The 72089-nt window shown below is 40.9% G+C and overlaps 1 protein-coding gene across 4 annotated transcripts; it reads right to left on the bottom strand.

Annotated features, from left to right (window-relative positions):
- Nucleotides 1-24120: 24120 nt before the first annotated feature.
- On the bottom strand, nt 24121-38380 carry LOC140706075 (integrase/recombinase xerD homolog). Of its 4 annotated transcripts, XM_078386282.1 has the most exons (3): nt 35991-38365; nt 33399-33500; nt 30715-32490 (listed from the first exon to the last, which is right to left on the bottom strand). In XM_078386282.1, exons 1-3 carry the CDS (start codon nt 36487-36489, stop codon nt 31889-31891), a joined length of 1203 nt encoding a protein of 400 aa, XP_078242408.1. In that variant the 5' UTR covers nt 36490-38365; the 3' UTR covers nt 30715-31888. The 4 variants fall into 4 exon arrangements, 3 of the variants coding, with proteins under 3 accessions (XP_078242408.1, XP_078242409.1, XP_078242407.1); XR_013542169.1 differs by lacking the exons at nt 30715-32490; nt 33399-33500 and adding an exon at nt 24121-26131 and having other exon boundaries at nt 35991-38380; XM_078386283.1 differs by lacking the exon at nt 33399-33500.
- Between the last annotated feature and the right edge of the window lie 33709 nt (nt 38381-72089).

The raw sequence follows: 72089 nt of genomic DNA, 5'->3' as shown, positions 1-72089 counted from the left end.
GTTTCTTTTTTTCTTTTTTTTCCACTTTAAGTCCTTTCCGTTTTTGCTTTTATTCTTGCTTTTTTTCTGGAGCAGGATTTTTCTTCCCCTCTGTTTCTTTGGATTATTTTTTGCAATTGCTGCCAGGAAGCCTGCACCAGTTTACCTCCTTGAGATTATTTTTGAGTTTCCTCAGATTTCCTTGGGAATTTCCCCGCTTCTTGGTCCTTTCCTTTCTTTGATTATTTTTCTTGTCTTCCTACTTGACCTGCCTGCTGCCACTTACTAGACTCAAAGAAGAGAAGGAATCAAGTGGTGGTTGTAGTGGTGGAGAAATTACCCCATGTTCTAGTAGTTGGGGAAGGTCTGATAAAAAATATTTTGCATCTACCTGCTTGCTTGCTCTTCTTGTGTTTGGGAAGAGGGGTGTGTGGATTTTTAATTTTTTTTAATTTGCCGTTTTTCTCTGTGTGGGGTATGGTGCTTTCCATTTATTTATTTATTTATTTATTTATTTATTTATTTATTTATTTATTTATTTATTTATTTATTTATTTATTTATTTGATTTTTATCCCACCTATCTGGGCCAACGGTCCACTCTAGGCGACTAGAGTGATTTGTTTTAAATTGTTGTTTGGTTAATTTAATGTGTATTTATTCTGTTAAAGGTGTATATTTTGGTGAGACTTTGTGGGGGAGAACTCTTTTCTTTGCTGTTCTGGTGGTGCATGGTTGATGAGTGGACTTTGTGGCTCTGCCGATTTGCCACTAGGCTGTGGGGGAGTCTGCACAGGTCTGATGATTATTTTTCCTTCTCACCCACTGTTTTCTGCTTTCAAAGTTGATTGATTCTTTGTTGCCCTATCTCAGCTTTTTTGGATTAAGGCTTTTTTAAAGAGCAGTGCTTAAAAACACAAATGGGAAACATGAAATGAAATCTGAACAGCCAGTTCCTTTTGTGTCAAACAAAAGGACTTGTGCACAAACAAACAAACAAACAAACAGGCACCCTCTACACATAAACAAACAAACAAACAAAAACAAAATAAATACTAATATTCTGGACACGAACATATGACTCCTGATTATACCAATCACATTCCACACAGGGAAATCTAAACTATGTTAAAGGTAACATGTTTCTTAGACAGGATAACCTGCAGCTTCCTGCAATACCTTTGAAAACAAATGCAACAGCGTGGTTTCTAAAAAGAACAAAGCAGCAGGGTGGAGTCTGGAATGCATTTAAGAGGGTATGTCTCATTATATCACCGTGTCTCGCTACAGCGCAGATTCCACAGCTCTGCACTAGTACGATGAGTGCCTGGGAATTTTGGAAACCTACCTGATACCAGTCCTCCTAGTATTTGAAGATTTTTTTATTTTTTCTGGTAGCCTACTCTCCCTATGTGTCACCAGTACCTCAAAAATTGCTTCTAGGACACAAAGCTGCCCTTTCTCCCAAGGTACACTTTATTACTGTGCATGAAGGCTGTTTTCTACATCTATTTCCTTTGCCTTTGACCTCCAGAGGGAAAGGGGCTAATATTTCCAGATCATAGTATAACATCTACAGAGCGTGTTCTTCTATTCTTATGACATCTTATGCAATAATATGCTTTTAATATAAAAACTGACCTGATATTCTCCATGTGAGCGTTGTGGGTTTAACTTTTAGAGCCGTTCTGCTTCTCAACCTCAAATCAGTTTCTCGATGCCTAATTTTTTTCCTTTGGCTAGCTTTATGTTTTTTCTTTCTTTCTGGTTTTGAGAACACCAGCTTTTTAGTGGTTCAACAGTGGGATCTTACACTGGTGGAAAAGGGTTTCATATCTTCTGAAGGAAGGACTTTATTCTCTTCAAGTGGAGCCTTTCCAGCTTCCAGACAAAATCAACTGATATGGCTTGCAATGAATTTTACCTAGCACACAAGTTAAAATTACCTCCTGTTTTGTTAAAATAAAAATTACCTGATTCCTCTCTACTTCTGTTTTCCATCTGTCAAAATTATTTCTCTGTTTGCCAGAGGACTGAGATATTTCTGAGTAAAACTGGTGGATTTTATATTTTAAGAAATTGGAAGGTGGGGTTAGAAATCATCTGTTGTTTGTTGCTTTAGATGAAGCCTTTCAGCAATTTATAGGTTAAACTGGAACTCATTTCAGAGCCTGAGAGAGTCTAACTTGAGTATTTCCAGGACAGTCTCTTACAATAGCTTCACAAGAGTGCAGCTATGTTGTTGTGCAGCAGAGCAAATCATATTGTACAAGGCAATGCAAAAAATGAGGCAACCCAAACAAAAAGAAAAATTGAAACAAGATGTGAGATCAGCCCCAAATTTAGAACAGGCATAGCAGACAGTCTGTTCTTGTGCTGTGCTAAAGTTTGGGAAGATTGGAGAATGGACTTTAAAGTTATGATTTTTTTAAAAAAAATGTTTTACCCTATTTGACCCTGACCACCTCAATTCAGAAACAGGCGATCCTAAATGTCCCTAGATTTAAAATGGCTCATATAAATTGAAAAGACCCGTCTTCCTTATAATGAAAGAGCATGGTTGGACCCACCTCTTTTTATTTGGGGGGAAAAAAAATACAGGCTGCAGGGGCTAAAGTTTGATCTTGAAAAGAGGCCTTTCAAATGGGAAAACAGTGCCTTTGTGTGATACAGACTTACCAGGCACATGGTACACTGTATTGTGTGGGTGAGGGAGAATTACAGATCAGCAAAAGTTCCCAGCTATTATGGAAGGAATCAAGAAAATGGGTTTGCTTTAGATAAAGTAATGGAGTGATAGACCTCCAGGAAGGGGGATATTTAAGCATGTATCACCAGTGAATTAGCATACAATTTTGTAAGGCATATTCAGAGTATTTCTACATTGCAAAAGTACAGAGAAACTGTGTTTATTCCAGCCCTGAGTGCTTTCAATAAAGAAGCTCTCAGGATTTCTGAGACCAGGCTTCTGATACAAGCCTTAAAAGGAGAAAACAGTTCCAGGTCTGAGGCAAAGTGAACTTTTGACCCTCTCAGGAGCCAATTAGCTGACTTTCAGGAGGATAACTTTTTAAACTCCTTCCTGGCCAACAGGAATTACAAAGGGATTCTGTGTCTGGCTGTAAAAATATTTTTTAAGCATCTCAATTTTTAAGCTGTAAAATCACTGTTGTTTTTCTTTCTGGCTGCAGATGGTCTTTCTTGATGTTAGCAGGGCTTTGGTGCTTATGTCTTGTCATAGACTTCATTCCGCCCATCTTGTCACTATACGATTACTTGATAATAATAATAAAAAAAACAAATAAAGATGTTATGTGCCATCAAGTCTCTTCTGATGTGTAGTAACACTATGAGTTAATGACCTCCAAATGTCCTGTCATTAACAGCTCTGCTCAGATGTTTCAAACCACCAGCATCTCATGTTAGGTTGTTCTTCCTACTGCATTTGCTCCTCCAGCAATATTGTTTTTTTCCAGTACATTTACAACTCTGGATTTCTTTGTTAAGTCAACCCATCTCATGCTGACTCTTCTTATTTTCGTACTGCTCACTATCCACCCTCCAATTTTAGCCATACTATGTGAAAGAAAGTCAGTGAAGAAAGACAGGGGGGGGGGGAAGATCAACTCAACTGACCAGAACTGGTCAGTTTTGTATTCCATATATTGGGGAAGAATTTAATATCTGGTTGTTTGCTTGAAAGCCTAACAATGTGACCCTGTTCAGTTGCATTAAACAGCACTTTCTCGAGGTATGTGAGGTAGGTTTGCTGTCTCTATTTTTAATGCATGTAGCAATGAATGCCTTTATAGCTGCACAGAAATGCCACAACAAGAGAACAGATAATTATCATAGCTTTCTCAACTTCCACCAGTCGATCATTTAAAAACCAGTACAATAAAGCTGCCTTTTATGAGGCTTAGATGTTATGCTCATTGGGAAATAATCTCCTGGTGATGCTGAAGATAATTTGAATTCTGGTCTGTGACCATTCAGAGCATGACCTTTAGTGTAGTGTCAATGTGCCCATTCTTGAGAATTCATTCCCAGTAAAAAAATAATTAGATGTCAAGTCTTGGGGTTTTCGGTACCTACTGAAAACTTGCATCTTTGAAGACTCCTTCTGAGAAAGGTGAATTTATTTTTTATCCTATATCATATCTTACTGCCATTATAAATTAGTTGTACTATATTATATTGTGATTTCATTACACATTGTCTATTGCAATTTAAGTGGTTCATAAATACTGGTAGATAAAAAGGATCAATATGCTTCGGTTTTAAATAACCTGCTCTGTAAGTCTAAAACATTTCATTATTCAATATAATGTTTGATGTAACTATTTGCAGTATTTTTCAATACATGTTTTGATCAAGAAGGTTAAGAATCAGCCTCTGGCATGCTACCTTGCCTAAATATGATTTATCAGTTCATTGTCCAAATTCTGCTTCAGAGTCTCTTTGGCTCTGACATCAAGCCATGGTGAACAGAGAGAGGGCCATCCTATATTAAGGTATAAGAAATTATTTTGCCCATTATGGATATGAGCCCTGAACGCATTAAGACACCCCACTGAAAAACTGTCAGCTTCTGGGATATTTTTCATTCCTCCATGAAAGGAAGGACACCAACAGTTTTGTTGCAAGCAGTGATGCCCAAGTGGGGGAGGGGGAGTCGAAGTCCAAAAAGTACAAATGGCACTTCCCTAGTTTTTCCCCCACATCTGAAAGCTTGTACTTTGCATAAAAATTGTTCCTTTGAATATATATATATATATATATATATATATATATTATATATGTGTGTGTGTGTGTGTATGTATGTGTGTATACACACACACACACACATATATGTTTGTTCAAAATACATTTCTGCACAAAAACCACATTTAGGAAACCAAATCCCAAATGCGAAAAATCCCAAAAACTCTTGCAATTTTTGTCCAGTGCAGAGAAAAATCATTGACATTTGCTTTTAATTCCTATCTGCCAGGATGAAAAAAAGGGAAAATTTAAATCCCTACATACAGTGTCTACGAAATAGTTTTCCCAGAAAGACTCACTTGGTAGCAATTTTGATGTCCTTTCAGACATCTTTCAGGGTTAGGGGAAAAAAATCCTTTACCCCCAATATTGCAGCAAGTTCAAAATATGACCCTACAGCATGGTGTCATTGGTGCTTTTTTTGTTGTTCACTTTTTGGACGGCAACCGCTAGATTGCTCCAGCCATCATGATAGTTGGCAGGGAGAAACTGGGGGCTGTTGCCTCCCCCTCTGGAAAAAAAATAACTTTTCCATTTTTTAAAATGTTTCTTGATGCTTAGCTATATGTTATATGCTGTCAAATCAAAACTGAATAGCAACCCAGACAGGACTTTCATGGTAAGATAGATATGGAAAGTGGTTTTACCACTTACACACACACATACATACATACACAGGCACACTGTGAGTTTCCATGGCCACGCAAGGATTCAAACTCAGGTCTCCTGAGTCCTAATCTGGCGCTGTATCTACTATGCTACACTTTTAGACACGGAGGCTAGAAACAGATGTTAGAGATCACTGACAATGCAAAGGCAGACGTTGGTAATTAATGTGAGCCTGTTTAGTAGAACAGCAGGAGCTTCTCTCACCTCTGAGATTATGCAGATTTGCTTGCTTTGTAGTGTAACTGATCTTCAGATCTTAAGCCTGGAATTTCTTTGAAACCTGATTTCAGAAACATAGAAAGATCACCTTAGTCAATGTTCTGCAACATTAAGGTACTTTAAACTCTAACTATGGACTACCTCTAATATCTGTTTCTGACCTAAGGTCATTTAAAATTCTCCTTTCACTGAGGACAAGTGAAGGAAATGAAGATGCCGTTGCAGTCAAACAGTCTGATCACGGGTGTTAATAAAAGGTCTTAAGATCAGTACCATTTTGGTCATCCACTATAAATGTAAAAGTGGAAAGCACAGTGAGATTTGAAAGTAACATATCTGTGAGAGAAAAAATAATAGGTTAGTGATGATGAAATATCTCCTGTAACTCAAAGAAGATTAGAGAAAGGTCACATGCTCCCATATTTACATGTGCACATAAATAAAATGTGCTAAGCTGGTCCCTGGAGAGAGCCTGAGGTTTGTCAATGAATCTGGACCGCTCCTCCACCCCACCCCACCAAACTCTTCAGCAGAAATAGACTACCACTGTTGCCCAGGTCATTTCAAAATGAGACTCTTGAAAGCTTTCCAACAGAACTGAACAGCAGAAGACCTTGGATGATTTAGCCATCCTCCTGTGCACACCACTGACTTCAGGCTGAGTTTTTCAGCAAGATCTAAACTAGCCTTTGACTTTTATCCCTCAACTAGCATGCATAGACATATTTATGACATTTGATAAGACAAGCCACTGTGGGTTGATTTAGAGGAGGCAGTGAGCTCAGTCCAGAGATCCTATGCAGATGTGCAGCCACTTAATGAAACTGTGCCCCATGAAGATAACTTTGATGGTGTTGACCAATGATCCCCAGCCTTGGGTAACCCAGGTGTTCTTGGACTGCAACTGCCAGAAGCTTTCACTACTAGCTGTGCTGGCTGTGGAGAAGGAAGCAGCTTTATAAGCTGACATATTGAATTTGGCTGACTAACGCTCTAAATCTAAAGCTACATAATCCCCAACTGCCTGGCCTAAGGAAATGATGACCTTCTAGGTAATTGCCCCCACCGTTGAACTGCAATAGTGTTTAACTGAAATGTTCTCTCCTGGAACTGAATATTGTTGAATTGTCCAGAAATCTAGAATACAAAAAGTGGCATAATATAGATACAGTGGTGCCCCGCTGGACGATTACCCCGCTTGACGACAAATCCACTGAACGTTGACATTTTTGCGATCGCTTTTGCATTCGCAAAATGATGTTCAGATGGGGGAATTTCTCTTAATGTTGATCGGTTCCCTGTTTCGGGAACTGATTTTTTGCTTTACGATTATCAGCAAACAGCTGATTGTTGGGTTCCAAAATGGCCACCGGCTGTAGAAAATGGCTCCCCGTTGTGTTAGGGATGGATTCCTTGCATTACAGGCACCAGAAAATGGCCGCCATATGGAGGATCTTCACTGGACGAGCAGGTATTTCACCCATTGGAACACACTGAACGGTTTTCAATGCGTTTCAATGGGTTTTTTAATTTCGCTTGACGACGATTTTGCTCTACAGAGATTTCGCTGGAACGAATTAATGTCGTCAAGTGAGGCACCACTGTAAAGACAGAAAATCTCCACAGATAATTTCACTGTATTTCCTTGGGATGTGTTACTTCCTAGCTTGACATTATTTAAAAAAAAAAAATTTAAATTTTATTTTATACAAAAAGATACACAAAAACACATACATAACAACAAAAATACAAAAAATACAAGTAATAGTGCTTATAATAAATTAAATTCACCTCTAGAGGTGTAGCAATTATAATTTTCAAAAACTGTGAATTTAAAGTAGAAAAGGTAGTAAAAGATTCTAATGGTAGATATATAATAATGCAAGGTAAAATGGGGTTGGAAGAATATACTTTGGTAAATGTGTACACACCTAATAATAAGCAAAGAGAATTTTATGATTTGGTTTTTAAAGAAATGGAAAAAGGTAAAGAAAGTTTATGTTATTATGGCAGGAGACTTCAATATGGTTATGGATAAGATAAAAGATAAAACTGCATATGGTCGGAATGATATTTATCATAGAATCACAATATTAAGTAAAAAGATAAAAAATAACCATTTGAAGGATATTTGGAGAGAAATGAAAGGTGATGAGAAAAGATATACTTATTTTTCAGTAGTACACAATACTTACTCTAGAATAGATCATATATTTATATCTCAAGATTTAATTTCTAAGATTGTCGATACTGAAATAAACCCTATTAAAATAACAGATCATGCAGTGATGTTAATAGAGATTGAATTTAAAAAAGATTATAAAGACTCCAAAAGATGGAGAATCGATAATAATATTCTGCAGTTGACATTAAATATACATTATATCTTTTCTCACTGCGGTTAGCACCCCTTGACCCACTCCTACCCAAGTAAAGGGAGTACATATCAGAACTAAGCCATCCTATGTCCTTTAGGACAGTGGTCCTCAGCCTTGTTCTTGGACTTCAACTCTCAGAAACGCTGGCCAGCAGAGGTGGTGAAGGCTTCTGTGAGTTGTCCAAGAACATCTGGAGGCCCAAGGTGGGGACCACTGCTTTAGGAGACTTTTCTGGGTTGATGTCGTTTCTGGATCTTGAGTCTGAGAAGGGGAAAGGATCCTATGGATAGAAAGGGGATGCATATGCTCCTACCTTGAGAGAGTTTCATGGTGCCCTAATTGAGTGACGGCCCACTTAAAGCCCATATATTAATCATCCTTCCCCAGTCACATACACCCAGTCTTAATCAGGAGATAATACTGCATAAAGGTTAGCAAACTGAGTGAGGAAACAAAGGAAACAAAAGAACATTCCATAATGGGGGAGGCTATCAAAATGTGAGATAGGTCCTTCTCTTCACCCTACTGCTCTGTGAAATGGTTGACAGATTGGCTGCCAGGAAATACATAATACCACACAGTGATTGGGCTTCAGAAATGAGAATGTCCAGGTGATATTTTGGGCTTCATTGGTGGGCTGAGCTTCTCCTTTGGTGCCAGCAGCAGAGTCTCCAGTCTTATTTTCCGTTTCTGCTCTTCTGAATTCAAATAGTTGACCATTTTATTAACCCTACATATTCCAAATGGGTCGTGAACAGCAGCTCTTTGTTCTGCACCCTAGTCACTCCAGAATCACACAAATATCTTTGATTCAGTCTGTTTCTCCACATTCTCCAATAATGGCATGCATGCTTAATTAAAACACACTCTTATTGATACTCAGGTAAAGTTTGCTTAATTTGCCACATCTAATTGGTGCTAACTGACGAGGTACTGATTGGGCTGCTGGGTGCATGACCAGGCATGCAAATGAGATGTGGCCCAGCACCTTGTCAATTAGCTGCAATATGTTATGGCAAATTACACAAAGCTTAGACAAACACCAATAGGATTCTGGCCATAAACTCCATCTAGAAAAATGCTCATATCACCCTTCTAGAAAAAGAGTGGGTACACATGAAGCACCTCCGGGTGTGATCGCATGTGGAAAGAGATCAACATCCAACTGCTTGTGGAGTGGTGTGGTGTGATCTGCTTCCTGGCAATCACACAATATGTGGGGAGTTGTGTTCTAGCCCGACCCCAAGCTCGTATTCCCAAGTTGGATCTTTTTGGCTACTACTATTTGGGGCTGGGATGGTGTGAAACCCCTACAGAGAAATCTCCCCTTTCTAGTGCAGTTAAACACATGGCTTTCCTTCTACCTGGTTTCACCCTCACATCATCTCTGGCAAGCCTAATTTTTGTTACCTAGCCTGAGTGTAATTAAAGGTTGTTTGTCGTCAAGTCAATTCTGACTTCGTGTTAGCCTTTCCAGGGTTTTCCAGCTATAAAGTACTCAGAAATATTTGCCCTTCCCTTCTACTGGGGGTGCTCCGAAACCCCAGAGCTTGCCTAAGATGGCACAGGCTAGCAAGCTATAATTAAACTCTGTATCCCTGCCTGTGGGTCCATCTCACTGAACTATCCAGCCAGCTGTATATATAATGCCCTGTATATAATGTAGAATTATGTGCGGTCCCATTCCTGCCTGTCCCTTGGTTGTTTCACCAAGCAAAGGAAACAAGCTACATGTTGTGTCGCTGCCACCAGTTGATTACATCAATATTATGTATTATTAATAATAGAGGTCCAGACAATGTGTCATTTTAAAAAAGAACCACATAGAAGTTGTTTATTATTACAGGTGATAACAATCAATGGCTTTAACTCTTAACCAAACATCCCACTTCATTTACCCTCAACTGCCAACATTCTATCCACCCCAAACTTCCAAAACTCCAATCTTCCCCAACTCTCAGACCCTTAAGGCTTCAATCTCTCAGTCCTTCAATACTCCCATCTAAACTCCTCCTCCTCCTGCAGAGACTCTTATATCCCATGACTCCGCCTCTCCAGTGCTCTCATTGGTCCATGCAGATAGCATATGAATGTTCATGACATGGGCGGACGCCACAAGTGCATACGGAGCTGGGATATTGCAGGAGCTTTTTACAGTAGACAATTTATGTATGCTTTTCTTAACACATACTTAAAACTACATGGTGGTGGTTGTTTTTCCTGAAAGCAATGTAGCTATGCACGGTTTCATTCTGTCACTACACTCTTGAATCGTATTGCAGTATATCTTCTTAAAAATTAGCTCCATTTTTAAAAACCTATTTACTATTTTCTCATATAGACTTTACTTTCTTGTTTACCTTTCCAAATCTGAAACTTTCTAAAAGGCTCATTAAAGAAAAAAAATTACACTTTTCATTTTTACTTTCTCCTGTGGCACAATGTCCTCTTTTTTAAAAGCCATGTGGTGAGATGTTGTGTAACAGTATTTATTTGGGACATTGTGAGTTTAATATAAACAGCTTTGCCACTGTCCTACTTAGAATATCAATATTCTTCAGTTCTATGACACTGTTACTATTTATATAATGCATTTATTAGGCATGCCAGGAACATTCCTTTACTTACACAGATCTACTATAGTCTTAGGTGGAGCAGCCAACTTTTTAAAAATGACACATTCCAGTCATGGAATGTGATGTGCAGAATAGCATTTTTGTCATCAGTTTTGGGCCAAAAACAAAAGGCAGTACATACTCATAGACACTGGGTACAATCAGACATTACAGTAAGCCATTTAAAAAAATAATACTGATGTTGGCTTCTTTGAAATAAGGAGAGGCCATTTTGGTGTTTCCCAAGAAATTTGGGGCAATTATTTTTTTTAAAAAAAGCAGAATTTTGTGAATTTTTTATCAAAAAAGATACAAAACAAAATTCTCCCTTATTCTTACGTGCAAGTTTGGGACACGGACGGACGTTGAGGCTGGAGCAACTGCTGGGTCCTGCTGGCAGCTGCAGGAAAAAAGATGGTCACCACCACATGGCAAGCAGCAAAGGACCCTGGGATGGCCCACGCTGGCCTGATGACGCCACCCCCTATGGGGATTGGGCTAGCGCAGGGCAAAGGACCTGGGCTGCTTGCCAGCGGACCTGAGGAACAGGGTTTCCAGTCTGGTCTGCTGGCACAGTTAAAAAGAAAGACAAGCCAAGGCTTGGAGCCTCGGCTCACCAGATCATAAGTCCCTCTGCCTGCCCACCCTAGTTGGTTGCATTACTTTTCTATACTCACAGGTTGATATGGTTATTACTTCGTTGGGTTGCTAGTTTTATATGTTCAATCATCACAATTTGGAAGGCATTTTCATGTATTGGGAAGGATCCAACCGGTTGTTGGACAGCAGGCGGCAACCTGTATGTCTGTGTGGGTGAGAAATCCCCACGTGGGAACCTGGGTGGTGAGATTTGCCCCCACCCTAGGAGGGAGGGGAGACATGGAGTGGCTTACATCCGCATGGCCTCCCAAGGGAATGGCCACCACAGAGATCTCTCAAGGAGACAGCAGATGGCATTGGGGGGCATTCGGGTCCCCTGATGAGGTGGATCCAACCCAATGCTTAGTCAGAACAACTGCTGCTGTGATCAATAAAGTTGTGGCCTCTTTTTCTCCAATTATGTTTTGTGTGTGTCAGTTAATTCAGGACCAGCCGGCATACATGTTGGCCATCAACATAGAGGTCAAACAGCTTAAAGGCTGCTTTCAGAGCTGCATAAGAAGGATGAGTCTGTTGGAGCGGTCCAGATTTGTAGAAGTCGGCTGGAGTCCAGGGAAAGAAGCCAAATTACACTGAGCTCCAAGAGCAGAAGTTGCCTTAACAATGTGCTAACAAGTCCTGATTTTTGTCTTCTTAATGTTCAGGTGCTTTGCCATTTACTTCTTTAACTTTCACTGAAAATCATTTCAAGTTGTTGCTGCTGTCAAAATAGTTAAAGATTGTGTATACTTTGGTTCAGTCATCAATCCAAAGGGAGACCACAGTCAAGAAATTAGAAGAAGACATGGACTCAGAAGGGCAGGAATGAAGGAAATAAAAAAGGTCATCAGTTGTAAGGATCTGAGGCTATCGTACTTTGGGAAGTAATGGCTCTCTGGAAAAGACAATAACACCTGGAAAGGTTGAACACAGCAGGAAAAGAGGAAGTCCAAATACAAGATGGATACAATCCATAAAGGAAATCACAGCCTTGAGTTTACAAAAGCTGAGTAGAGTTGTTGACAGGACATTTTGGAAACTGCTCATTTATAGGCTTTCCATACATTGGGGGCAACTTGATAGCACATAACGATAACAAGTGGTGATAGACAATTTCTACCTCTCTCTCTCTCTTTTAAATTGATCCCCTAAGTGCCCTTGTGAAAGCCTTTTCTAGCACTGAGATGAAGCCTTGCTTCTTTCTTTTTTAGAAATAATTTGGAGAGGAGAGGTTGTCTTGAGTGTCTCTTTGTTTTGGCGTAGGCAACCACACTGGCGGAAAACAGACCAAAGCAGTCAAGCAGTCAAACAGATCATATTTAAACCACCCCTGGAGACTGACCAAAAAAAGATGATTCCTTGCTCAAAAAAGATGATGCCACAGCAGGCTTCACCACATTCAGTTTTATGCCATGTAGTCACTTGGCCTGAGTTCAAATTCATCAGTGCCCAAGCCAAAATAAATTGTAAGGGAAATGGTCACTTTAATTACCCCCCACACACACACACACACACAGCCAGAATGTGCTGTTATGCTTCAATAGAGATTTTATATATCTTGGTTCAATCAACAATCCAAACAAAGACTTCAGCCATGAAATCAGAAGAAGACTGAGACTCGGAAAAGCAGCAATGAAGGAACTAGAAAAGATACAGTAACCAAGTGTACGAATGTGTCAGTGGAGACCAAGGCCAAAAACTCTTGTGTTTCCAATCATCATGTATGGGTGTGAAAACTGGACAGTAAAAAAAAGCTGACAGTAAAAAAAAGTTGATTCATTTGAAATGAGTGCTGGGGGGGGGGGTTTGTGGATACCCTGGACTGCCTGAAAGACCAATAAGTGGGTCCTTGAGCAAATCAAGCTTGAACTATCTCTAGAGTTGAGTCAGAAGCTGACCTACTTTGAGCATATCTTAAGAAGGCAATATTCTCTAGAAAAGACAATAATGCCAGGTAAGGTTGAAGGTGGCAGCAGAAGAGGAAGACCAAATACAAGGTGGATTGACTTACTAAAGGAAGCCACAGGCTAGAATTTGCAAGAGCTGAGCAGGGCTGTTGAGGACATGACATTTTCGAGATTGTTCATTTATAGGCTTTCTATAAGTCAGAGGTGACTTGATGGCACATAACAACAATCTCAAAAGGAATTTACTTCCAAGTAGAAATGTGGAGGATTTCACCTTTTCTATCTCCAACTCCATTAAAAAAAATGACCTGCAGCTTGAAAGTTCAGAGTGTTGTTGTGAAAGTTCAGCAGTAGCAGGTTATTATAATAGATGTCTTCCAATAATTATCTGTTTGCTTTGAAGCATCTGGTTGTATAAGAAGCATCTGTTCCTAAAAATGAAAATGAGAACTGCTAACAAACAAAATACTAACCAGAGAAAATAATGGAAAGTCATGAAAGACCTGAGACTTTTAAATTAAAATCCATCAATTTGCACAATACAAACAATGAGATGGAACAATGCACTTGCTTAATGCATTGTTGTCATGAGTACACGAGAAAAAAAGCTGTTAAGGAAATTATAGTTCTATAAATCTCTATCTAGATAGAAAGCACTAACACATCTATCAAAGTGGAATCTGTACACACAACAGAGAGTTTAATTTTCCACTTTGCTTACTGATTTTGCATACATTATTGCTATACACTTCATCTCCAAAGAAAAATCAGTAAAGTTCAGCCACCGGATTACTCATGCCTGATAACTTATGTTTTACTCCAGTGCAGCTGTGTGTACTTAGTACAATTTTTTTTGTTCATAGTCTTTATGACAGGTTAACCAGCTATTTGAGCTTAAATTCCAAAACAGCTAGTGAAACCCAATTGATTGTGTCTGCTACCCTTCTTTTTCGTTTTGCTCCTGTGACAAATTATCCCTTATTTCGGGGTTCTCTCAAAACATGCCTTTTGTGTTTTGTAAGGCTTTAACACAGCCATTTGGGATCAACTGTCAACGAACAGCCATTCCCAAGGTGAAGAGAATTTCACTATAGCAGTACAAGTGTACAGGAATTGTGTCAGTGGAATTCCCTCTTAGATCGGGCTTGTTTTGGTATATCTGTTAATCTGTACAGCTCACATTCTGGAGCAATCTTGTTTTCCTTTCTTCTCTCATGCAGTTTGATTTATTGATGCTTACTGAAATATTGTTACAACTGAGTGCATGAATGGTTGTGGAAGGATAATAGCCATATGGGGTTTAAATACACAATTAGAGAATTAGGGCCTGCCTTTCCTAGTCTGTGCTTTTTTTCTCCTTTTCTTTTTCTTTTTTCTTTTTTTGGTGTGATGGTGCAAATACTTAGACAAATCACTGCCCCTGGGATTCTGGACATAAAGTTAAGGTTTGCCATCTATGCTCATACTGCTCTAACAGTTAAGTTTTTCCTGATAGTCAATCTAAATCTGGCTTCCCGTAGATTTAGTCCATTATTATATTTCCTGCACTCTGGGAAGATCAAGAAAAAATCCTGCCCCTCCTCCATGTGACTACAAGTATTTGAATAGTGCTATCAGATCTCCCATCAGTCTTCTTTTCTCAAGGCTAAACATGCCCAGTTCTTTCAATGTTCAGTTAGGCTGTTTTATTTGTATTTGTTGGTTTGATGGGTTTTTTTTTGGGGGGGGAGGTTATGAATTAATGTTCCTTTATCGTAAACCACCTAAAGTAGTGCCTAGCATTAAGTCAGGCAGCATATAAATACTCAAAAATGTATATAATAATAATAAATATAATGTATTGTCAAGTCAGTTCTGACTTGTGGCATTCATAGCAATCATAGAAAATTGAAGTTGGAAGGGGCCTACAAGGCCATCAAGTGCAACACCCTGGCTCAGTGCAGGAATACAATCAAGGCATATCTGCCAGGTGATTATCTAGATTTTTCTTGAATGCCACCAGTGTTCCAGTGCTCATGAACTCATGAGGTAGCTACAGTGGTGCCTCACATTGTGACGTTAATTCATTCCAGTGAAACCGCTGCTAAACGAAAACATCGCAATGTGGAAATTAAAAGCCCATAGAAATGCATTAAAACGTGATTAATGCATTCCTAGGGGCTTCAAACTCACCGTTCTGCGAAGATCCTCCATAGCGCGGCCATTTTTGCTGCCTGATAAGTGAGGAATCCGTCCCAGAAAACAGCAGGTGGCCATTTTGAAACCGCTGATCAGCTGTTAAAAAAAGCATTGCTTTGTGATGATTGATGATCGGTTCCCCAAGCAGGGAACCTATCATGGCAAAGCGAAATTCCACCGCCAGCCAGCCAGCCAGCCAGCCCGGGACGACACCTGGCCTCCTTGGTGGGGCTGTCCCAGGGCACAGACGGGCGGGCCGGAGGGGCGGGACGCGTCCGGGCCACTGCCTGGGCAGCCGCTGGGCAAACCCAATGAGCCTTTCCAGGGCCGGCCCCACAGACAGGGCATCGGCTGCCCAAGGCGCTCGGCTCTGGCCTCTGCCTCTGCCGCCCTCCTGCCCACGGTGCCCGGCCGGTCGACGTGGATGCGGCCGCACTCCCCGGGCACAGCAAGGAAGGCCTCCAGGGTTGGTTCCGAGAGAGAGGGGGAGGGAGCGCCACTTTCTCCGGTGAGCGAGGGCTTGGAGGTAGCTACCCGGGGTGGGAAGGGGCGCACCACCCACCCACCAACCGCCAGCCAGCCTTGGACGATGCCCGGCCTTGGACGTTTTGGATGGCGAGTGGCGGGAGGAGGGCTCAGAGGCAGGCAGCTGCCCGGGGCGGCAAGGGGTGCGCCAGCCACCGACTGCCAGCCAGCCAGCCTGGGATAACGCCTGGCATTGGACGGCTTGGACAGCGAGAGGCAGGAGGAGGGCTTGGAGGCAGGCAGCTGCCCGGGGCGGGAAGGGGTGCACCACCCACTGCCAGCCAGCCAACCACGGATGCCCGGTCTCCTTGCTGGGGCTCTCCCGGGGTGCAGATGGGGCAAGGAGGGGGTCTCTGGTGCGCCGTCCCCGTCCAGCCGCTGCCGCCCTGATCCCGGTCCCAGGTGGGCACCTCCTCCTTTGCAGCACCTCCAGCCACGACGGCTCTCTGGCTCGGTACCCCAGGGGTGCACGCGGGGATCGGGGCCAGGCCCTTCACCCCTCCCCTCCCTCCTCCTGAGGCGCCAATCTGGAGCACCCCCGCTCCCCCCTCCCGCTGCCCCCTATTTATGCACGAACTCTGGAGGGTTGTGTGCGGCGCCGATCAGCTGTTTAAAAAGCATTGCTTTGCCATGATCGGCAGGGAACCGATCAGCGCAGAGCGAAATTCCCACATAGGGAACATCGCAAAGCGATCACAAAAGCGATCACAAAATCTTCATCGCAAAGCGATTTCATCATTATACGAAGCAATCGCTATGAGAGGCACCACTGTAGTTCCATTGTCATACTGCTTTAACAGTTAGGAAGTTTTTCCTGATATTCAACCAAAATCTGGCTTCCTTTAACTTAAGCCCATTGTTGCATGTCTTGGACTCTGGGATGATCAAGAACTAGATCTTGCCCCTCCTCTGTATGACAGCCTTTAAAATACTTGAAAAGAGTTATCATATCACCCCTCAGTTTTCTTTTGTCAAGGCTAAACATGCTCAATTCTTTCAGCCTTTCCTCGTAAGGCTTGATTTCCAACCCCCTGATCATCCTTGTCCTCTGAACTCGTTCCAATTTGTTAGTATCCTTCTTGAAGTGTGGTGTCCAGAAGTGGACACAATTCTCAAGGTGAGGCCTAACCAATGCTGAATAGAAGACTAGCACCTTCCTAGATAGTCTTGTTTTTCTTCCTTCTCTCATGCAGTTTGATTTATTGATGATTACTGAGATATTGTTACACTGTATTGCCATATGGGGTTTAAATACACAATTAGAGATTTTTATTGTTGTTTAGTCATTAAGTCGTGTCTGACTGTTCCTGAGCCCATGGACCAGTGCACGCCAGGCCCTCCTGTCTTTCACTGCCTCCCGGAGTTAGGTCAAATTCATGTTGGTAGCTTCGATGACACTGTCCATCGATGTGGACATATATACTGCAAATGGTAACAGCAGCCACAAAATTAAAAGACATGTGCTTCTTGGGAGGAAAGTGATGACAAACTGAGATAGCATCTTAAAAAGCAGAGACATCACCTTGCCAACAAATGTCCGCATAGTCAAAGCTATGGTTTTTCCTGTCGTGATATATGGAAGTGAGAGCTGGACCATAAAGAAGGCTGACTGCTGAAGAATTGATGCTTTTGAATTGTGGTGCTGGAGGAGACTCTTGAGAGTCCCCTGGATTGCAAAGAGAACAAACCTATTCATTTTGAAGGAAATCAGCCCTGAGTGCTCTCTGGAAGGACAGATCCTGAAGCTGAGGCTCCAATACTTTGGCCATCTCATGAGAAGAGAAGACTCCCTGGAAAAGCTGCTGATGTTGGGAAAGTGTGAAAGCAAGAGGAGAAGGGGATGACAGAGGATTGGACAGTGTCATCAAAGTGACCAACATGACTTTGACCAAAATCCTGAAGGCAGTGGAAGACAGGAGGGCCTAGCATGCTTTGGTCCATGGGGTCACGAAGAATTGGACACAACTTAATGACTAAACAGCAACAACAAATAGTGACTTCCTGGAGCAACCTGGCTCCAAAAGTTATACAATTTGCATACCATGCAAAATAATTGGTCAAACTTGAAACTTGGGTTCAGTTTTTCAACTGTAAGATTTGTGAGGTCTAGAGATTGCTAGACAAGGACCAAGGCGGTGCTCAATAAGATATCACCTAATCTGGCTTCCAAATCCCTGCTCTTTGGGAGATCTTGGGTCAGTCACTGTCTGCCTAACATTAAGGTTTTGCTGCAAGGGTAAGAAGGAGGAATGTTATTTGGCAACCATATCAAATTGAGGATTGTCCTTCCTAAAAGAGGCCACCCTAATGGAATGGCAGGGCTCTAGGACATTTGTTTTCTTGCCAAGAAATAACAGTGTTGCCTGTTGTGTCATTACATGTCATGTCATGATTACAGGCTACAAGAATCATGGAGTATTGTATATCACGTTCAGACAGCAGTGTCTAAAACACTGCCACTGCATCAAATGTCACAGATAACTTAACAACCAGTTTTGTGATTTTTTACCATGTACACAAAGTCACGGAGAAGAAAACTGAGGATGTTTTGGACTGTCGCGCTCTCCTTTTACTCAGTCCCCAGCTGTGCTTTGTAAGTGCCTACTTTTGAAAATAGGCACTTAGGAACAGCATGACAGCTGGCCAACAAGGGATTTAATAATCCAAAGTGGTCCAGCGTTCATCGAGATTGTATGCTTTGAATATCTAAAACAATTACTCTTTCCACGTTAGACTTTTATCTGCAGATTGTGTGATGTTAAAAACATCTCCACCAGATAGCTGAGCGGTTAATGAATGACCAATTTTCCTTCAATCTGGAGGCAAACAAAGAAGGATTTTATAACAATCCTTTATACATCTCTGACTTGATGTTGTTTGCTCTGTTATTATCACAAGGTCAATTGTGTCACATATTGTTTGTCACAGCTTGTCCAACTGCAGAGAAATGCTCTTGTTCTCCTCAAAAAATCTGCATTATGTACTGTCTTTATTAGCATTTTTATAGTGCCTTCCACATATGATTTGTTCCCACCTGGAGAACCAGTATAATGAAGTGGATAAAATGTTGGAGTCGGACTCAGGAGACCTGGGATTCAAATCCCCACTTGGTCATGGAAACCCACTGGGGGTTGGTAGGAGTAAAACCATTCCTCCAATATCTCACATACCTCAGTCATATTTTTTTTGCACTCTTAACAAAATGAGCAGAATTTGTTATATGCAAACTATATCTCATGCTATGTGGCATGCTTCCTCAAGATATATGTAGGTAGATAGGTTTCAGAAGTAGGAAAATCTTTTTCAAGAAGACTGAATATAATGCTAAGCTAAAGTCACTGAGCAGTGGTAGGATGATGATTTAGATTGGGATTGCTAACCTACTGCTATTCAGAAATGAATCGCCTCAACACATCATTATATTAATTGTTTTTAAAGGCAACTTTAAAAGCAATTTTTAGAATAGATAGATGAATGGATATGTAAGTGCTTTTTGTTGCATATCCACCATTTATCTGCATGACAAAGACAGATGATAGGTGGATAGATAACAAAAAGCCATTTTTGTTATACATCTATAGGTATTTGGTTATCTACCTCTCTACTTATTCTACCTATCTATTTACTGTCATCTGCCTGCCTATATCTATATGTGCCTATATCTATATGTTATGCCCATGGATACATAGCAAAAGGGCCAACAAGTGGTCCAAATGCAAGTAGTTTTCAAGGATACAGACAAAGTTATTTTCTTCACTGAACACCCGTATCTATGCATATAATTCTAGGCAGGTTAAGTGCCCTGTGTGATCTACATCTGCAAAATGCCAATGCTGAATGCTTGCCAAATATTAAACTATTCAGTAAAATTCTAATGAGCTACGAATCTAACTCAGGTATGCAGAAAAACATGAGTACCATTTAATGAAACCAGTAACCTGAAATTCAGAAAATATAAAACAACTCTGGTACAAGATGTTTGTCTATATATAACTTGTTTTTTTTAAATGTGTGCTTTCCTAGGGGTTGTAAACAGGAGGCTCAAATAATATCTTCTGATTGGTTTTTGTAGGTGGCTTAGTCAACTCACTTGAACAGTATACAGTAATGGGTTTCAGAGATTGCACAACTGTGCAAAGTTTTCTCTCTGCTTCAAAGTTAACGCCACGTGGGTTGTGAGGAATGGTTTGAACATGGGACAACTGGTTCAGATCTTTGCTTGGATCATAGATTATATCCACTCACTCACTCATAGGCCAGTGCCCAGTGTAACCTCTGTGGATTGATTCCTGTAGTCCAGTGTATGGGGAAATCCTAAAGCAAGAGTGTGTATATAAGAATGTCCTTAGGAACTGGAGGGTGGGGAGATTGGAACAGCATAGAGATATGCTAGCATAATCCATAGTTTGTGCCACTACAATACAGTGCATTGTGTGTGCACATAAATAATAATGCATCAATTTAGGAATCTGGAAGGGGGCATGAAGCCCCTTCCTTCCTTGACTGGTTTCGAAAGAGAAAATGCCAGATAGTAATGGGGTTTCTGCAAGCTGGAATTTTGGGTCAAATCTCTTTGAGTAACGCTACAAGGTTTCTTCTGATGTGCGCCAGGGTAAACATAAAGGCAAATAAATGCTTTGCAGCAGTTCAGTGTAGGCACTTTGCGTCTAATTGGAAACTTTAAGCCAGTGGTGTCGAACTGTGGCCCTCCAGATGTTCTTGGACTTCAACTCCCAGAAGCCTTCACCACCACCTCTGCTGGCCAGGATTTCTGGGAGTTGAAGGCCAAGAACATCTGGAGGGCCACAGTTCAACACCACTGCTTTAAGCTTTTGCCTGTTGCAACTACTTTTGTTTCGAAATGTACAACAACAGTTTCTAAGAGATAGCAGTGTTTAGGAACCAATTAATTGGCTGTTGAAATAAAGAGGCTTCATGGGAGTTTTCTACAGTGGTACCATGTTGATGCATGGAACTGAGCAGGTATGTGTGTACATATGTATGATACCCAGTCTGGGGTTATGTTTATATTACTGTGCTGGGTTGCATATAATTGCCAAGTTTCAAAGCTTGTTTGCAATATTCAGTTAAAATTTAGCCCCATAGATTAACTCAAGAGACTGTTTTACTAGCATGTTCTTTAATTTATTAGATGATCTCCTCTTGCACAGAATACCACATGCAGTGAAGAGGTGGGATGGCCCAAAATTTTCCTGGCTGAGATGGGGGAAAAAAGATGTTGCTCCCTCCCATTTTATGTAGAAAGCCAACTGAACTTGTAGCTGAATATCCCTCCTACACTGGTGAAGAGATCTCTAATACCGTGGTTCCCAATCTTGGGTCTCCAGATGTTCTTGGACTAAAATTCCCAGAAGCCTTCACTGCTAGTTGTGCAGACCAGGATTTCTGAGATTTGCAGTCTAAGAACATCTGGGGACCCAAAACTGGGAACCACTACTCTAGTACATCTGAAGGAAGTGGAGTATCTTAGGATCTGCAGAGCAAGCCTCTCAGAACACCAGTATACTGTATTTAGTGCCTGCTGCTATAGGCAGTCATCAGACTTTGTAAAGTAATAGGGCTAGCACTGGTAAAGAGACAGTGCTAGATCTATAACACAATTTATGCTCAGAATTGTTCCTTGCTTAGAACCGATTGGAGCATCCAAATGAGGAGAGAAGTATTCTGGATGGCTCCCAGACCTTTACTGAATTGCTATATTTTCTAGTAGGTTTAGAATGTCCAGCTCCTCCATCTCACAGTCTTGTTATATGGTGACAACATTGTGTATACTTCAAAATGCAAGACAAATTGCATATTTTGTTTTACTCACACAGAACACAGATGTTCTTGAAAGAACCTACTAGGGAAACTTTAAATTACCTGAAGGAAAATAAAGCCTAGCATTTGTGGGTTGATAAATATTTATTTTACTGCCATATTGAAGGCTTGGTTGTTGTTCTTTAATTTCTTTTGTTTTATCCATACATTTTCTATCAAATTGCATACATTTGTTTTCCAAAACTCTGCAATGGCAGCTGGTCTTCCATATTCAGAACAGGCTTTTCTTCCTCCCATAATCACAACACATGGTTTCTCAGTTTACAGTTTGTTGACTGTTAATTGTACAAACATATTGTCGTACTTTATTACAGAACTCCCTCCAGACAGACTTCTCACCACCACTTGACCTCCGCTGCCATCAGTCCCATGTTGTGGAAGATGAAGTTACAGGCAAGAAGTGTCTCTGGAGCCATCTTAGTGAAATCCCATTGCCAAGTAATTCTTTCAATGATTCCTAAAACTGTTAACTGAAGAAAATTGCATTCAGAAGTTGAGCTTCTGTAGCCCTAGGGAGGGCTTAAGTTTATTTCCTACAGAGAATCCATAAGACGCAACACCCTATGATGGACAACAAAAAGGGTTAGGAGCTCTATGAATTATAACAAAAAAAATCTGAATAACAGGTTCTAATATGAAATTACCGTATTTTTCGCTCCATAAGACGCACCTTTCCATAAGACGCACCAATTTTTTAGGAGAAGAAAACAGGAAAATATAATCTGTTTTCTTCGCTCCATAAGATGCACAGACTTTCCACCCCCCTTTTTTGTTATCATTCACAGAGCTCCTAACCCTTTTTCTTGTCCATCATAGGGTGTTGCCATAAACATTAACCACTTCTCAGAAACCCAGAAATAGTTTGCTGTATACCAGCACCTTTAAAAAAATCTTTAAAACATATGAAATACAATATAAAAATTACGTGAAGGAAATATCAAGAATAAATGAGTATACTGCTGAGAAGAAGTTATTTAAATTATATATTCCGGCACCTTAAATACTAAGAGGTTTTGTTCAGTATAACCTTTCAAGGATTATGAATATGGACTAATCAAGAAACGTAGACTAGCTGCTGGGTCTTCTAATATTATTGATAGATTTAGAAGGTTCCGGAAAGAGCAGCTCTATATGTTAGGTTGAGTGGATCTTTCTTGCAGGTATGCCTCCCATGTCCCCCAGCATTCCTACCATACAGGATTCACCATATCTTCTGTGCACTGCTGCAGGCTCGCCCAGAGGGGAAGCGAAGCACTTCCACCATGTGCTACCCCCACAACACGTACTGGGACAGGGGAGGAGGAGAAGGAGCAGGGCAATGGCATGGTAGTGATGTTTTGTCTCCCCCCCTGCTGTCCCTCCCCATAAGTCTCCATTCTATGGGTGCTGCTTGATTGATTATGGGAATAATGTCTTGGCCCCCACTACCCATAACACTTTGGCTCCAAAGAGCCATAGGACCAAGACATTACTCACAGAATCTGCCAAGGAGCTGCTAGAGAATAAAAGCAGCTAACAACATCTGGGAGAAAGAGGTTGCTGGTAGTGATGGCCACTTCAGGCAACAATAAGGCAGGTGCCACTGCTACCCCTAGAGTTTCACTACCTGCAATGAACCCCTCAATCTGACTAGTGGCTGGGACAGTTCTGATGTTCCTTCCAACACATGCATATTAACAGAATTGATGATTTAGGTGGAAGGTGTTATGTTTACAGGTGCCAAGTGCCAGAAATCAATTAGTGAAGGTCAGACCAGTTTCAAACACAGGGCAACTGACAAAGAGTGACACAAGAATGATCAAGAATCTAAAGCCAAGGAGTCAGTTCCATAAATCACAAAGAGCTGGTAGAAACACAATGAGAAGGAAATCTAAGTCAGCAGAGAGAATTCAGACAGATAAAAATGAGGAATGCAGAAGCTGTGTAAGAGATATAAGCCAGATATCTTCCACAGCGGATCTGGTTGAGGTAGCTGTTTTCATGGTCCTTCACGTGATCCCTACCCACTTTCAGTTAAATCTCCTTCATCAGCAGCTGCCAGTGGCTAGCCCTGAACATCCCAGCTTCTGTTGTTTCAACATCTTGGCTGTTGAACTCTTGAGCCTTTCCATTCTCTTGGACTTGAACATGGTTCATCTGCAGGGTTGTCATCATCTAAGCCCTCCTTATCAGTAGAGCTCTGGCTTTCTCTCCTATACCACTAAGCAAGTGTTGCCAGCCGATCCTCAAGTCTCTCTGGTTTTCTCTTGCTGGAACAGATCTTGCCCTTCATCATCAAGAGGACTCAGCCAAGTAAGGCATGACAAAAGAGGGCTGTATTAAATAAAGTGCCCAATGCTACTTGCTACAGTTAACACATCCAATGACAGTTGGTTAGATATATAATGAGTCTCAGTGTCTATTACCTTGGGGGTACCCAGTGTGGTGTAGTGGAAAGAGTGATGGAGTAGGAGTCAGGAGGTTTTGAATCCTGACTCAGCCATGGAAGCTCCCTGGGGAACTGGTAAAACTAATAAAATCAATGCCCTTATCTTGAAATATCTATTAGGGTTATTATGAGTTGGTTCCAACTTGATGGCACATAACAACAATGCCATCTATTACTTTAATTAAGCCAGTAATCACATATTCCATAGTACTGTGTGGTTCATTTTTCACTTGGTTTTATTTCTCAGAATCATGTGGCTCATTTTTTAACTTTGCAAAGTCAAAAATAATTTTCACTATTAATCGTTTTATTGACAAGAAAGGATTGTATGTCCTTTTAAAAATAAATGTGTATATATATAATTCTAAAACTGAGTTGTGGAAAGAGGTATTAGCATAAGGAGGGGGTCATTACAAGCAGAAGAATTGAAATTAAAAACAGAGGGGTAAGTGTTGTGAGCAGTGAGCTCACAGCAATGCTTTCTCTAATCCAACTGTAATGCTTAAGCTCAGCAGAGTTCTCCTTTACATCTCTTTTTCTTTCAAATCTATTGATGCAAAAACGCAAATCAGCAAGCTGTTTTGGTATTAGAATAATATACTACAGTATACAATCATGCCATTGCTCTTAGTTGAGACAGTAAAATCTACAAGGTTAAGCTATATGTTATGCTAAGTACACAGTTGTCGTTTATATTTCTAATACATTTTAGACTTCTGGTCCTGAAATTGCAGTCCCATATAGGATGCACATCAGGGCAACCAAATATTATGGCACAACCATTTCTTGTAGAGCAATCAACAGTTTTTCATTAGAGATGTGCACTAGCACCAACATTCTGATTTGGAATTCAGGTTTGGAATTCAGAATTTTAAACATTTGGAGTTTCCAGATATCTAGGACTCCATGACAGTCAACATGAATCCTTTTTGTTGTTTTTAGTTGTTTTGTGAGTGGGCCAAGATGAAACTTTATTTTAACAAGCAATCTTATGCTTTATTCTTTTATGTTTCATTCTTATTGGTTGATGTATATTTTCAATGATAGATTTTTCTGTAATGAGTCTTAAGCATTGTATGGGTTAAGTAGTCTGAAATCAAAATACCTTGTAAACTTTGTAACAGAACTCGTGTAACTTTCCATGCTATAAGATTACATTTCCTGCCCTTGTAGTCTTAGAACATCTTCCCACATTTCTGCACCACAATTATCTTGATTCTTGCCAGACCAGCAATAAGAGAAATCAACATTTTAATGAGATAAGAGGAAAAGGAAAATATTTCTTCAGACATTCAGGCAACATTTTTGCACACCCTGGGTACATTCTGGCTTTAGGTCAAGGGAACACGGGGGCACAATGCATATTTACGCATAACCAATGCTTGGAGTTAATTGGCACTGTTAATCCAATTAGAAGTAGGATCCAAACTTGGGGTTCAGGGAACCAATAAGGGAATGTTTTGCTTTATGGCTCTTTGTGTAAAACTCTATAAAATGCCTATGCAATTTCCAATCGGGACTCTTCTCTGCTTTTAAGATGAAGAGTCCAGCTGTACTTTTAAAATAAAAACTGGCTTCAGTATCAGCTGTGTGTCTTAGCCTGTTGTTCTTGCCGGAGATTCCGAACATTAATTTCAAAGGTAACAGTTTAGTCATGTCCGACTCTTCGTGACCCCATGGACCAGAGCACTCCAGGCCCTCCTGTCTTCCACTGGCTCCCAGAGTTGTGTCAAATTCATGTTGGTTGCTTCGATGACACTGTCCAGCCATCTCATCCTCTGTCGTCCCCTTCTCCTCCTGCCTTCACACTTTCCTAACATCAGCGTCTTTTCCAGAGAGTCTTCTCTTCTCATGAGATGGCCAAAGTATTGGAGCCTCAGCTTCAGGATCTGTCCTTCCAGTGAGCACTCAGGGTTGATTTCCTTCAAAATGGAAGGAAATTGCAGTCCAAGGGACTCTCAAGAGTCTTCTATATAGTCATTATTTTCTCCTTTGAAAACACACAAACACACACACACACACACAGAGAGAGAGAGAGAGAGAGAAGACATTTTAAAAGATTTCCCTGTGTCCTTTGACACCTTCCCAGTGATTGCACTAAACTGCTGATTTACAACAGCCAGCAGTGCCTAGGTATTAAGAAATGACTGTAATAGGCATACTGATTGAACCCAGCAGCAAATGCTGCTTTGGAGAAGCAGAGGACAGGTCACATCGGGTGGGGGCAAATACCCTTGGCAGCACTGGCAGGCAGATTGGAGCATAAGATAGCCTGTGCTGGGTGGCAACTGTGCCAACAGCGTGGGACACAGCACAGTTGAGTGAGGGAGCACAATATTGGAGTAGCAGGTGGAAGAACGATAGAGGCAGAAAAATGAGGCAGCAGATTGAAACATGGCATATCAGGTACTGTGAGTAGAGTGTGTCAGTTTTTACTAGGTTGATCTTAAGGAAAATAAGTTTTTCTATAGATCCAGGTTATCACAGATGGTTTAGGTCTCTGGTTAGGAGTTCAATTCCCCACTGAGCCTTCTTGATAGGGGATGGATTAAATGATCCATAAGTCCTTTCTAACTCTGCAGTTCTGTAATTATAGTTGTTATTGTTGTTGTTCCTAACTATATTAAGTAAATAGTATATAATGACATGTAAAGTATGTAAATGTTGGGTTCAGAAAAGGAGACAGAGAAAACTGCTGCAGTGCAGGCTTGCACCAGAGCATATCTCGACAGCAAATGCTCAGGGAATTTATAAGAAGCCATTCCCATCTTTCAATTGGAAAGAACCAGTGTGGAAAAAAAATACTTTCTGATATCTGTGCCTGCTTCTAGATTTCACTGATGCAGACATACATCATTTACAGGTTTTGCTCTCACCTCACCCTTCCTCCCATGGGAAACCCATGGCAAACCCCATCAGGAGACAATGAGTTCACTGCTCCCACTATCCTTGATGTCAGTTTTATTTCTCAAGAAATCACTCCAGAATGCCTGAGAAATACAGTAGGTTTCACTTTCATTACTTCCTTTAGTAAACAGATACCTAGCCTTTTACTTTCTAATATAAAGAAATAAATGGAACTCTGAATATTAGGAATTATTACTACAAATATATCAATTTTGGATATATTTGGAACTATCTGAATATGACATTATTTTGTGAAATCTGAATATTTTTCAAATGCACATCTCTGTTTTTCATCATCAAATTTGTAGTGAGCAGTCTCATATTTTCAAAATCCACAAGAAATTATTTGCAGAGGACCCATACTGAGATAGAAATGAGAAGAAAGCCACAATTGCAGTTGGGTGGTGGAACAGCCTTGGTGAATGTCCAATGGCAGCAAGTCCATAATAACAGATCGCATGATCCCACTACTGCAGACTTTGAAGATGTCATAAAGCCAGGGCTATGGAAAAATGGACATGCACGGTTGCTATTCAGGAGATAAAGACAATAGGGGCAGAAAAGAATCCCCTGTGGAGTTTCAATAGAGGCAAAGAAGTGAGCTAAAAGGAGGAAGGAAACAGATTGCATGTTCTGCCTCCTTTTCCACAGTCCAAGGCTGTAAAAGTTCTGTCCAGGACCAACAATCCATTTCCTTGACATTGTCCTATATAACTTTTTAAGCAAAACACTTGGAAATATAGAAAAATCTAAGTGAAAGTAAATCTACTTTCAAAAGTAGGCTGGTCTTGAATAAATAAACCTTCCAAATAGCTCTCATTTTAAAGTACGATGTATGCTTCTCTTAGAATCAATTGCATTTTTTGTATCCGATGTTGTCATTTTAAAACTTCAAAACAAAAATAGAGCTTTAAAAATGCCAGAAGAAATCACATACAACCTGCTGCATTAACACAAGTAGGTCACTTGCTTACCCAAGAAAGCATGCCTAGCAAACTCACAAAGATGGTGTAGGCTTTTTGGCATGGAAACAAAGCCATCAGTAAATTATAGACAACTACCCTGGAATATATAAATCCATATGAGACATCCTGCTTTACAAATAATAAGATTGCCCCCTTCTGGTTGTGACATCCAAAAAGAAACACTCAAACTGATAATGTGTAAAATACACTAATAATATAATTGTTACAAGCCGATTGCTACATGGTTGTTATGTGATATCGTAGCGTTATACTAAACCACCTTATGATGTATTGGTAAAAGATTTCTCAAATGCTTTATGGAATTGAGATCTTGGGTATGAATCAGAACAACCTACACCATCTTGAAGTAGTACAGAAACCGTTTCTGAGACACATCCTCGTGGCATTCCTGGGGACTCAGGCAGCTTTTCTTAGAACAGAGACAGGCATGGTGTCCATTAAAGCCAGGGTAACTCTAGCTATATTCTCCTACTATAAGAGGATGATGGATATGTCCGATCACCATCTACCTAAACACTGCATGGTAGAGCAATGGAAGAGTGGTTAGTGGGCAACTTCAGTTCAAGCCCTACTAAAATCTAAATCCCTCTCCACAGACATTTTTGTTTTTTCTGGGGTTAAAAGAATGTTGAGGGACTGGATCTACAAACTGGATAATGACCAGGACTTAGCCTTAATAGACTCTTCAAATTTCTCTCACTGGTACCATCTGCTGAAAACAAACCACTCAAGGGTGCAATACTTACATGCACTTACTTTTGCCTCCCCTGAGAACTGCATTCACAGAACTTCATTTTCAAACCATGCCAACCGCTGTCTAAGACGGCAGGTACATGAATGTCCCTAAGCATCTAAGGTTGTGTATTTGTGGAGCAAGTGAGACAAAGGATGTTGTCCACTATCTACTCAACTGTCAGCTCTATCAAAACCCTAGAGAAAAATTCTTGGGGAACATTATGGTTGCCCTATAGGAGTAAAGCCCTCAGATAAAGGTGGTCAGGTTATTTTTGGACTGTGACCCATATATTACATACAGAACAGCGCAGTTTGCAAAAGCAGCCAGAAACATCTGTGCAGGTTTCCTGAGAATCATCGCGATCAATTATGCGGGAGACTCCCAGATATGAAGGGTCTCTTATTATTTTATATGTCCGTGATTTTATCATGATTCTACTTGATCATATTTGTATTTTAAACAACTGTGACAGCTTTTAGCCAATACAATAAACCTGAACTTAAATGAATGCATTGGTAAAAGACCTAATTGAAAAATGCGAAACATATCCTCATTTTTGTTTCAACAGAAGAGCACACACTCACATGAAAAGGTCTGTTATCTTAACCAGGAGAGTTAAGGACAGATCCATTCTGGCAGCTTTTCATATTGATACAGTGGCAACCAGGGTAAAGTAATAGTGCTGAATAAGATTTTTAAAAAGTTAAGGATATTGGAAATATCAAATGGGAGTTGTGCTTTTTCCTTTTTTTAAGATGTTGTGCAAGAATCACATAACGCTGCTCCTGCTGTTGTTTAATAATTCAGTATAACACCATTCAGGCAACAAGCTGATGAGATGAAGAATTTCAGCTCTGCTCTGATATCTGTGATGTAGCTCCAGGAGCAAGAGGTAGGAGCTGTACCTTTCTGTAGCACATAAGGAATTAGTTGTTTGCTAAAAGCCTTGGGACAAATGGCTATGTTTTAATGTTATCAAAGATTAACCGGCCGTTCCTGCTGTAGAACACATAGCTGGTTTTCCACCTGGAAGAATGTGATAAGTACAATTTATTCTTTTAATTACCATTCATTGTGATCCTAAAGCGAATGCTCAAATATCCATCCTACCATGTTAACCCACACAGAACAGTATAAATTTTTCCTGGTAGTCCAGCTTGATGAAACCAGTGAAGAATGCTTTCCTATAGAAATCCTGTTAGGCCATTTTGTGTCTGAGAAAATCTATACTTGTTAGAGAAATGTTTCGGGATTCTGCTGCAAATTGCGCTTCTGTAACATCACAAGTCTAAGAGCAGCTACCTGGAATTTATACTCCATTGAAATTTTAATGTACTTAGGATCGAAATGTATACTACTTTTTTCCACTGCTGCTACACGGCAAACAGTGCTCATAACCAAAGGACTATATCCCATTGGCAGTCTCAGTGCCAACTCAACTCAAATTATTATCAGGAGCAAAATAATATCTATGAGGAAAAGAAAACTTTTAAAATAGAACTTTAAAACATGCCATATTACAAGCACTGAGGAACTAACCATAAAATTAAAATGGTGAGTAGTAAGGATGTATCTAGAAAATTGGGAAGATATTCCCAAGCTAACTTTTTGTTTCAGACAGCATTAGTAGACTGGAGATGGGAATTGTCTCTTTCAGCACTCATATAAGAAGACCTGCCATTCCTTCTTGTGTCAGAAGGGCAGGGCAGCCAGAACCAAGAAAATTACTCTTCATGCAATGGGGAAGGGTTTCAGGGCAACTAGAGATGTGAGTAATCTATTGCAAGTGTAAGACCAAAGAAAAAACCTGGGCAACTGGAGTGTGATCAAATAGTGACATAAGATCAGGTGTGATCACACTGGAAAAGGTGGCTTCTCTGTAAGATCTCCCTTACAGTGACCTTTGCCCCCCCAGCCCCGGAATAATGACGCGAGACAACCATATGGATTTAAATATGGGCCACACTTTATTTAATAAATTCAATCAATTATTGCCAATTATTATACCAAGAAATGGGGGCCTGCTGTAGTGCGGAAACAGGATATGTCATGGGTATTAAAATACCCCTTAAGGATGCCATTGGGCGAGTCCCCGGCCCCAGGTTCCCGCTGGCTTACTGACAGCAAGAACCCGGCTGGCCGCTAACAAACACCCCAGACCTCCAGACATCTTTAATTGATGACTGTTGGTCCGGAAGTGGCCCAGCGCATCTTCCCCACACCGGCCCTGTAATCGCACGATCCGCAGAGCCGAGAGGTCAGATGCGCTGTTGGCTAGCTTGAATTACACATGGGACACACCGAGACAACCTGTTTTTCCGCACTACCCGCCAGTGTGACCAAATAAACCACCAAAAATGCCAACAACCCTTTCACTAGTGTGGGATAGGCGAAAAATCCCCCCAGCCAAAAGCCAATCAGGCTGAAGGTCAAAAATTCCTATCCGGCTCCGAAACGGCAACCACAAAAGTCACACTAGAATTAGGGAGGGCGGGTGGGTGCCCGAACAGGAAAGAGGGCGAGTAGAGGGGAGCGCTGGCTTAAATAAATGCGCTCCCCCTCCCATCATGAACACGTGGCTCCAACGGTCTCGCGCCATCCGGGGACGTTGGGGCAAAGACCAGCCACACCGTTCCAGGGCGCAAGCGCCCGTCCGGCGGCTAAACCATTGCCCCCCCAGCCCCGGAATAATGACGCGAGACAACCATATGGATTTAAATATGGGCCACACTTTATTTAATAAATTCAATCAATTATTGCCAATTATTATACCAAGAAATGGGGGCCTGCTGTAGTGCGGAAACAGGATATGTCATGGGTATTAAAATACCCCTTAAGGATGCCATTGGGCGAGTCCCCGGCCCCAGGTTCCCGCTGGCTTACTGACAGCAAGAACCCGGCTGGCCGCTAACAAACACCCCAGACCTCCAGACATCTTTAATTGATGACTGTTGGTCCGGAAGTGGCCCAGCGCATCTTCCCCACACCGGCCCTGTAATCGCACGATCCGCAGAGCCGAGAGGTCAGATGCGCTGTTGGCTAGCTTGAATTACACATGGGACACACCGAGACAACCTGTTTTTCCGCACTACCCGCCACAGCATACAGACTAGCCTAGCTATGTCTTATGCCCGCCATCAAACTCCTGAAGCTCAAAAAGCAGGCCCCCTTTAATGTCCTCTAGAAATAAGTCCAAACCTGCCTCAGACAGGTGGACACCATCGCCACGAAAAAGGGTTGTATTGCTCGCCACGATCCTGTGGTGACTAACCACGGATCCGAGGCCGCCGCTGCAGACACCTCGACAAACCTCTCTGTTAACGCCCCGCCGGGCCTTGTTAACCGCATCATAATTCCGGGCGCCTCGCCAGGCTAACCTCGGTATGATTGTTGACCAAACAATTCGCATTCTCGGGTATCTGTTCTTCAACATTTTGAGGTCCCTCAATATATCTAGGGTCAAAGCTTTACCCGCCGATGCAGGCAGGTCATTGCCTCCCAGGTGGATCACCAAAATATCTGGCGGTGATTGGCCAAAGGCCGTCAGTCTACCCAGCTGTATCCACCGCATACCCCGCAGACCATGCCAGGTGATGTGTATGTGGGCCCCAAGGCCCAAATCACTCCCCCACGGGGAAGATGCCGCGTAGCGCGCTGCCCAGTAAACGAAACTATGGCCGATGATCACTGCGTGCTTTCGGCCCTCAATCGTCGTGGTACCTGAAACGACAGGAACACATCCCCTGCCTACACATTAGGTAAGGGTCTAATATATCTACGGTAGCTACTAGAAGCCCATCGGCCCAGCTGTTTAATTTGGTCTGTGCTATACCCCAGTGCTGCTGCCGTTGATGCTGCGCCTATTCGAAATGAATGCGTGCCGAACTTCATGCCTGTAACACCCACTCTTTCCAAAGCCATATCCGTCACCTTCCAAAATTGGTATTTGGTTAACGGTGACCCGTCCGAATGGCTGAACAAATACCCTGGTAATTGTCCCCGGATCTCCAAAAATTCCTGCACTGCCTTCACTGGACAAATTGACCTAATGCTACATTTTCCTAATACTAGCTGCTTACCCTTGCCAGACTGGTCAACTTTAGATCGCCTAACCATAATCCTCAAAAGACCATCTTGCAGCAGAACATCTTTCAACTGCAAAGCCATGCAAGAGGTGTCTGCTCTACCCATTGCCACGAGCTCGCTAACTCTCAAGGCTCCAAAAAAGGCTACCAACGTGGCAGCCTTAAACAATGCACTTTCATATTGATCCTTACACAGTTTGATCCATTGTTCCCCTAACTGTTGGAGGATAGAAGGAGACATAGGTGTCCTTGAGTCGTACACCTGCCCCCTTTCCCTGCTCCAACCCTCCAACATTTTCTTAATTCTAAAATCACCGGAAAAATCCGTAAACCCATTAACTTTTGCAACGAAAGCCAGGGCTGACAACCTGCCCTGTATTGTGCCGGGCGCCAATCCTCTCCGGTATAAACTGACTATAAATTGTTGAAGATGCTCCACCGGAATGGGCCAAGCCTGCTCCAACTGCATTGTCTGCCGGAACTCCTGAAACTCAACACTTGCGGCGAAGTAACCCTTTCTAGTCCGAGGAGCCAAAGCCATACCTATTGCTTTAGATGCTTCTTCACGCCAATCTCCCAAACCTCCTCTGGAAGAACCTCTGGCAGATCTCTGGCCTCTGGGGCAAGCTCCCTGAAGCGCTCGATCTGTTGGCGTGAAAGAGCATCAGCAATACTGTTGTCAACACCGGGAACATGACGGGCATGCACTAACACATTAAACTGCAGTGCCCTCAGGGTGAATGCCCTAACCAGGTCCATGACCCTTTCCGAATGCGAAGTCAAGGTGTTGATGATGGAAACAACCGCTTGGTTGTCACACCAAAAACGTACTACTGCATTGGACCATTCTTCCGCCCAGAGCCACAAGGCTCCTACAATCGGAAAAAATTCTAAAAATGTCAAATCCCTAGTGATACCTGCACTGTGCCAGGCCTCGGGCCATGTGCCAGCGCACCATCTTCCCCGAAAGTAAATCCCGAAGCCTATTGCCCCGGCAGCATCGGAATTCACTTGGAATTCCGCTTGCAACCTAATTTCTGATCTCCAGAAAGAAATACCATTGAAATTCTCAAGGAATTGCAACCAAGTTCTGAGGTCCTCCTTCATTCCTTTAGTTAACCTAGTTCTATGCATAGGGCGTTTTAGGCCGGCCATGGCTCCACACAGCCGCCTTAAGAAGGCACGGCCGGGAGCCACAACCCGGCAAGCAAAATTTAAATGCCCAACCAACTCCTGGAGCTCCCTAAGAGTCACCTTCTTCTTATCCAGGAGATTAGTCACTCTGTGTACAAGATCCTGTAACTTGTTCGGAGGTAACTTGGACGTCTGCTGCTCCGTATCTAGCAGAACTCCTAAAAAGGTAAGGGACGTAGCCGGTCCCTCAGTTTTCTCCTCAGCAAGTGGCAAACCCAGCTCCATGGCTAAGGCTTGAAAGGCCTCTAAAATCATCCTACACCTACCAGAATTTGCCTTACCACAAAACAAAAAATCATCGAGGTAATGGGCTGTAGAGCTACAGCCCGCCCTCTGCCTAATTTTCCACTCTATGAACGTGCTGAATTTTTCAAACGCGGCGCACGATATCGAGCAGCCCATAGGTAACGCTCTATCTACGTAATAAGAACCCTGAAAATAAAAACCTAACAAATTGAAATCAAGGGGGTGAACTGGCAGAATTCGAAATGCTGATTTAATATCGCATTTCGCCATCTCCGCCCCCACCCCGCAGGCCCGTATCATATTAACGGCCTCGTCAAATGACGTATACCTTACGGTACACAGTTCCTGAGGGATGGCATCATTTACCGATGCCCCCTCCGGAAATGACAAGTGGTGAATCAATCTATATTCACCCGGGGCCTTCTTCGGCACTATACCTAATGGGGAAATTCTTAAATTGGCCATGGGCGGTTTTACAAAAGGACCAAGTACCCTGCCCTCTTTTACCTCCTTCTCAATTTTCTTTTGAACAACGCTCTCCAAACCCTTCACTGATCGAAGATTTTTAGCAAAATAAGCTTTCCTGTCACCTAACGCAGGGATCCTGAATCCAAATCGAAAACCCTGCTGTAAATATTCCGCATCCGTTCTTCTCGGATAACCCAACAACCAGGCCTCTAAAATGTTAATTTTGATTGGGGTTGGTCCCCTTACCAGAGGGACCGCCGCCCCCTCCGGGTTTCTTTCCACCGCCAATTCCCCTGTTTTGGCGCTGAGCTCCGGCTTTGAAACAGGAGGAATTGGGATGTTTACCTCCACATGTAATGCATTCGTGTTTGAATTTACACGGGTTCCTGGCACAATAACCCCTGGAGTTATATTCAAAACAGGGCAAGCGGGGTTGAACCGCCTGCCCCGCTCCTGAGCGGGGTGCACTACTAACATTCGCCTTCCGGTTCAAATGGCCGCTGTCAAACCTATCTCCCGGAATGGGCCTGGCTGGTGTCATATACTGCAACCACAATCCTGGCTGAGGCTCCTCCCAGCGCAAATTGGGCTGGATGGCGCTCCTCATCCTAAAGGCCTGGTCGTACAAGAGCCAGGCCTGACCCGCAAAATCTGTGTAAGCCCTATAAATTATGTCAAAATACTGCAAGAGAGAGTAAGCCCTCCAAGGTTGTGCCTTTACCAGGACTCCCGCATAGATGATAAAACCGGGAACCCAATTCGCCCAAGTCCTGTCTGGCTTCTTTCTCCTACGCTTCTCCTTCTCCTTTTCATCCTCTTTGTCCACATCCTTACTATCCACTTCCCGGTTCAAAAGACTAAAGAAATCAACATATTCGCCTCGCCAAATCTTTTCTTTAACCGCTGGGGTCAAATGGTCACCAAGCGGCATCGCATAATCCCCATACGGCATCGCCGCGATGGGTACGGAATTATATCCTGTGTTAGGCACAGCTGGGTGCTGCCCCACGTTTGTGCCCTGTCCCATGCTAGATGTGCTTGGCATCGCTGGGGCCGTGTAAGGTGTGCCCCATCCGCATAACTGAGGGTTGGGAGGAGGCCAGTATAAGGCAGGCCACCCCATGGATGGAGAATTGTATGCTGTGGGTGCATATTGTGCATGTGTAGCGCCCGGCCATGGCCAGACAGCTTGGGATGGTAGAGAGCTGAAAGCCGAGGCCGACTCACCTGATGCCGACCCAGACGTACTAGGGGCATCCCCCGGGTGGCTCGTCGTAGCGCTCGGCCCCTCCGAAAGGAAGCTTTCCGTCTGCAGTTCGACCTCTGGGCTGATCAATTCAGGCGCAGCCGCCTTCCCCCGCCTCGGTCTAGGCGCAACCGTATTCGCAGCTGAAGGGCCCTCCTCTGCCTCCTGTTCATCTCCCGCTGTAACCTGTAGGGACTCCAAAGCATCACAACGTTGCATCAATTCTTGAGCCAAGGCTGCCAGTTTAGCCTTCCGTTTACCCTTAGATTCCCTAGCCGATTTACGAGGTACCACGCTCGGCGTTGGTACCTTCTGCCCTGACTTCTGTGCCTCAAGAGCTAAAATCTTCCCTTGTAGCTCTTGCCATATCGGCCAGGATTCCTCGTCAGAAGATGATGGTTGAGGCGAAACCTGGGGGGCAGGTCTCTTTTTTGCTGGAGCCTTGCCCTTGCTTGGGCCACTCCCTTTTTTGGGCCCCATTGCTCTCTAATATACTGATACGCTGTCTCAGACTCGCAGTTTGTCTTGTCTTTATATTTGTTTGCACTTGGTACTAATGCTATCTCTACTTAATTAATATTAATTTGTAATTAATATTATTTATCTTATTACTCGTATTTTAAATTGTTATTATTATTATTATTATTAATATATATATATTAATTTTGTATTTATTTATTTTTGACTATATTTACGTCAGTACCACGTTATTTCCTTTCACAAGTATCAGTATCTTTATCGGTATAAGATTTTTGTTTGTTTGTTAGTTTTTTTTTTTTGTTTGTTTTTTTTTTTTTTAAATAATAATATTATAATTATTAATATAATTGTTATTATTATTGGAATATAATGGATAACTCGTTAATCCCCTCCTTGCTACTCGTTGACACTTCAAGTGGTAGGCACTGCTGTTGTTACTAGTAATTGTGTGTAATTGCCCTCAATTATTTCGCGTCGTTATTTATTTATGTATTTATTTGTAATGAATTCAAATTTTTATTATAAATTGAGTATCAATGTATTAACCAGGAATTTAACCTGACCGGCTTTCGCATTAACCGACGTCACTCAACCTCCAACCTCTCCTTATGAATGATTTCAAAGTCTGCTGCCTCTAATTGTACAAGCACTAATTAAATATCAATTTTATGTATGTATATACTTATTTATTCTATTAAACCTTCACAGGGAATTATCAGTTCAAATTGCCAATCAATGTTTTTTTTTTTTTTTTTTTTTTTTTAAGATCAATCAACTCAGATCCAAATTTAAATCAATTTAGAATAATATCTCTCCCTATATATATATATACTTCAGCCTATTATTAATTCAGTTAATTACTAACAATACCAAACCTGTTAATCTCCCTCGTCCTTAGCTGCGGTTGTAAAATTAACTGAATGCAATAATTTTTTAAACTTCAATTGAGCCCTTTCAGAACTGTATATACGTGATTGTATTACTTTACACTGAGGTTTTTTTTTTTTTTTTTTTTTTTTTTTTTTTTTTTTTTTTAACAATCAATGTAAAATGGCCGCCGCTGGTAGCCTATAAAGCCCTCCAGCAACAGTCAAAACACAAAATGGCGGCGGGCAAAAAAGGCGGGAAATAAAGAGGACAGTCCTGTAAAAGCGCCCCAATATAAACGAAAAAACACCCTTTCCCCTACAAAACAAAAGCGAGATCGGGAAGAAAGCCTGGTGTACGGGTGCCAAGCAATTGTAAAAGATTACCCCCCCCCCCAAAAAAAATAAAATAAAAAAAAAAAAAAATAATAATAATAATAATAAATCCTTGACTGAATAAATACCACTGCCCCCCAACCGCACTGATAAACAATGAAGAATCAAACCAGAAGCCCAGAATTAATTAAAGGAACCGTGGCAAAACTTGCCCAAAGTAGATGAATCCAAATAAAAAAGTAAAAGCCTCGCCGCCGCGCGGCGGGGCGCACGCGCCCCGGCGCTTCCCGCCCCACTCGCCCTAACAAACGCTGCCCAAAACTATCCTCAAACCGAAATTAACAAACGACAGGAGAGGAAACTGAGAACAAAATTAACAAGGAAGGGAGCAAACGCCGCCCTCCCCAAAACGCTCAAACCGCTGACGAAAAAACGCCACTGCTCGCAATTTCGCAATCGCTCGCCCGCTCGGATCGCGCGACTCCCTTCCTGCTGCGATGCCCGAACAGGAAAGAGGGCGAGTAGAGGGGAGCGCTGGCTTAAATAAATGCGCTCCCCCTCCCATCATGAACACGTGGCTCCAACGGTCTCGCGCCATCCGGGGACGTTGGGGCAAAGACCAGCCACACCGTTCCAGGGCGCAAGCGCCCGTCCGGCGGCTAAACCATTCTGTGCACACAGCAGTCACTTCAGTCCAGCTCTGGAAAAGAATAGCACAGAATGTCTCACTGCCAATGAGACCAGAACTGTCCTTCACAATCTGGATAAAATTACTTGGGGTAAGAAGTAGTGAAATGTCTGTGAAGTAAAGCACAAACTCTTAAGAGCACCCAAAAGAAAGAATAAAAGGAATAGGAAATACCATATTTATTAAGGAGATTAAAATATTTGTATTTATTCACAGTGTATCTCATCTTAAAGAAAAATATGTATAAGGCTGAGAGCTGTAGCCTTCTGATTGAATGTATGGACAAAGATTATTTTTATTGAGTAGGGAAAAAATAATGGCATACATTACTTTGTATGCCATTCTCTTCTCTTACCCATAAATTCCTTTCCTGCTAAACAAGCATATGTTGTTTAAATATTTGATTAAATGTAGAGGACATCATTCTGATCATGTAGGGTAGAAATCAGCACAAGAATCCAATAGGTCCTTTGAGCACAACTCCTTATTACAGTATTTCAAAACAGGACTGGAACAAATATGACCAATAAGCCATTGTAACAGTTGCAACTATAGGAGCCTAAAGGTTTCAAAATGCATGAACTCTGTAAACTACAGAACTCTGCTCTGCATAATATTCCCATCTCCTATGTAATTGAATGCATAATAGGTGAGAATTGGGAAAAATTTTTGATTGTATGAGGATCTTACAAAGAAAGAAGGTTCCCAAAGCTCTTAAAAGTTTAAGTGCAGATTTCAGACATTATCTACTTCTACTTCATCTTCCATCATAATAATTAGGGCTCACAAAAAAAATCTTATACATGCCTTATATTTATTATGACACACAGCAAAACTACTATTGTGGCTGTTTTATAAATGACTATTTATACTGCCTTTTAACTGTCTTTTCCTCCTGATACATTACAAGACCTTAGCATGAGGACTTGTGACACAATACCCTAAACAATGAGTTAGTTTGCACTCCTGTTTGGTACTTAATGAAGTGTGGGATGGATTGAATCTGTTTGCTCTATACAGGTGTCTACATCTTAATTAGATATGACATTTTAGTCTCATCATGATGGTGAGTTTTCATGTCAAGTCACTCACTGCCTTGAGTCTTAAGCTTTAAGTAAGAGAGAGGCAAAATATAAAATGTTGAATGTATTCTGAAGTGATAACCACATGTTTCTCCCTCTGTGTGCACAGGCAGAAACAGAAGTCCTAACCTATGTCAAAAAGGTTCTGTCTGAAAAGTCAGAGGCTCCTCTGCATAGCAGAGAGTCTAGACACTGAACATGAGATGTTATTATTTGTGTTAACTGTGCCATCTACCGGGACACAGGAGAGACCTTGGAAGTCATGACTTGAAAGATTTCTGTAAAATGAAAGAGATTTGCTGTAGCAGCGTAGAGTGTTCCAGATTGCCACCTCCTCCTTTCCTTCCCTCCCCCCTCTCTCTGCCCCCTTCCTTGTACACCCCACACAAACAGCATGTCCCAAAAGAAGGTCAGCAAATGAAGCCAGGCCCATCCTGGGGCACTAGAGCATTTTGGCTTTCTCCCAAATAGTCAATTTATCCTGCAGGCTTCTTTGTGATAGTTTTTGCCAAAAAGGGGAAAGAAACAAGTCTAATTTGCAATAAATTAACTAGGAGGACCAAAGGCAGCTGGCAAAGGGAAGGCTGCCACTGTTTATGGTGTCAAAATAGGAAGGGAGGGTTTCTCTGATGTGACAGTTTCAGCTGCAAAGAGATGAACATGCTGTCACAGCGCCCAGCAGGAGGTAAGCACAGAGCGCAACTGATGCTGTGTGGCTGACAATCAGGCAGTTAGTAACTAAAAGAATGATATGGACAGCATGACCCACCCCACAGTCTAAATTCTGTACTTCAGAATACAGAGCTGTCACTGTGTCAGGTAAATGGATGTTACAGATGCATCCACCACCTCCACTATATCCTTGTTTTCTATACTATGTTTTGGCATTCAGGCACAGAACTCATCTGGAAGTATTCCATTCAGTACATACTTCAAGGAGGATGCTAAGAAACTAGTGTCAGGCCAAGGAGACACTGTAATGCAGGTCCTACAAGATAAGCAATGTGATGAAATTGAGGAAATTAGATATCAATAAGAAAAAAGCAAAGCAGGGCAACATGAGACGGCTTAGAATTCATGTCTAGAGTGTGTCATACAGTTGCCATCAACTCCCCTTCAGTGATCTTATCACTTGTCTGTGGCCTGGGCAACAGTAGACAACCCTGTTTTCAAGAGTTCCACTTGGTGGTTGCCACTGTTTTCATTTAGAATCAAAATTGTAAGGGGACAAACATATTTGTGTCTCATGGTTTTTTTTTTAAATCATTTTCATTGGTTCAGCACCCTTCATAATGAAGACAGGAAACACTTTTCTTCCAGCACGGTTTAATACAGCAATCTCATGTGCTGAAACGGAATCAAAATGGGGACAATGTTTCCTCCACTTCAGAATGGCCCTCACCAGCCAGCACTCAGAGGAGTATGATGGCTCCACGCTGTTAAATTTTTTACTTTGCCTTATTCATGTCTCCAACATCTCTTGAATGTCTTCTTCAACTTCTTCTCATGACAACAGGGTACTAAACACAGTAAAATAACATTGGACAGATCTTTTGGTTCAGTATTAGATTTCTAGATCATTACTAGATTAATGAGTGTCATGCTGGCATATTTCAATTATTTTTAACAGGATTGCAGAAAGAATAGATCAACCAATAGTTATTTCCATCGCTTGGTCAGAATGCAGAAGGAAGTGGTGCTTAAAATAAAGAAAGGATGATGAAACATAAATAGCAAGAAGACCAACTTTTATAAGCATATCTGAATTCGCTTACATAATTATGAGTAGGAGAACAACTTCAAAGTTTGTCTTTCTGGAGGCTATCTATACATTGAAGTTGCTTCATAACTAAAACCCACATGGCTCAGGCTCCTTCCTACATGCCTTTTCATGTCTTTCAAGCTGGAGGAGAGTGGGAGTTGATCACTCAGTAGTCACCACAAGTATTTGAAAAAATGCTTCCACGAGGCTGAATTTTCAAATAAATTTCTGGGAAATTAATTGCCCTTTACTTTCTCTAATACAGTAGTCTGCATTTCTCTGCTAGTGCTTATGTCAGCAAAATTTAAGAGCTGACAGGTGTATGTTCAAACTATATGTTCCTTAAATTTATATTACAGAAGCTTGCAATTTTCTGATGCTGTCTGATTCTCCTTGATCCTTATTTCAACTCAATATTTCATTAGGATCCTCCTGAAGCCTTTTCCATCAGTGGATATGGCCACAAGGCAGTGGAGGTTTGAAATCAGAATTTTCCTTCTCCTAGATGGGCTGCCTTCCAAGGCTGACGAGCCCAACTTACCTGGCCTGATCCCTAAGAGTGCAGAGATTAGAACACAGGCATCCAGCTGCTGGACCTTGTCTTCCAAGAAAACCACCAGCTAACACTTAGAGCACTTCTACCCAGGCATCTCATTGGCAGGCAAACAAACATGCCACAGATGTTACAAGTGCAACAGATCCTGCACTCTCCATCTCGACTGATTGGTCAGTGAATTAAAAAAGGGAGTAAGTCTGATCCTACCCCTAAAACCTTCCTGCTCCCCAGGTGTATGCAATGCTATTTGGCTTTTCTATTTACCAGATTAGAGTAAAAAAATAGAATCAGAGAATTTCGTGCGCCGTTAGGCGCCTGCTTCTACCAGCCCACATTTAAAGCCAAATCCCCGCCCCCTCAGACCATGCGGTCAGGGAGAACAAAGGTCAGCCTAGAAGAAAATAGCTCACCAAATAAAATGTCCTCCCAAACACAGCTCAACTCCTGCCTCAGCTCCTCTTCAGGAAAAACGAACATGAGCCAGGTCGCCACATAAAACGCTGTGATGACAAAGATTTACTCATTTGGTCTGAGAAGATAGGTGGTTTGAGAGAGGGGTTGGAGAGGCCATACATGTGCATATAGAAAATCCCTCACTCAACAGGAGTGGAGGCCTTAGATACAATCTGTCTCCTATTTATCATGCTGCCCTTTTATCCCTCTCAAGAAAGATGAGGACCACACCCACTAGAAAGACCATTGTTAACAACTGTTAATGACCCATGACAATGGGTGGAGAAGGGCTGCAGAGGTGAAGTTTTCACTCATCTCCCCCCCCGTACATTGTCCATCTAATGAGCTTATTCAGACCAGGGGAAGTGAAACCAACATGGAGTCAGGGGTGTCCTACCAACTGTCCTCAGACTGAAGAAGCTACTTGGATAAGTAGCAAAACGTTTGAACTTAATAAGAAAGAAGTCCAGTTGCCACAACTCAACTTCTAGACAACCTCACCTGGATGACTGAGAATCATCACTTCATCTTCCTGATAATTCCACTGCCTACCTGAAAATACTTCCATTTCTTCCAGGACTCTAAGATCTTCAGCGCAATTTGCAGTCCATTTTCATCTCCCCAAAGTAAGATTGAGGCCATATTACCTGCTATTTGAGTTAAGGCCAAGCTTACTCACTTAATTGCACTGTGCACACTTACATTCCAGATCAGCTTGATTTCTATCTAGCATTCCAGTCTTCACATCCTGCTTAGTTAAATATTATTTATATATTGTCTGATTTATAGCTACCTAGATATGGCATTCTCTTGGGGCTGTTACGATATTAAATGAGCTATGGTCATCAGTCTTATCTACTCACCACCTCCCCAATATTTTAAAGGTTCTAGACCAACTGAGAAAACACTTCCATTTTCATTTTGAACCACTAATTTACTCACTTTTTGGTGCATGCATTATATTTAGATACTGTTTGTAGGTTGTATTTTTTCCAATTTCTGATTCCGGCCCTATGCGCAAATGGCTATTCCAAAACTAATAGCCATGCAACCAAGAAAACCACACCAAACTGAAGAGGAAAAACGGCCACCCACAAATAAAGTATTTCTGCCACACATCAAAGAGGTCACAGACCGCATGGGGAAACTTTTGAAAAAACACAACCTACAAACAGTATTCAGGCCCACCACAAAAACAGAACAAATGTTATGGTCAGCAAAGGACAAAAGGGACCCCCTCACCACTGCAGGAGTATACCGGATACCTTGCAGTTGTGGGACCAAAAAAACAGTGTCCACACCAGAATCAAAGACATGAGAGACACTGCAGAGTAAAACAACCAGAAAAATCATCCATAGCTGAACATACCCTGAAACAAGCTGAACATAAACTTCTATTTCAAAACACAGAAATACTGGACAACACCAAGAATCATTATGTTAGACTGCACAGGGAAGCCACTGAAATCCACAAACACCAGCAGAGCTTCAACAAAAAAGAAGAAAGCCTAAAACTCAACAAAGCCTGGCTCCCAGCACTGTAAAAAAACAGCTTGCAAAATGTCAATGAACTCTACCCAGCCACAAGGACAAGCTAACGTCACCCATCAATCAGTGACAGATCATCTCTCCCCCTTATCACAACAATACAACCACAACAAAAAACATGCTGGTCACCATAATCGCCCAATCTCCTGAAAGGGACAAAAAGCTGATTCCACAGCTATAAATACTCCACTATCCCACAAAAGTGCACCAGAACACAGATAGAGTTTGGACTTCTGTCCTCTGGAGATGCTGGCCACAGAGACTGGAGAAACATTAGGAAGAAAAACTTCAAGAACACAGCCAGATAGCCCGAAAAACCTACAACCAACATCAGCTCTTCATGGTTGTTGTGGGTTTTTCGGGCTTCTTGGCCATGTTCTGAAGGTGGTTCTTCCTAAAGTTTCACCAGTCTCTGTGGCCGGCATCTTCAGAGGACAGCAAACCGTCCTCTGAAGATGCCGGCCACAGAGACTGGCGAAACTTTAGGAAGAACCACCTTCAGAACACGGCCAAGAAGCCCGAAAAACCCACAACAACCATTAGATCCTGGCCGTGAAAGCCTTCGCGAATACATCAGCTCTTCAGTTACCTCCTTAAACCCAGGAGGGATGGGGCCAGTCATTCCTTTAGTGGGAGCAAGTTCCAGAGTGAAGCGTTTGCCAATTGACAAAGGCAAATCATTGTTCCTTTCTCTCATTTCTACAATGAAAGAAACACTTATCTATATTACAGTATCGTTTTGACAATATCTAGATGAGGACTGTGAAAGTTTTTGCTCAGTCACAAATAATAATAAAAAAAGTAGTCTGACAGAAATAGCAATCTGATTGTCAACATATTTACTCATAAGTAACCTCTGTTGAATTTTTCCTGGTAGGCATAGTTAGGATTATGTCATTAAGTTAAAAAACCCATGGAACTGAGGTAAAATGAATTCTTCTGACATGGAAAATATCTAGCAAGATGGCCATTTGAAATTTTATGTGTATTCCCATTTCACTGAAGCTCAATAATCCAAAATTGAAATGAAAATGTTGTGAAAAGATTCATCTCCCCTTCATGGACTCATTCTTCCCTATCGGGTCCCACTGGCAAGAATGAATTTCCGTGCTTCTTCTTTTCAGTACATATATATGCATTGCTCTCCTCTTTCTGTTTTTGCAGTATATGTTTCTGGCTATCCACTTCTCCCCAGCCTTTTTTTCACCCATCTAATAATCTGTGACTTCCCTGCCAAGGCTGTTAAATGGAATGAAAGTCAGCCCCAATGGATTGAGATTGCCTTCAAGTCACTGTTGATTGCTGTAATATTCCATTCAAAACCAGATGGAAGATCTCAAACAACAGAAGGTTGTTTTCTTTTTAACTATTCACAAATCAAGTTGAGTTTAGTAGCTTAAAACAAATGTTTTCCCCTGCCTATTCTATTTACATACTTAAATTAAATAGAAGGCTCCTGGGAGGCCAATGTGTGATTATGTTTTCACTCCTGTTCTTATATTGAGAAGAGAAGATATTGTCATAAGATGTTTGTGGTGCTGTTCATTCAATCCACCATCAATATAGCTAATGTGGGGATCGTGTAGTGCGATTGTCTTTCCTAATCCTGATGTGTGCTGTTCACTGGCTCTACTTCTAATGGCTGAATGTTCAACATATTATTTAAGGGAGATAACATATTATTATATCTATTTGTGATTAGGTGTTCTGTGTAATCAGAGATCCAACTGAGTTCCAGATCCTGCACAGAGTTGATACTGAAGTAGTGAAGCAGAGCAGGAGAGAAATAGATTCACCCATAGTCTTCTGTGGAATGGATGGTATCTAGTATTCTCCTGCCCCATGCCTTCCGCAGTTGGCCAGTGTAGCTTGGACAAAGCCCTGCCTGAGCCACATGGAGAAAGACAAGTGCGAAGTGAAGCAGAGCTAGGAATCTGACTGTCATATTTGATTATTGAGCTGAGATAAAAGCATAGTTCCTGGACATGCCACACCCTTCCTAGTCAAGACAGAGCAGAGTATAGGTACCTCTAATGAGTTGTGCATAATTAGTACATGGTGGCGTCTCCCCAGAGTGGGTCAAGACTTGGAATGGGAAGGAGCTTTCCCAGACCCTCTGTGAACCAAATAAGGAACACCTTTAGATTAGGCCCCTCAGCAAACACAGATGTATCCTTCTCTATTGCATCGTCCTTCTCAACTCCTCCTGTGTATACTGCCTGAGTTGAACTTATAGAGCCATCCTTGAGATAGATCATCATAACTGCAAACAGTCACCAAAGTAGCAGAAAGATAATGATATATTTTGATTGCTTTGAGGAGAATCCCATCTTATTTTTGCCTCTCTTTTTTTAACATGAAACCAGTGATGTTTCCCCTCAGTGACTCTTGTGGCAAATCAACCCCCTTCAGAAAAAACTCACCTTATCTTTAATGTTTCCATTTATTAATTTACTGTATATTTGTTCTGTAAATCAGCAAAGCAGCTATGAATTCATTAAATGACATCATGTAGTAGTTATGTGTGGTTAGGGATGAGCTATTTGTTTACACAAAAGGAGAAAAACACAGAAGAGGCTGTTTCTTCTGCTTTCATATTCTTTCATTGATCACTAAACATAACCTCTAAAACACAAATGCTTCATAATAATTAAAGAGAGGTCCATGGAGGTTTTATGCTATTTCATATTTCCTTTTTCGATTGACCTTTCGTTCACCCTTTGTCTATCAAATCACTGGATAATTTTTTTCATTCCACAGTATTGTGAGGTCTGCTGTCAACAGCCAATCAGAATGTCCAAGAGGGGAAGCAGAAATTTTGTATCTATGAAAAGACCTGGACTGGTTGGAACCCAGTGAGGAGGAGTGCTTTTTTTTCCTCCACAGCCCTTCTTTCTGAGTGGGATTATTGTGTGCTGTTGGGCTCCATCTTGGTGGCCCCCATCTTGGATTGTGCTGTTTGCCTCATGCTGCCCATGGAACTCAGAAAAGAAGAGAAGGCATCAAGTGGGTGGAGAAAAATATCTCCATATTTTAATGCTTTGGGTTTTGGATTATTTGCTTGCTTGCTTTCCTTGGTTGTTTGGATGTTTTAATTTTTAAAAAAGTTTGCTAATTTTTCCCCTTGTGTGGCATGTGTATGTTTGTGCTCTCCCTGTTTGACTGCTTTTTAAATTAAAAAATAAATTTGTTTAATTTACTGTATATTTCTTCTGTTAAAGGTGTATATTTTGGTGAGTTTGAGGAGACTGTTTGGGGACACAAATCAGATATTATAAAGTGCAGTGAGAACAAAAATACAATGCAATAAATTACAGTTAAAAGCACAAACATCTGAAAGACAAGAAGCATGGTGGTATGATGGATGATGTATTGAACACTGTTGTATCATGGTGTTGTTTGTTCAGGGAAGGCCTGCTTAAATAACCAGGTTTTAATAGCTTCTTGAATGTGCCCAGTGAAGAGGTCAGGTGAACTTCAGGTAGAAGAGAGTTCCATAGTTGTGAGGCTACCACTGAGAAGGCCCTATTTCTACTACTGTATTTTTCCATGTATAAGATGCTACTTTTTCTTAAAATCATTTATGGGCATCTTTTATTACACATAAGTAAGCTGAGAACACGGAGAGAACAAAACAGCCATACCTTGCCTCTGTAAACAGGCTTCCTTCAGTCATAAGGCTTAGCAGCCTCCAATCAGGAGACGTAGCTTCCTACAGTCAGGAAACTTAGCTTCCTCCAATCACGAGACTTATGGAACTGATGTCAGCTGATGCTGAACAAACCAATTGGAACACACCTCATTGGAGGTGGAGCCTGTAGGTTCAGATTCAACAGGGACTCCTAATATCCAAGCATTCTGAGCCCAGAGGCTGAATCCTCAAAGCTAAGTTTTCTTAATTTTGAGGTTAGAAAAATGGGGGGGGGGGGATCTTATAAACAGGGGCATCTTATAAGTGGAAAAATACGATAGTTGTTTTCTAGGCCTCTCTTGGGGTCAGAAATCTCAGCCACCCTGCCTGAGATGATCTTATAGGGCTGGGGAGGTATATTGGTATTTTTTAACCCTACTCAATACTCTGGCTACTATGTTCTGTACCCAATGCAATCTCCTAGCAGTCCCAAGAGCAGCCCCATGTAGAGGGTATTGCAGTAGTCTAATCTTGAGACTTCCAGCACATGAACCCGCATGGTGAGGGACCTGGTCTCAAAGTAGGGATACAGCTGGGCAATCTGCTTTAAGTGGAAATAAGTGGATTGAACCACAAATGCTATCACTGATAGCAATGGGTCCAAGAGGATGCCCAAGCTATGAACCTTATCCTTTATGGAAATAGTGCCCTCTGAAAGATAGGGAGGCACCCAGACCACAGACACTAGGGGGGCCCACCCAAAGCATTTCTGTCTTGTCTGGGTTCAGCATCAGTCTATTATCCTTCATCCATCCCAGCACTGCATCCAGGCAGAGCTCAAGGGACAGGACAGCATCCACTGCAAAAAGATGGAAGGAGAGATAGAGCTGAGTATCATCCGCATATTGGTGACAGAGCCACAAAACCCTTGATGACCTCTCCCAGCAGCCTCATATATATATTAAACAGCATTTGGGAGATGATTGACCCCTGCGGGACTCCACAATTGAGAGTCCACGGAGCGGACAACATCTCCCCAAGCTGAACTCTCTGAGGGTGGTCCTCCAGGAATGATCAGAGCCAGGCCAAGGCCTGGCCACCAATCCCCAGCCCCGAGAGTCTCCCCAGGAGGATACCATGGTCAACAGTATCAAAGGCCGCTGAGAGGTCGAGAAGGACCAACAAAGATGTTTTGCCCTTGTCAGCCTTCCTCAAGTGGTCATCTTGCAGGGCAACCAATGACATCCTCGTGTCATGATGTGGCCATTTTTCACCATGCAGTTTCCTGTCTTCCAAATAATCCTGCTAACTAAGGAATTCAGAGAACTACAGCCCAAGAATGTAAGTTTTCTGATGTTAGTGTACTCCATTGTATGTGGGGCACATATACATGATAGCAGATTGCTCATTTTACATATAAAAAGTTCTTCAGTTCTTTGTAGTTTTACTATTTCTCCCTTTAATGGTAAAACTTTGATAAGTGCATCAATCTTTACAGGAACATATTATGGCAGAAAAATTCATGAAGCTAGGAGAAAATATTGCAAATTGTGGCACCTTTTTAACTGATGAAAGGAGTTAACTGAGCCATATTTTTCTGTGGTGTTTGGGAGTGGCTGCTTCAGAGCATATGGAATGGATTTGACAATGTTTTCCAGGTAAGCAGCTGGAACATTTGCTTGCAAATCACAGTGATCTTGATGTATCTGTCATTTTATTGTTTAAGGAGCAATAGCAAAATACATGAATAAATACAGTAGTTGTGGAATATAATTAAATGATGGTCATCCAAGCACTTATTTATACCAGTGACTACTTTTCAGTTCTGAGCTCTCAATAGACATAATAGTCATGCATTCCATCAATAAGTGAGCAGTATTGTCCAGTTGTCTCCACTGAGTATCCCCAAAGAAGAAAAGTTTGCCATACACGTGGATGGCACCAACAACTACTCAGAAAGGATTCTTGGTACATACAGCAGTTCCTGCAAAGGCTCTGCACAATCTGGACTCCTCCAGGACTGAAGATCCCAGCGCCATAGGAGTCTCTGTATGTATTGCTGCTTCTGCAAAGCATTCCTGTCTCCACATAGTTGTCCTGTATCCATGTATGCCAAAGGGGGGGGGGGGATAATCAGTAGAGACCATTGGCCATTCAAATAGTGACTCAGTAATTAGGGAACTGGTGAAAATGTGTGAAGAGCACCCATTTATTTGCTTATTTAATTGTTTTACTGTTTCTTGAACATTCAAACAATGATAGGTCAATGCCTACCACCATCTCTCTGTGCACACCATGAAAGAACTGGCTGAAGACAAATGATAACAGAGGTTAAAACAGTGACCTAATTCCAATAATTAATCCCAGCTAGAGTACTCAACAATTCAACTGCTGAATAAAGAATCAATGCTTAAGGAAACTCCACTTTTTCAATAGGTCTACTATAGCTATTGGACTGAGAAATCCTACGTTTATGCTGATTTCTAGAAATGTCACTGATTTTCAGAGAATTCCAGCAACATCCCTGTTTTCTCTTGAACTGCCTTAAGTGAGCCCTTGTGTTGTGTTTTGGTCCCTTTGGCTTTTAAAGGCCTCAGGCTAACTACATAGGCAATGAGTTAGAACAACGAGGGGGAGAACTCAAATAAGATCACAAGAGGATTCATTTAATTTTTCATGCAACTTTAAAGCTAATGTGTTGCCTTTTGTAGATGCTCATTGCCATTCTTCACATGCATCTGCTAAGAGAGGAGAAGTAGAACATTAGGAAGATGAAAGAACCTGTGCTAAAGAGAATGATTCAACTCCTGTGCCATTGCAGTCTCTCTGCTGCTCTCTGCGCTAGCATCCTTTTGTCTATGACCATCTCTTTCAAATGACAACACAACCCAAGAGAAAATAGTATAATGGAATGTTCTGTTGGGATGGAAATTAATCTCTTTCTGAATCAATTAAAAAAAGGGAGGTCAACTCTAAGAGTTGTAAATTAATATTGGAAAAACGTAGATGGCAACTTCTCAGGGGTTTCAGTTTTCTGTTCCAAATAAGAAAGAACTACTGAGTTGGAAACCGCCATTTGACCCAAGAAGCTGCCCCCTATGCCTCCTCCATTAGATGAATTATAAAACTAAATTCATTGTGACAACGACCAGTTGTAGAATGTGTTCTTGAAAAGTATCCCAAAAAGAATTAGTAAACTGCCGTTGTCTAATATTTCATACAGTGCAAATTTCAAATGAAGAAAACAAATAATATTGTTTGTTGTGCTGAAGAGAATCAATGCCCTTGTCTTTTTAAAACTCATAGATTACCTCTTTTACAAAGAACTCACAATACAAAGAGAGAGTAGACAATGTAGATTTACAGTAGCACTTAAATAAAAGTTTATAATAAGTGGTTTACTTTAAACGTATTAAGAGAATACATGATACCTACATCTTGTTGTAACTAGAGGTGAAGTTTCTTCTTTTAATTTATGCTGTGCCTGTCCCTGACTGATATCAAAAGATGGGCAGAATACTATTTGTGTTTGTGTAACATTTATATAATCTGCCATGGCTATTTGCTAATTGATGTAATTCCAGGGTGCATCCTAATTTTGCACCTGCATTTGTGATAAAGGATGCACCCAACGCCTTGTCTGGTATCTTTATTGTTGGTAAAACCACTTCGGTCACTTTACCACAGCCACAGTTACAACTAAAACATAAATAGGAATAGGAATACATATACCTGCAGAATAGTAACTGAAAAACATAGTAGTAACAAGCTGCCGAATATAAACACATAAATCCACAGAATACTGGAGTTAAAAGCAAAGTGCAAAGAAATTTTTAAAAGACAGCTTCAAAAATTTTTAAAAAGCGTGCTGCGTTTTTAAAAGTTATGTCCTTACGGTTAACCATATGACTCTCTACAAAATTTCTACTCAGCTTTTCAGTGGCTATTGCAACTCTATCGACGACCCTATCTGTAACAACTTTATTGAGTGGATAATTGATGGGCAGCATTTTGAGCACAGTAAGAAGTTTGAATATCTGGGTATTGTTTGCTCCTCCACTCTCTTTTGGATGGGCCATAGACAGTCAGCAGTGCAGGTAAATACAATAGGAGTAAAGCAGTTCATTTTAAAAATATAACAAGGACCCACAGTTAGACATGGGGACGAATATAAAAACGAATCACAATATTCAGCAAATAGCGCTGATTCATCAGATATTCATTGCTTCATATTCTTGAGGTCCAGAGACCCCAACAAATGTGAAGCAACAAATATAACTCTTTTATATTTGTCCCTTCATTTATCCCTGTCTGCTTATGCCCCCGTGGATCAGCTGTTCCTCAGGGGCATAGGAAGAGAAGCGTTTTCCTTTCAGGCAGCTTGCTAAAGCCTGCCTGAAGGTAATCTCACTGCCCTGTTTACAAAGATGGGGGGGGGGAATCACTTTTCTCAGGCTTCCCCTATCTTTCTATGCCCCTGCGGCATAGGCAGGGGAAGCCTGACCCAAGGAACTGCTGTCTGTTGTAAGCCGCCCAGAGACCTCTGGGTAGTGTGGGCGGCATATAAATTAAATAAATAAATAAATAAATAAATAAATAAATAAATAAATAAATGAATGAATGAATGAATGAACGAACGAACGAACGAACGAACGAACGAACGAACGAACGAACGAACGAACGAACGAACGAACGAACGAACGAACGAACGAACGAACAACAACAACAACAACAACAACAACAACAATTAATAATTAATAATAATAATAATAATAATAATAATAATAATAATAATAATAATAATAATAATAATAATAATAATAATAATAATAATAATAATAATAATAATAATAATAATAATAATAATAATAATAATAATAATGAACATTGGGGGGAATTGCTTCAGTCAGGCTGAACCAAGTAATGGCCCTCCCTGCCGTCTTTGCAAATACAGCAGGGTGGGGGATCGCTTTGATCAGGCTTTCCCCTCTTTCTATGCCCAGGCAAGCATAGCAAGACAAGGGAAGCCTGACTGAAGTGATCCCCCACCCCCTCTTGTCTTTGCAAAGACAGCAGGGTGGGGGATCACTTCAGTCAGGCTTCCCCCATCTTTCTGTGCTTGGGTCCCACTTCCCTTATCTTTCTATGCCTCGGCATAGAAAGATGTGGGAAGGCTGACTGGATCAATATTGCAAAGAGAGCACAGGGTGCCAGATCACTTGGGTTTGACTTTCCTTGTCTTTCTATGCCTACCTGGGCATAGTCCTTCAGTGCTTCTCCAGCCATTGTTCTGGGTTGTTAACAGTCATTAACAATGGTAAGAGGAGTATCCATAGCTCTACAATGGAGAAACCAAACAGTTACAGTGGACCCTCTACTTACGGAATTAATCCGTATTGGAACAGTGTCTGCAGGTCGAAAAGTCTGTAGGTCGAGTCTCCATTGACCTACAATACATTGAAAATCGATTAATCCCGTAACCAGCCGTTTTTGTTCCATTTTTGTTCCATTTTGTTTTTTTTTCTGGTCTGTAGGTCGATTCTCTGGCTGCAAGTCGAACCTAAATTTTGCAGCCAGAGAAGTCTGTAACTTGAAAAGTCTGTAAGTCAAGCCGTCTGTAAGTTGAGGGTCCACTGTACTAAACAGGAAAATGGCCCAGCACAAGGGGGGGGCGCAATGGCTCGGCACCACAACCAGCAGTGTTCCTTCATTAGAAGGAAAAAGGACACTAATACAGTGACCAAAAGTGTACTCATTTTGGACCAAGAAGATAGGTGGTTTGAGAGAGGGTTTAGGGAGGCCATACATGTGGATATAGAAAATCCCTCACTCAGCAGGGGTGGAGGCCTTACATACAATCTTTTTCTTATTTATCATGTTGCCCTTTCATCCATCCCCAGAAAGATCAGAACCACACTCACCAGAAAGACTTTTAACAATCCATGAGATTGTGTGAAGGACTGCAGAAGTGGAATTATCCCTCACCCCCAGTTCTTTGTCCTATTCAGACTGAATGAGCCTATTCAGACCGGGAGAAGTGAAACCAATGTGGAGGATATATCAGGGGTCTCCTACCAACTCTCCTCAGACTGAAGAAGCTACTTGGATGAATAGTGAAACATTTCAACCTAATTAGAAAGAAGTCCAGTTGCCATTACTCAACTCCCAGATAGCGCAATGTAGTAAGTAATGTTGTAAATCCTCTTCCACTGGAGCTTCACATTAAAAAAAATGCTATGCTATCAGTGCCTGGGTATAGCCAGGTACTATAAAAGCATAGTTGAAATATTAGTGCCAAAAATGCTTTCCGAACTGGAAGTGCTGACAGCTCATGTAAACAATTCATAAATCCATGAAATAATTTCAAATAATGCAGTTGTGGGGAAAATAATAATATTTTAACTGCATTCAGATCTTGCTGGAAATAAAAATCTCATTAACAGCTGTATGAGTCTGTCCCAAGATCCTTATTTTGAGGTTTTGTGAAATTAATTGAAAAGCTAACATTTGTGGTTCAGAGTTAGCCATCCAGGTATTTAGGATATCAGATTTCCTTTGTCCTAAAATTTCTTTCTTTCTTTCTTTCTTTCTTTCTTTCTTTCTTTCTTTCTTTCTTTCTTTCTTTCTTTCTTTCTTTCTTTCTTTCTTTCTTTCTTTCTTTCTTTCTTTCTTTCTTTCTTTCTTTCTTTCTTCCTTCCTTCCTTCCTTCCTTCCTTCCTTCCTTCCTTCCCTCCCTCCCTCCCTCCCTCCCTCCCTGGGCACCTCCATCTTAAGAAGCTTAAACTATTTATTTATTTATTTATTTATTTATTTATTTATTTATTTATTTATTTATTTATTTATTTATTTATCTATCTATCTATCTATCTATCTATCTATCTATCTATCTATCTATCTATCTATCTATCTATCTATCTATCTATCTATTTTATTCATTTATTTAATACCCCGCCTATCTGGTCATCGCGACCACTCTAAGTGGCTGAACCAAGCAACATGTCCATGAACCAAGTCCATGAACCAAGCAACATGGATATAAAATTGGCATTACACCAGTTTCAGTTCTGATATTAGATGCTAGAACAGATGGAGGCGAAAAACTCTACAAACATTTAGTTTAAACATTCATTCAAATGTCTTGATTTTGTCATTCTCCCAGACTTCTTCCCAGTAAGATTATTATGGGATCCTTGTTCCCAAATAAATACTTAGGGCATGAGTGATGATATTCTCACATTTTGTTCTAAAAATTTAAAACTTTCTGTACAGATCTTTAGACCTTGAAGCTTGAAGCAGCCAGATGATTGGACCAGTTACCCCAATCTGCAAACCATACACCAAGATAGTTGAAATGCCCTGCTTCCTTAATCATTTGGCCATTCAGGAACCACTTATGCTTCAAAGGATGCCTTCCAAACAGTACAACTTTTGTTTTAGTGTAATTTACCAGAACATAGCCTTTACAATAAATTGTGCTAAAATCTTTCAACAAACATCTAATCCCTACTTCGTAGAAAAGTAAAGGTTCCCCTTGACAATTTGTCCAATCATGTCTGACTCTAGTGGGTGGTGCTCATCTCCATTTCCAATCCATAGAGCTAGCGTCTGTCCGAAGACAATCTTCAGTGGTTACGTGGCCAGCGTGAATAGACGCGGAATGCTCTTACCATCCCACTGTGGTAGTACCTATTTATCTACTCGCATTTTTGCATTTTTACATGCTTTCGAACTGCTAGGTTGGCAGGAGCTGGGACAAGCTACGGGGGCTCACTTCATCATGTGGATTCGATCTTATGACTGCAGGTCTTCTGACCTTGCAGCACAGAGGCTTCTGCAGTTTACATCACCACCTGCTGACTGCCACTGCATATTGACAAACTATTATTCCTCTCTTTCTTCCTGGTCTTCAAAACTGGATGGAATTTTTAGAAATTGTAGTCCTTTCATGAGTATTAAGTCTACCACATTTCAGTAAGACAGGCACTATATTGCCTTAGTTGATTTTAAAAAGAGACATGGGGGAGACAGAAAGTAATTTCAGTAATTTTAAAAACATTTTTGAGAAGAAATCAATCCCACCAAATTTTGGAGAAATAGGCATGGTACATTTGACCAAGACAGTTTCTCTTCTTTACAGGTTTCTAAGGGAGGACCAGGAGTAAACCCCCTCCCCTTTGAATTTCTGTGGGAAATAACTATAAAAATACAATGTAGAGTTGGCTCGAGTTTAATAAAAAATTAATGGAAATCTTTAAATTTTTATGGAGTTGAGGATTCATTTCTTCCCCGTTAACCTCCTCTTCCAGCCTTCTTGGGACAATTTGAATGAAAACGGCATGTGTTGCAGAGATATTTCTCAGCAGAGAACAAATTTAAACATTTTTTTCCAGAGCAGAAAAGGGCCCTATGGATCATCAAGTCCATTAAGGCACAGTGGGGAATTGAACTCCCAACCTCAACAAGATAGCTAAACCACTGAACTGTCCAGATGAAAATGTTCTTCAAGTAATCATTTGGGTGTCTGGGTTTGTTGATTTTTTTTGTTTGTTTGTTTGTGGATAATTTTATAGATAATGCATACGTGAAAAGTTAAAACCACAATGCTTCAGATACTTTCCCCTAAATGCTTAGGAAAACAAGGAACATAAGTCTTTTGTTATGATCATACCTATAAAACCTCTTCCAAAAGCATACCATTGCTTTGCCAATTTTATTCTGAAAGGCTTAGCAGGAAGTCAGATTGATGTTGGGAAACCTTCTCACCTATAGAAGTCTGCAAGTCAAGAGTGTTCACAAAATAAATATTAATAAACATCTCAGAAGACAGGATTTTAAAATGCACCACATTAGAGTGGAGGATTGTGCTGAACGTATAGGCATGTCTGATATTTCTCTGGAAATGCCTTTTTGCTGTAATATAACCAAGCAACCTAGTCCAGCTTTTAAATGGAAGTGTTTGAATTTCATTCAGCACGAAGCAGTCATCTTAGGAACTATAAAGATATAAAGACATTGTTGCACCAGGTGGGCAAAAGAGGCTTTCAAAACATCAATTTTTTCTCTCTCCTAAAGTTCATGTACCTGCCCCAGTTTCTTCTTGCTTGTAGCTTGTGACTTGTAAAATCTTATTTTTTAAAAAATAAACATAAAACAAACACAAAACAAAACAAAAACTCCAGTACCTTAGGCGGACACCAAAGGACAGGCCAGTTTCTGTTTTCCACATGAAGAAATTCCAGTTGCCTACAGCTAAACTGTTTCTTGTGTTGCAAACAGGCATATGCACATATAAATTATAACTGGAAGGGCTGCATCCAATATTGCACAAGCAGACTCCCCCCAATGGAGAAGAAATTTCTGACCATGTCTGTCTCAGCCCCCGCCTCTGTGCTAGAGCATCTCCTGCCCCTAGAGCTGGTTTTTGAGGGGACAACAGGCTGTGGAGAGGAAGGAAAATGCATCCTCCTAAAGGAATTGCTCTTTTCACACGATGCCACCCTTGGAAGGAACTCAATGCAACTGAAGTGTTTTCAAATGAGAGAAAAAAATAGCACAGAACATGCAGAAAGTTCAGCGCCCAGTTAAAATGTAGTGGCCAACATTCGGGTTTGTGGTTCTGCTGGCACACGGCAAGGATGAAGTCACCAGAAATGGCAGGTAACCAACTGAAGAGGTGTTTCCCCCCTCCCATTTTTTGGAGTGGATGTGATTCTCGCACAATAAGACAAAGTTGCATACACCCTGAAATTGGAAAAAGGAAGTCCTTAAATAGCAGCTATCTATCATTGCTGTTGCCATCATTCCAGTTGTGCTAGCAGAGCTTTGCAAGATGAAACAATACAATGTGATTCAATATCCAGCTCAATTATTTCAGGTCAGGGATGGGGTGGGGAACTGCAGTCAGAGAGTCGCTGCCACAGTAGACAACGAGTTGAATCCTGATGAGGTTACCTGAACATGAATTTCACTGAAAGCAAAGGAAAAGGTTCATCATTATATTGGAACATTACAAGACAGGATCCAAATGGACAGAGACATAGCTCATGTTTTGGACCACTGTCCAGTCTGAGCTACTTTCCAGTGACCAGATGATATAAAAGAAATTGTGAGGCAGTTCAACCCTTTTCCATGCCCAATTCAGACTTTTTTGGTCCAGCAGCAAGGCAAGTCTTCTTTTTGGCTGGAGTGATTCTTGTGTGCACAGAAAGGTCACCTCAAGGAAAATCATCTCCAGGAAAGCAGCCCTTTTCAACATGATCACACATGATCCTATATCACTGTCTCATCAGTTTCATGTATTTAAAATGCTAGAGACAACCCAGGCAAAATCAAGTGCTTTTTAAGACCCACTGATTACAATGGGAGAGATGCTGGTGTATCAGAGATCTTACCTATTGTAATTGGGGAGGGGGGCAACTGAGACTGAACTGCTCGAAGATGTTTAACCTGTTATCTGGCATCTAAATGAAGTGTACATCTCAAAATCTCCTGGGAGTTCCTAGAACAGTGATGGCAAACCTATGGCATGCGTGTCACAGCCGTACAAGCCGTAAGTCGCCATAGAGAAATACTTACCTGTCCCCCGATCCCGGATTTCGGCATTCCTCTGCTCGTGCAGTGGGCCGGTGGGGGGGTGCAATGGCGACCATTACCGGTCTACCCCAGTGGGGGATTAGAGGACCAGTAAGTATTTATTTGTTAATACTGTCCATAGGAAAAACAAATAAGCAAGCATTTAACCCTTGCAGTGCAGGAGCAGTTGTTTTTTCTAAACTAAAATGTCAGCATTTGGGTTTTAATTGCAGCAATGGCACATTGAAATAAATAAGTTGATTTTATGTTGCAATTTGGGCACTCAGGCTCGAAAAGGTTCACCATCACTGTCCTAGAGCAAGTCAATGCTAAAACACAACAAGCAAGATTGTACATGCTATACCCTAGAACGTCTACTTAAAGCCCCCAGGTTGAACTATGGAGGTAAAGACATTCATTCCCAAGAACTGTTAATGCCCAAAGGTTTTTTGGTTTGAACCAGCATTGCTTTGCACAAGCAAAGAGAAGCCGGCTGGGTATGGAAGCCAACTGGCAGTAGGAGGGTAGTGGAGACAAGTACCATAATATTTAGAGACACTGAGATCCCAGTAACAGCAGGAGTCAGTGCTGCTGGTTAGATTTACAAGCCTCAGAAGAGATGTAAATTAGTTATGCTCTGTTCTCCAAAGCACTGGAGAGCATAGAAGAACTGACACTAGATCCCTAGGACTGGGAAGTGTGTCGTACCTCAAAGTCTGTCTATCAACACTAATCAGGCAGACAAAAATGTAGAAAGCTTACAGAAAGTTAAGAAGACTGCAGTGTAAGACCCATTTTCTAAAGTTAGCGCTAATGAATCCAGTGAAATGTACTTCTAAATAGACACATACAGTATTGTACTGTTACTAGGGTGTCTATGTCTCCAGGTGCCAATTGAAGATTCAGTAAATGGCTATGGTCCTTTGGTTGTCCAGCAGGCCAAAGAAATCTCAAAACAAGCTGTGTTGGAGGAGAAAGATATTTGCATAGGACAACTTTAATGCCTGGACACCCACTGCCACCTGCTCCCAACTAGTACCATAGTTTGCAGACTCAGAGTGAAGGTGTTTTGATGTGTATAACTGTTGGGTAATGGAGAGGGGGGAGTGCACAAACTTGAGTTCATTGCACCATTTGGAGCAAGGCTGGGAGTGGAATGCCAGCATCACAACCCCCAGGACTTCTTATTACACAAATCCTGGTAGCAGCAGTGCAGGGCCTCAGGAAATGAAAATTGTGTATAGGCTATCAATGAATTTTCCAGAAGTCCCAGCAGTAGTATAGGGCCTGGGAGATTTCCAATATTTCAAGTTTTATATGTGAGGCCATGTGAGATGTACGCCAAGTCAGGAATACTGCCAATTGTTGCCACTGCAAGGTGCACTTTGCTGCCTTCCTAGCCACCTAAAACTGGTCAGCTAGAGTTTGCCCAGATTCTAAGCCAGTTGCCCAGATTTCCTCATGATTATGGTCGCAACCATCTTACTCAGAAGGAGTTCTTCGTCTCCTTTCAACCTTTGTCTGTCCAGCATTGATATGGCATCTTTGTGACATCAAAAAAAGGCCTACTCCCTGGCTTGGAACTCTCAGAGAATGAGCTCCTACTGATCTAGCATGCTAATGAACTATAATCAATCATTCAATATGACAAGACAGACAAGGGATTGGGAAGGAAAAAACATGTTCCAAATTCACACAACACACACTGCAATAAATAATACAGGAAATAACGAAAACCACATTTTTGCACAGAACTGTGCCCCATTTCTTAGATTCTTGACTCCTCTATTACTTTGGAAGAGTTACCAAATGGTACTGTCACATACAATTGAATGCAAAGGTTAGGACCTTTCTCCTCTTCTTGCTACTCCGAAGTCATTCAAGTCAACAATGTATGCATGTGCTTCAGTTGCCAAGTCTAGAAAATAGTTCTTTAGTTGTCTTTGCAGATTCGTGGTGCCTGGCAGAAAAAAATGTGGGAGACCTTTATCTAATTATGTGAAGAAATATTAAGCACACATTCATATTGCACCCTTTCCTCAACATCTCTAATGAGATGAAAGTATGCAACTATCCTCCATTATTTGGGCTAACAAATGTGTTGTCTAGAGGCCATGGGATTACAGAACATTAACTCAGATTTATTTTCAATCCTATAACCTTTAACTCTATTTTTTATTGCTGAAAGCTCAGTGGGAAGTGATTGTGGAATATGCAAAAAGCGCTTTTAGGTACTTTTTTTATAGCCCCAACCCCCTGCATTTTGCTTAGGCATTATACAACCCATCAAACAACCCAAATTTATATGAAACTGTGTCTGTGCATAAGAGGTACAGATCAGCATATCATAACATAAAATTTATGGGACCAAAGGAGTTAATGTATTTTCTATTCTATTTCCATCACTTATCACTCATGGTTTCCTTAAACCAAAGGGATTTTTTTAACCCAAACTTCATCCGTCAAGGCATTCGCTGACTTGATGAGCTTGCTCAGAAAACAATGGAAAGAGCTGTGAGCAGCCAAGGCTTTTGACAATAAAACAACAAAACCAGCCATAAAAATTGCAGACAAAATGGATAGCAATGACATGGGAGACTTTGTTTTCTGTGTAGAAGTAGGCAAAAAAAGACTAGTAGAACATGTTCCACAGAAGTTGAAGGCTCAGACCAGCGATGTTCCATGCCTTCAGGCAAATGTGTAAATATGGACTGGTTCAGGGGTATTTGAACATTTTTAGGTCCACTGTAGGGCACAACAAAGCCCATAGACACTCATATAGGGGTGGGAATCTGGCATTTGTTGGATTAAAATAGTAAAAATAAAACCACACATTTTTGTAATTAGAAGTGGCAAAGCGGAAGAAAGGTGCTGAACGGATGCGGGTTGAGACAGAGAGGGTGCTCTTTAACTGCCTTCCATAAAATAATTGATTAAATCACTAAATTATATCTCCTACAAAGAGTTGTTTCTGACGGCAGTCAACAACCTGCACCCAAGCAGTCAAAGAGCTGCAGTGGGCGGGGCCTGCAGCACCCTTAATTGCAAAGGAGAGGAGAGAGGGGAAGATGATCAAGCGCAGAGAGAAGAGTGGGAGATTTCCTGCACCTTTCTTTTTCAAATGAAATAAACGGTTATGCATTTTTCTTGAATGAATCTGAAGTGAAGCTTAATCTGAGCACTATTTTTTTTCCCAGTAAAGAGATGCACTGGCACAACTGCAGTACTAACCATCATTCTCCCAGAATACCTCCAGATCTTACTATATGAGGACCAGGGGTACTCTGAAGATGTGAATATGGTATAAATAAATAAGTGGTATCAGCTTTTGTCACTACTTTTCTCATATTTTTTTAAAAAGCACTAGACACCGTGCTGTTGCTGCCTAATGCTGCCCATTATGCTTTCTGAGATGTTTAGCGCCTCGCCCAGTGCTCACCTAAAACTGGCACTGTGACTGCCACTGGCTGAAAAACAAAAATTCTGCTTGTCTAATGCTCTACTAAATGGCTCCAGAGAAATTTCAATGCATTAAGATTCCCTGGAGTAATAATCATGTGGGCACTTGGTACTTTAATTTCAAGAGATCAGATTTTAATTTAGACATTTGCTGTTTTGATGCCTCTTCTCACCAGTTAAGTCTGTCTCCCCTGAATGATACTTTTTGTTACAAACCTGAAGACTGTGTTCCTCTCCAATAAAAAATGATCATATTTATCTGTAAAATGTAGTAAATAGCCTGATTAAGAACCCTGGGAAGTTCTGAATATTAAATAAATTCTAGTTATTGTGATGCAATCATCATATAAATGCATCTTTCCCCTTCTCTGTAATTAGACCTAATTGGGCATACACACATTTCCAACTGAACTGTGAAACAAGACCATCTGATTTTTTTCATTTGATTTTTTTCCCATGTTATAAAATGAGAGTGTTGCAAATTTCTCTTTAAAAATAACTAGTATTTCCATAGCCTAAAGATTGACATAGTTGCCATTAATATTACATGTTTAATCAAAGTACATCTTTACTTTAACATTTCTTGAAATTAGAAAAATACTCACTTTAATTGGAACACTGCAAGCCACTGCCATAGGAGATGAAACACACTGTCCTCCCATCTGTCTAAGCCCAGAACAAAACATGAGGCAGCAGCATAATCCACATCTGAACTAAGGGGTATTCTTCTTTCCCTGTTAAGTGAGGTCATATGGCAGTATTGTTTGATGTATTAACAGACCAATATTGGATGGGCAGCAGTTTTGATAAACCAGGTCTGTGCAGCTTGATAGTGTGAAATAAAAGGCAATCCTACCTCATGTTAAGAGCATGAGAAATAATACATTGCAGCAGACCACCGGCTATCTACTGTATTTTTCCATGTATAAGACTATACTTTTGTCTAAAATCTTTAGACTAAAATTGGGGGTCGTCTTATACATGGAAGTAAGCTGAGGAGAGAACAAAAACAAGTGGAGGGGAAAGCAGGGATCAAAGCAATCCTGCAGTGCTTTGATCCCTTTTCCCCTACACTTGCTAAGCCCCACTTAGATTTCTTAATTTTGGATTAGAAAAGTGGGGGACATCTTATACATGGGGGTGTCTTATACACAGAAAAATGCGGTTGTTCAGCTAACCAGACATTGCGGGAAGCCCACAAACAAACATGAATACAACAACACCCTCCCAGTAGTGTTTTATAGCAACTGGTATAGACGAATGGCATCTTTGAAGCTAGAGGGAATGTACAGCCAGCCATTAGGACTAGCAGCCAGCAATAGCCTTTATTTGTTGGGTCTGTGACCCTAAAATAAAGATTGAATGGATAGCCTTTATTCCCCATAAATATATTGACTCCCTTTTTAGAACCCTCTAGGCTGATGGCCGGTAGATCCTTCCTGATTGCAAAATACAAAGCATAGTTGAATAACTCATTCTTTGATTTTTCTTCTTTTCCTCCTCTCTCCAAAGTATTCCAGTTGTGGATGAGATTTAAAAAAAAAAAAGATTCGGGTTAATTTTTTTACTGATACATTATTATCTGTAATTATCTGAAATTACAGGAGAAGCACAACTCCTATCCCATTAACATATGGTGCACATATTTAGTCTCTGAGTGCATTAAGGATTTTAGGTCTGTTTCAATAATAATTTTATTTAAAAAAAACTTGGTTAACTAGTCACTTTTATTTGAAAAGAAAATTCCCAGGTTTTTTGAGTAATAATGGAATTTTACTGTCATTACAGGAATATCATTCTCCTGGCACGTCTGCAACTTTAACAAGTTTGTAGTTAGCACTGCATGCATTAAAATACTCAGTCTTCAGTGGAATTAAGCAAACTAAGAAGTTTCATTAGCAGGATCACCCATATTGGGCAAGACTGTTCGAAACATATTTCTCATTGGCGGTGGTAGATATGACTCAATTTCATTTTAGGAATTAATTCACATCATAAAAGATTGATGTAATTTGTTTTCATCTTTTTAATGTATTTTTTATTTTTAAAGAACCTTTATGGCTGGAGGAATTCAGTGGCAGCTTTCAAGATAGGAGGTTCAGTGGTCCTCATATTTGTTAACTGTGCTCTGGCTCTACATGTGTAGACCCTTGTAATTAGACCCTCCGTAATTAGACCTTCAGCAAACAACTACCTGTGTGCGATTTTTAGATGGATTGTTATGCATTACTGCTTTGAATGGATTTTTAGTACTATTTGTATTTTCCATTTTTATGTTTTCCATTTCTCAGAATGCCTTTTTTCTTTTTATTATGTGTGTACCTATTCTCAACTTTAAATATTGTCTTTCAGTGTTGTAAGCCTCCTTGGGTCCCTTTCAAGAAGAAGGGTGGGGTATAAAACAACCAACCAACAAACCAACCAACCAACCAAACAAACATACAGACATACAGATATGTGAATTCCAGAGCATTAAACAATTAGCTCCTGAACTACTATTCCCCAAATCCACCTGACAGTATGGCCAGTGCTCACACTGCCTGGAGATTCTTGCAGTTCTACTTCAAAGAAGTAACATTTCCTGTCAGACTTCATGGATTGACTACCTGATGGACTGACTGCCTGAATTCGTGAATTTATTCATCATCGTGGGCTCTGAAGCGGATTTAGAAGAACATAATGAGCAATATATTTGAACAAAATAATCTCAACTGATTGCATAAACATTTGAAAACAAACTGAAACGGACCAAACAGACACATATTAAAACAGATTGAAAACATTGTTCTCAGCACAAATTAAAAAAAAAAACTAATATAGAGTGCAAAGGCCATTTGCAATAGTATAGGTTTAACTGTCCATTGCAAGTTCAACATAGAGAGAGCCAGCCTAATGTCTCTTGGAAAAGTTCTACAAAAGGGTAGTGTTAATGAGAGGACTCTGTCTTGCGTATCTACCAACTGAGCTCGCAGGGTGGAGGGGAAATATAAGAGGGTGTCTCTTGAGGATCTCAGACTCTGGGCAGATACATATGGAAATAAGTGTTCTTTCAAATATTCTAGCCAAATCAGATTTAGGGCTTTTTCATCAAAACCAGCACCTTTAATTGAGCTCAAAAGCAAACTGGAAACTAGTTCAGTTCATTCAAGTCAATACTGATATCATACATCTCTAAAGTAGTAGTTTGCAACCTTGGGTAACCCAGGTATTATTGCACTGTAACTCCCAGAAACCTCAGCCAGCACCAACTGGTGGTTAAGGGTTCTGGGACCCGCAATTGAAGAACACCTGAGTTACCCAAAGATGGGAACCACTGCTCTAAAACATACATGAGACAACAGTTTGGCTATCACAGATTGCACTAAGTGTAGCCCCCTGATCACTTTTCAAGGACAACCTCACATAGTGTGCTCAGGCATCGTTGTAAAATTTTGAATTTCTGGTCATGTTCTCTTTTCACTACACAGTAAAAGTACAGACATCCACAGAGGAGAATAGTTACAAGTCCCCTACAGTCATCCCCTTTTTCATTAACTGGCACTTGATGTCTCGGTAACTCACTCTGAAGCATTTTATAGGAGAAAGAATAAAAAAACATTTCTTTACTTACAGTTGCTTGAAATTGCAGACTTGTGTATACTACTTTCCTTAATGCACACATACTAGCAACCAATAGAACAGATCAACAGCAACAAACAACTTCCACCAACTGAAGAAAGAGAGGGCTAATTAATTTCAAAAAGCGGGAAGGAATAATTAGTTAGTTCTGGACAGATAGAGGGATAGACAATCATACTAGTGCAGAAATGTTCCTCCCAGCCGCTCAAACTAAAGACAGAATGTGAGGTTGTAAATAACGTTCAAAAAGTATCAGTCTAATCAGCAGGTAATTCAGCACTAATATTGACAGTTTGCTCAGGAGTTGCCAGCAAAGCAAATCAGTTCCTTATGACCTGCCACCTGATCTTTAAAGCCAGATTGCTTTTCTGTCATTTCCGTGATGAACTAGTCTGTGGGTGCTTCCTTTCTGCTGGTCATCTATCTTTCTCTTTATTCAGATGCTGAAGGTAACCACATGTTTTAAAGATAATCTTCTCAATATCTGGCTTCCCACCCCACTTTGTCTTGTCTGCCTAGGCTTTGCCATGCAAGTAGGTGACCTACAGAAAATTTCTCAAGTCTCCCAGCAATAGAGGTAATCGGGCAAACCAAATTAGGGTCAACCATGTTGAGGCTGTTATTTGAGGAGGTTGGAGGCCAGGAGACTTATTATGGCTGGCTAGTGTTTGCTGAATCAAAATGTATTTCTGGAATTATACAATCTGCACTCAGTTAAGAGAAGACAACCAAGGCAAGGTATGTTAGCTTTGAGTGGCAGGACTCAATGAATATCAGTTTTTGCTCCATGAATCACTGCTGGTGGAATGATAAATATTGCTACGAATAAAGATATGTTAATACTGGAGTAGGATCCAAAATCTATGATGGAATTAAGAATGGGAAAGAATTTTCTTAGCTCCCACTTCCAGTTATAAGTCATATTCATCATTCACATTATTTTTCAAATGGAAAAATGGGAAAGAAAATGGTGTTTATGTAAAGTTAACTGAAGGGTAGAGATAGGGTATGGACCTACACCTCTACACTGAGCCCATCAAAGATACATTTACACGATCATATTCTGTACTTATTCTGTTGTATTTTAATTTCCTCCTACTGGTGAGAGGACTTCAAAACTAGCTTAAATCAGCAGCCATTTCTAGTGCAGCAGTATTATTACCAAAAGATCTGAGGTAAGTATGCGGTACAGAAAAGCGATGTGTGTGTTGTGTTTGCTCTTATGTAGCACCAAGTCACTTCCAATTTATGATAATCCTATGAACTAGTGGCTCCAAATAGACAGCTTCTCAAATCTTTCAAACTCCAGACCACAGCTTTCTTTATTGAGTCAATCTGTCATGTATTTGGTATTCCTCTTTTCCTGCTGGCTTCAACTTTCCCAAGAATTATTGTCTTCTTGTGATTTGCTCAAAGTACAATAACCTCAGTTTAGTCTAGAGAGGGTCCATGCTTGATTTGATCTAGCACCCAATTGTTTATCTTTCTGGAAGTTCATTGTATTCATTAAAATTCTTCTCTAACACCACATTTCAAATGAATCTTTTTTTTTCCCCCAGCCAGCTTTCTACATTGTCCAGCTTGCACATCTGTACATAGTAATTCTGAAAGAAACACATGAGAGTTACATGAGATACTCACCTAGGTGAGAGGAATAGAATGAGAAGGCTCATAGAGGGAGGGGGGCAAGTTAGATAATATTTGGTGTGAGTGACTCAACGATAAGAGTACAAGTGGAAAAACTCTGAAATAGGACAAACTGATACAAGCCTTTCTCACTGAAATCTTGGATTATTTCTTCTTGTTTGCCTCCACAGTTTCAACTCCATTCTTAAACCTTCTATATCACTAATTCTTGTAATACTTCCTGCTCATACATCTAAATGTACAGAATGTGACAGTACTCACAGAAAAACAAAGATGGACTTGGCACTCTTCAAATTGCCACAGTAGAATTGCAGAGGGCTTTTCAAAGATGTCCGAAAAATCATGACAACAATGATGCCTGTGTCATCCTCTATCCATATTCAAGCCTTGGATGGGTGATTTGTGTCCTTTCCTTTTAAAGAAACAGGAAATCCTTCTGGGCATGCCATACATGCGTGCATGCTTTGCTTGTCAATTTGTCTGCAAATTATGGAGCTCTTAATGAGAAAAAAAGGCAGCTCTTTGTCTGAGCTGGAGACAAGAAGTCTCACTGGACTTTCAAAATCCTCGTTGAGGTGCCTTGTCAAGTTGAGACAGCCTAAATCAATGAAGACAAGGCATTTAGTGAGTATTCTTAACATTTCTAAATTGAAACACACATGGTCTATCAAAGAACGATAGCATTATAGTACTTTGCTACCTTACTGGTCAAGATATTATGAGCATTCATCCATTTCTGACTTGAAAATGAATCACAAGTCTTAGACATCCTTGGAAGAAAACCTGATATTTTGCCTCTGCTTGATCTGATCATTCAGGAAGAAAGTCATATTAGAAAGCAAGGGAAACAGTTTGTTTTGGTAGGGGGTGGGAGTGGTTTGTGGAACAAGCCAATGGAGGCAGACACACTACAGGAGGAAAACTCCAAGCCAGTCAGACTGGCTGTTTTTCACACCTTTTCATATTTTCTCTCAAGAAAATCCAAGTCTAATCTGATGAAGGTCTCTCAGAGTTCACATATTCCCAAATCCTGGGGAGGAAAGAAAAATGTCATCATGCTGATATTGAAGATCATACATACAGGAGCCAATTGTGTTGTCCAAAACCTAGCCCTGCCCCCATTTCTGTCACTTTATCCTGCCATATGAGCTGAATTCACCCTATCATAATATCTCTGTAGGTTTCAGTCTGGGTGGGAAGAAGGGGAATCTGCTTTTTAAAAACTAGAAAATCTGGCATACTGTACCTCTAAAGACAAATTGATTAATGAAGCAATGGGATACAAAGACCTCTTGTTAGTATTAATAAATTTGATCTTCCGTTGCCATTCTCTTCCAAAGAGACACACTGATCATAACCTGTCATCTTGTGGACACTTTAATATTAAACTTTAGATTCATTAAAACTTCATGGAAATGTGGAACAGCCCTGTGTGGAGACCTTCTTCAATAATAAAGCAAGATGGAAATGGACTTTGATTATGACTGGATATTAGAGGCAAGGAGAGGAGAAAGGGGATACGTTTAGTCATAATAGGGTTGTGTATTTGTATTGGGTTCTTTCCGTAACAGCAGCCTGGTGAGTCCTTAAAATAGAAAATACTGGTTGTCTAATGCATGAGGAAGAAAGTAGATAATTTACAATCTCATTAGAAACATTTATTTACATTTAATCTGCAGTTCATTTCTTCTGCATGAAGCCCCATGGGTTCCATAAGAACAGGATTATGAAATTAATTTTGAATAGCTGCCAGTTGTCAATGTATCTATACAATGGTAAATAAGAAGGCAGAGTCATCTGCTCCTATCAGCTAAATCTGCTGTGAACCTCCGTCACCATTCAAGGATCTTTGAATTTATTACCATCTTATTAAGGATCACTTGTGAGAACTGCAGGATGACAAACTATAAATCAGAAAGCTCCTGTGATGACAGAAGAGAAAGTGAAGCTAAAACAAGTTAATAGCATGCAGCTGAGGCAAGCCTATAGGTACACAATTCTCAAGAGACCCACCAAAAATACAATAGACTTATAAGATACCTCTGGGATATTTGAAGAATGCTTCAGTAGAAAAGCTTTAAAAGGGGGCAATGTAACATTTTGCTTTATGCTTTGAGAAGACTTACCTATTTTGCCTCCCATGCAAATTCAGCTATGGCCGAGCTATACATGACTTAAAAGATGTAGCTAACAACTTCATATTATTATTATTTTTTTGCACTAAAGACCTGATCCAAACAGGGAGCCAGGCATGGGGAGTAGAGAAGATTGAATGCTCCCACTCCCGTCATTACAGTCCAATTAGAGATGGGCAAGAAGTGCCTCTTTGTCATAGGTTGTCTGCCTGGCAGCATAGCTGCTGCGCGTTCCCTCCCCCCCCTTTGCTGGCTCACCCACTGCTCTGTCCCTCCCCTTTGTGCAATCTTCTAGTCAGGGCGGGAGCCCAGCCTTCTCTGCCTCCTCCAGCAGCTGGCCACTCAGACGAGGAGATAAGGCAGAGATTCCTGCAGCACTGCCTTTGAGAACTGCCAGCAAGAGGACAAAAATCAGCTGCTTCTTATGTCTTTAAAGTAATGAATCATTTCTAATGGGGAACTTTTTCAGGAGCCCCTGAGGACTGCTCTAGAGAACTCAATGATGTACTGGAATGGCTTTGTCCACATCTTCCTTGGCATTGCCTGGCCCTAGCCTTTTTCCAGTGGCTATTCCTACTTTCCCCATGCAGAGAAAGGCAGAGAGGTGGCTGGAGCAGGGAAGATTCCCTTTGGCTGCCCCACAACAATGGGACGTGAGAGATGCAGAAAAGGACTCCATGCAGAGAAATCTTATGGTACTCTGTGCATCCCTCTGCACATGGTGGTGCACAGTATTTGGGGGGGACTCCTATGGTTGTCTCTAATCCCTGACCAGCATTAACAGCAGTAATCTTCCCATATTTCCAACATGCTGATTGCCTTCTTGCCTGCAAAGACTACTGGCGTGCCAGAGTTTGGGAGCTGTATTGAGCCCAGATAATCTCCTGTCCTGGTGTCATTTGACTCTGTGGCCTAAATCCATTTGCTAGTTCCCTCACAGAGTAGGCCTACTGAAACAATTACTGAACAGCAAGCAACACTTACATAAACCGAATGGCTCAATGGGTGTACCTATTGCATTTAAACCTAAGACGACTCATTGCATTTGGCACTTATTTCCTCAGTGCATCTGAAGTGTCTCCTCTGACCATGACCTGAAAGGAGGAGGCAACACACAATAGCTGGGCAACTTGTTCAATTTTGAAACTAAACATGGTATGCATTAGGGCCTGCATAATGCCATTTGGGTACACAGAAGCCAGCTAAAGGACTTCTAAAGTTGTATCACTCAAGGGGTGCCACGTCTCCAGCAGAACATAATAAAATAAAATTTAAAAGACCCACTTCTTACTGAAGAAGAAGAAAAGTGTGTTTATTCTTTAGTGTTTATTTTTTAAAGAAACATTGCTTTACTTTTGACTGATATGCAATTGCTTTCTGCTACAGATTTAAAAGGTTTTAAAAAAAAAACCTTCCCCGAAAAAACAAATACTCTGTGCCTTTGCATGTTTATGTTGCTCAAAGGAAGAATTCTTTCTTCTGCAAAAGTGGAGCCTCCTAAGAAAACATTTTCTTTCTGTTTTCTGACAATTTCCTTTACATAAAGACCATAGATATACATAAAATCCAAAGCAACCTTTTCTTCTTCTTCCAGGAATGTGGTTATTGATTTGCTTATATTTTTACAATTATCAGCCTTCTCAGCTTCCATAGCTTAATAGTCAAGGAGAACCAACACACATCTCACCAGTCATTCCAGTGGTACATTATCCATGTTGTGGATGTTTTCTTCCATGATTACACCATGTCCCCTTTATTAATTTCAACTTATGACACTGAGACTTTTTTTTTGCTAAATTTCTGTCTTCTGGGCATGCATTAAACCATCTCCTTGAGTTACAAACAACCCTTAAGTGCTCCTCTTGGCTTTGTAAGAAAGTGAGGGCTGCAGTAGTTTGTTGTTGTTTACCATTTATTTCACAGCCATTAGGCTTAGCTGCTCACTACCCATGTAATTGCTTGTGGGAAAGGGAAACAGGGAATTACACAGCATGCTTCTTTTTTCTCATCTCAACCTAGCACAAGCAAGAAATATACTAACAGGTAGTATTCTCCTATTTTGTCTTTCAGCTGACACCTGGTAATGCACATTCCTGCCACAAAGAATGAAGTTTTTTTTAAAAAAACCCAAACATCTTCAGTAAGGTATAATCACAAAGCGTCAAATGATTTGCTGAGTTAACTTAGCCATATATTCTAAGTCTCATTATTATCCTATAATGAAAATGTCAACTCATTGGGGGGGGGAATGTATAATCAACATGGCAATCACACCTTTTATTTGATCATGCTCTTGTAAGGAGGGCTGGGCAACAGATAGAAATCTGTTGTGGGTCAGGAGGAGCCAGGAACTATGAATGGGCCTTAGAGTCAGGACAAACGGGCAAGCCAAGAGGGAGAGTCAAGCAATAGATCAAAAGTCATGTTCACAGAGCAAGATGGGGCTGAGGGACAAACCAGGAGGTATGGAATTCTTTCCTGTTATTCACTACAGTGATTTAAAAAATAACCTTCAGACACAGATTGTGCAGTCCATGGAAGCTCCCACTGAAATAAATGCGTTAGTCATAAAAATTCTACAAATATGTTTGTTTGGGTTTTCTTTTCTTTTTGTTGTTGTGGAAGAAGACTAACTTGGCCATCCCAAAATGATGGGATGTTCTCTTTATTCACTTCAGCAAAAAAATGAGCTCCTTATGCTACTTAATCCACTGCTTATTATTTGTTTTGTTCCTTTCCCTTACTTTTTTTTTTAAAATAGGCTTGATAAGTGATGACATAAAGCTTTTAATATATTAAAATTCCCGAAATGCATTAAAATTCCCTTTAAAATAATAACAAAAAAAGTGTCTTATTGTACTATTAAAGTAACTTTTAACATTGCTTTTGAAATATAATTTTGTTGCACCCTGCACAGAAAAGAGCAACTAGTTACGGTAACTATATTATTTGTAATTTATTATTTTCAATCTCTGGGGCTTAACTAGACTATTTCTTCCTGCCCAGATGCATGTTTTCCAAAAAGCCAGAATTAGTTCATACCTCATGTGAGCAACCTGCAGCTCATGGGCTACATGTGACCGTCATCTCTTCACATGCCAACTCTACTTTTCCCTGCCTCCAATTGCAAAAGAATAAAATCCCTTCTTAGGTGCTCCCAAGGCAGGCCAGGTAGGTGGGTTCAAGGAATCATTGCACTTAATAGCAATAACATGCTGAAGAACTATCTAGGTCAGTAGCTCTTTAC

The sequence above is a fragment of the Pogona vitticeps genome, chromosome 2, assembly GCF_051106095.1.
Source record: "Pogona vitticeps strain Pit_001003342236 chromosome 2, PviZW2.1, whole genome shotgun sequence".
In the NCBI taxonomy this organism is placed as follows: Eukaryota; Metazoa; Chordata; class Lepidosauria; order Squamata; family Agamidae; genus Pogona; species Pogona vitticeps.
The sequence above is the reverse complement of the archived record's forward strand: the minus strand, read 5'-3'. Positions and strand labels throughout refer to the sequence as shown.

What these genes read in the sequence shown, in the direction of transcription:
- LOC140706075 (XM_078386281.1), bottom strand. Translation starts at nt 36,489, where the DNA reads ATGGGGCCCAAAAAAGGGAGTGGCCCAAGCAAGGGCAAGGCTCCAGCA. An exon ending in TACGTCTGGGTCGGCATCAG is followed by an intron (nt 33,501 to 35,990) that starts GTGAGTCGGCCT and finishes TCACGCCAACAG; the next exon opens with ATCGAGCGCTTCAGGGAGCT.